The sequence below is a fragment of the Ruditapes philippinarum genome, unplaced genomic scaffold (genome assembly GCF_026571515.1).
Source record: "Ruditapes philippinarum isolate M1 unplaced genomic scaffold, ASM2657151v2 ctg4413_1_1_1_1, whole genome shotgun sequence".
Taxonomy (NCBI): Eukaryota; Metazoa; Mollusca; class Bivalvia; order Venerida; family Veneridae; genus Ruditapes; species Ruditapes philippinarum.
In genome coordinates, this window is record NW_026856302.1 from 1 (window position 1) to 67,987 (window position 67,987).

General features: G+C 32.0%; 8 protein-coding genes and 1 long non-coding RNA gene across 10 annotated transcripts; all 9 read left to right on the top strand.

Moving 5' to 3' along the window:
* The first annotated feature begins 184 nt into the window (after positions 1 to 184).
* LOC132746159 (cGMP-dependent 3',5'-cyclic phosphodiesterase-like) lies at positions 185 to 8,026 on the top strand. 2 transcript variants are annotated; one of them, XM_060735238.1, is made up of 6 exons: positions 185 to 260; positions 2,211 to 2,285; positions 2,737 to 2,836; positions 3,295 to 3,407; positions 4,855 to 5,000; positions 5,482 to 8,026. In XM_060735238.1, exons 2-6 carry the CDS (start codon positions 2,232 to 2,234, stop codon positions 5,696 to 5,698), a joined length of 630 nt encoding a protein of 209 aa, XP_060591221.1. In that variant the 5' UTR covers positions 185 to 260; positions 2,211 to 2,231; the 3' UTR covers positions 5,699 to 8,026. The 2 variants fall into 2 exon arrangements, with proteins under 2 accessions (XP_060591221.1, XP_060591220.1); XM_060735237.1 differs by lacking the exon at positions 185 to 260 and adding an exon at positions 285 to 380.
* A 981-nt stretch (positions 8,027 to 9,007) lies between these two features.
* LOC132746162 (uncharacterized) lies at positions 9,008 to 30,020 on the top strand. Its single transcript, XR_009627952.1, has 2 exons — positions 9,008 to 12,069; positions 29,815 to 30,020. It is a non-coding gene; the product is annotated as an uncharacterized LOC132746162 (long non-coding RNA).
* On the top strand, positions 14,080 to 16,729 carry LOC132746164 (uncharacterized). The gene is made up of 3 exons (XM_060735242.1): positions 14,080 to 14,322; positions 15,065 to 15,194; positions 15,627 to 16,729. Exons 1-3 carry the CDS (start codon positions 14,080 to 14,082, stop codon positions 16,046 to 16,048), a joined length of 795 nt encoding a protein of 264 aa, XP_060591225.1. The 3' UTR covers positions 16,049 to 16,729.
* On the top strand, positions 19,860 to 21,346 carry LOC132746160 (uncharacterized). Its single transcript, XM_060735239.1, has 3 exons — positions 19,860 to 20,165; positions 20,301 to 20,454; positions 20,826 to 21,346. The coding sequence occupies exons 1-3, from the start codon at positions 19,935 to 19,937 to the stop codon at positions 21,248 to 21,250; spliced, it is 810 nt and encodes a 269-aa protein (XP_060591222.1). The 5' UTR covers positions 19,860 to 19,934; the 3' UTR covers positions 21,251 to 21,346.
* A 998-nt stretch (positions 30,021 to 31,018) lies between the features above and the next one.
* LOC132746158 (uncharacterized) lies at positions 31,019 to 32,749 on the top strand. The gene is made up of 3 exons (XM_060735235.1): positions 31,019 to 31,286; positions 32,061 to 32,190; positions 32,577 to 32,749. The coding sequence occupies exons 1-3, from the start codon at positions 31,044 to 31,046 to the stop codon at positions 32,747 to 32,749; spliced, it is 546 nt and encodes a 181-aa protein (XP_060591218.1). The 5' UTR covers positions 31,019 to 31,043.
* A 3,626-nt stretch (positions 32,750 to 36,375) lies between these two features.
* On the top strand, positions 36,376 to 37,816 carry LOC132746161 (complement C1q tumor necrosis factor-related protein 3-like). Its single transcript, XM_060735240.1, has 3 exons — positions 36,376 to 36,600; positions 36,724 to 36,877; positions 37,273 to 37,816. Exons 1-3 carry the CDS (start codon positions 36,397 to 36,399, stop codon positions 37,698 to 37,700), a joined length of 786 nt encoding a protein of 261 aa, XP_060591223.1. The 5' UTR covers positions 36,376 to 36,396; the 3' UTR covers positions 37,701 to 37,816.
* Positions 37,817 to 52,296: 14,480 nt separating this feature from the next.
* On the top strand, positions 52,297 to 53,960 carry LOC132746156 (uncharacterized). Its single transcript, XM_060735233.1, has 3 exons — positions 52,297 to 52,554; positions 53,010 to 53,139; positions 53,546 to 53,960. Exons 1-3 carry the CDS (start codon positions 52,330 to 52,332, stop codon positions 53,845 to 53,847), a joined length of 657 nt encoding a protein of 218 aa, XP_060591216.1. The 5' UTR covers positions 52,297 to 52,329; the 3' UTR covers positions 53,848 to 53,960.
* Positions 53,961 to 54,972: 1,012 nt separating this feature from the next.
* On the top strand, positions 54,973 to 58,788 carry LOC132746163 (uncharacterized). The gene is made up of 3 exons (XM_060735241.1): positions 54,973 to 55,281; positions 57,768 to 57,897; positions 58,320 to 58,788. Exons 1-3 carry the CDS (start codon positions 55,006 to 55,008, stop codon positions 58,742 to 58,744), a joined length of 831 nt encoding a protein of 276 aa, XP_060591224.1. The 5' UTR covers positions 54,973 to 55,005; the 3' UTR covers positions 58,745 to 58,788.
* Positions 58,789 to 59,775: 987 nt separating this feature from the next.
* On the top strand, positions 59,776 to 65,607 carry LOC132746157 (uncharacterized). The gene is made up of 3 exons (XM_060735234.1): positions 59,776 to 60,105; positions 60,283 to 60,400; positions 65,113 to 65,607. Exons 1-3 carry the CDS (start codon positions 59,830 to 59,832, stop codon positions 65,535 to 65,537), a joined length of 819 nt encoding a protein of 272 aa, XP_060591217.1. The 5' UTR covers positions 59,776 to 59,829; the 3' UTR covers positions 65,538 to 65,607.
* The last annotated feature ends 2,380 nt before the right edge of the window (positions 65,608 to 67,987 follow it).

The following is a 67,987-nucleotide window of genomic DNA, read 5'->3' on the forward strand; positions in this document are numbered from 1 at the left end:
ACAAAGCATGTTAAAAACCCATATATAACAACTCAAACATCAATATACATGTAGTTTTATTGATAGCTCCAACCTTATCCAGAAGTTTCCATGATCAATCAATTTATAAAGTTGACAAAATTTCAAGGAAGATTCTTTTGTGAAATAGTTAAATATATTATTAAATAAATATATGATTGAGATAATTTGATTTTAATTGAATCTACTTTCAGAGTTCAGTACTTGCAGCTTTATATAGTTCTGAAGAATCCGTATTGGAGGTGAGATTAACCTTTTACCAATCAATCTATTTTTAGACACATAGTAATTGTAAGAATTAATCTTTTTTTCAGAAATCAGTTCTTGCTGCCTTATATAGTTCCGAAGGATCGGTCTTGGAGGTAAGGTGTTTACAAGTGGGCTGAATTTTGCTTGTTTATTTTTTTCTTTCAGATATTTTATTTTATTCTATAATTCCCTGGCCCATTTCTGCCTTTGTCTTAAAGCATATTCACTTACCATTCCATCATTTTGCAAAGAGATATTTGCTGTGCGGATTTTATTTTTCTTCTGAAGGATTTTTTAATGCAGCTGACATATTTTAATTTCTAAAACTTTTCAGTTTATTGTTTATTTTTACATGTCTTTGAAATGTTATATTTTTGGGCAAAAAAGAATGATTGAACTTTATCAGTCAGCAAATGGAAAATTTGTCATGTAGGGGAGGTAATCAGTATTATAAAATAATGAAACTAACTGGTCCAGTTATGTTTCTTGGCAATTCAATAACATTTTATAATCATCTCAATTGTAAAAATAACAAATATATGCTTTTTACCATTTTTTATTACTTCATCTTTATTACACGAATTATACTAATTTTAGAATAAAATAAAAACACTAAAATTTCTAATTTATACAAATTTGGTAACAGAGTATTAACATTCTTCTGGGAAAATTACAGTATATTTTTTTAAGAAGTTAAAGTTAAGAAGTTGGTGCTTGTACATATCTTTATGTAGAGTGGTATTTTAAAATGATTGATTTATTCTCTATATATATTAATTATTTCAATTTTTTTTTATGATTATGGTATCAAATTTATTTTTAAAAAGGCACAACATACTTAAACAATTGATAATGTACTGCGTACTACATCAGATATTTCAGAGTTCTTGTTAATTTTTCCTTGTGTTTTACCTGTACAGTGCCCTCCTGCATCATCCACAAACACACACATAAATGAATATATTATACTCCTATTTCAGGCCTTGAAGTACTCTTTTAAATTATAATCTACCAACTAAACATTTTGAGGACATTTTTTTCATTGATTAAAATATAACATTTTGCAATTTTCTGTTTTCTTTATCTTAATAAAATGTTATTTTTCGTCACTTTATTACAATTCTTTTATCAAAGCTTAACAGCTATTTTTTGTATTAACTTGTTATTGTTTTTTGAAAACTTTATCTTGTGTGCTAAGCTTGCCGCTGTAAAGTTATTTGTTTTATGATTTGTTTGTTGCCTAATATTGAGTAAGGTTAGTACAATACTTACATGTTGCTTTTTATAAAAAAAAGTTGCCTTGGCTAATAGGTCAGTGGTTTTATTTGGACACTGGCTTGTTACGAAAATGATACATTTTTAGTGTGGTACCGAACATGTGGTCTTCCTTTATGAGCTTTCCAGTGTCAATTTGACTTAAACATAGCTAAAAGTAAAGAAACTGTTAAAAAGTAATCCACAGATTGTAGTAGGGACTTAAAGATTATTTTTTTTCCATATTTGGTATTAAATTTGATTGAATATGCAGTAATAATTTTTTTCTTTTAATTATTTAAATTTTTATTAAATCAGAAAGTTACATGTCAAATATTATTCAAATGATTCATACAGATTAAGGTATCAAACAAAAATCATGTTTGATTGTATGCTATTTTAATATTTAACCTGCTGGAACTGCAAGTGATTAGCCTTTGCCTCCAGGAAGACAGGACTGCACATCAGGGTTTATACTGATGGCTGACCAACTTAAAATTGTGCTTTTATGCCGTTAAACAGAACCCCCAAAAAACAAAAATTTCAAGCTGAACAAACGCATTTTAGAAATTCAGCAGGCTAAGCCAAAAACGGTGTTATAGTGTTATAAATTGTAGTCATTTAGACTAAATATTGTTGTTTTTGCCATATAATGATTTTAAATGTATATGAACATTTGTGTATTTTAGAGACATCATTTTGCACAGACAATGTGTATTCTGAATACAGAGGGCTGCAATGTGTTTGAGAATCTAAACAGCAAGGTACTGTGTTAATTGGTCATCTATAAAGAATTATTCTTTGTATTAAAGTGCATAAACTAGAACTTGTCACTGAGTGTAAGGAGTTAGGAATGTACTTTGTACTTTTCTTAAAAGCTTTACTTGAAAATGTTATCTTAGATTGCATAGCTTACATGTATGTATTGATAGGTATTTGAAACCTTAAACCCCATCAAAGGCTTTGCATATTTAAGTTAAAATATCTGAATTCGGTTTCGTTGAAACATTTGTAAGACATTTTACTTCAAAAGTAAGGGCTACTTTTTCCTTTCTCGACATGTTTTAAAAAATATTGGCAATTATAAGTGCCATGGGTTAGTTTATGTCACTTTATCTATATATAATTAATAATAACTTAATTTTTCATAAATTGACTTGAATTTTGAAGGCATGCTACTGCTTTTAATTTAGTTTTTGTCTTTTTAAATTTCAGGATTACCAACATGTGCTAGATTTGATGAGAGAAATCATTTTGGCCACTGATCTGGCTCATCATTTTAAAATACTTAAAAATCTTAAAGACTTAGCTGAAAGTAAGTACAATAGTGAACTTGAATTGTGTATTCATTTCCAATTGCTTTATATTGATCAGCCAACAGTTTAAGAATCTGGCTCAAAGTGAAGGCTGATTTTACTGTAGGCAATGCCTTATCATCACAGGCAAACAGAGGTTAAAGTAAGCTGAAAGCGTTGTTACAGTAAAACTTTGCTGTATACTTTGTTGTTTATTATAACTTAGGCTAGCTAAATCTATGTGACAGTAAAGTCTGTTAACTTGTACATTTATTTGTATATTTTAAACTCGCCTTTAAATGCAGTGTTAACACTATTAGAGGCGTATGGGGAAGACTGGGCTTGCATAACTATGTTGCCTCTTTATAATTATTATTAAAGTAAGATGTTTGACAAAAAGATATAAAAGAACAAACAGCTTTAGATAAAGGAAATCATTAGTTGTCATGCATTTTGAAAACAATGACATTTATTTCAGGGGGTATTGATAAGACCTCAGTGAAGGAAAGAAAGTTACTTCTATGTCTGCTGATGACATCGTGTGATTTGTCGGACCAGACAAGGCCATGGGAAAATACAAAGAGAGTGGCAGTATGTATATTATCAATGTCTGACAATTCTTATTTGCTATCTCATTTAACTTTAATTTGTGTAATGCACTTGTTCAGTTTCCATTTTTGGAACCAGTCACTATGAATTTGGGAATTTCAAGATGAAAATTTGAAGTTAGTCTGAGTCAACAGTATAGAGCTTAGTTAAAGTGCACAGATGTAAAGACTTGCCTGGCTCTATACTGGTGGCAAAGACTAATCTCTCTTTCTTGTAGCAGGTTACAGGTTAAATATGTGAGAATTTTTTGTAGTTGGACTGTTATGTTGACAGTTTGACAGTTCTGTAAATAAGCCAACTATTCAGCACCACTTGAAAGTTGGTTCTGTACATGAGTCAGCATTAGCAACTAAAATAATGCAAAGAGAGGCATCTGATATGCACCATTAAAGCTGGAAAGATGTCATATTAAATGTAACAGTGTTTCTAAATGATAAATTACAGAAATTTTATGAAGTTTGTTTCAGACCAAGTCTTGAAACCAATTTGATAAGTAACATTATTATACCTCAATAATTATATCCTTCATTGTAAAACTTCCATAGGCCTAATATGTGTTCTGATTGAATATTACCCTCCAAGGATATATTCCCTGTGGAATATTTCTATATCACTCTGGGGCAGATATTTCTTGCGTATTCAGCAAGGTTTTAAGTATTGCTAGACTTTGTTTGGGTGTAAGGGAGATAACACCTACATACCTCCGTATTTAATATTGTACTAGTTAATTCCCTTCAAAATGTATAAAATCATTCTTGAACTGTTTTTGTGGGGCAAAATTAAATTGTAAAAATGATTACGTGTATTCGATTTATTTCCTTGACTGTGTACTTTATAAATATTGTAGCTGCGCCTTAGTGTAATATACCAGTTCTCGGGTTGACAATATCCTCTATCACCCTGACAGCCATGTGTTATTTATATAATAATACATCCGTACAAAAACTTTCAGTGTTTTTTTCCTCTATATAACTACTACACTAAAACGGTACTGTTCCCAATAGAAAATAGACATTAAAATTCCTAATTTCAAATGTTTAAATTCCCAAAATAGCTGTTCAAAATTCCCACAAGGCCAAGTCATTTCTCTGAAATCATTTAAATCTTACATATTCATATAAATCACCACTTAATAATTCTACCTGGACAGTGGAAGCTGTAAGCTATCTTTATTCATGATGACTAATCTTATTTGTAGCTGAAAAAATGCATTAAAAAAAATCCCAATGTAAATGAAAATAACGCATTTTTTCCCAATCAGTCTTGTACCAGCACCATTCCCAAGGTAGAGAAAAAAAACCGCTGAAAGTTGTCATTATAAGCACTATTCCATTAAGCACTTACATTGGTTGAATATTGTCCTTTTTTGAGGCATTGATTTATATGACACTTACTCTGATTTAATATTATACACTCTACTATTTTTCAGGCACTGATTTATAAAGAGTTTTTCTCTCAGGGTGATATGGAGAAAGCAAAGGGTCTTGAACCAAGTGACATGATGGACAGAGAAAGGGCTCAGATACCTGCCCTGCAAATCAGCTTCCTGGACCATGTTGCTTTACCTGTTTATGTGTAAGTAACAGCACTGTTGGTATAGATATTGGATATTTTTCATGCATGGAAGTTTGTTTTTAGTCTAACATATCATATGAAGAGGCATGTGAGATCTGCTGTCAATTTGGTAAAGGTTGGAAGACACCATATGACCGTTACAATTTCAGCACGAGTTTACATACTTATGAGGGCGGGTTCAAGAATATTATCATCTCAAATATTTTATTTTTTTTGAAAATTTAAAATAGATTGATATACTTAGCAAAAGATAGAAAATAATGTGATAGTATCAGTTTTAAAGTATAGAACAGATAACGATCAAATCTACTGTGAAAGTTGGGAGTTAGTGATTTTAGTTTTTAAAAGGTTATTTCCCAACATCTCTTAGAGGGGGCTGGAGATATTTACACAAAGCTGCCAAATTAAATGTGAAATTTATGATAGTGCATGTATTTAAAAAGAATTTGTCCATAAATATGATATACATTTTTCTAAACAGGTTATTAGGAAAGCTGTTTAGTCCAGCAAAGGAGGTAGGAGATAGGGTTGAAGAGAACAAGCAGCACTGGATAAAGATCTCTAACTTAATCAAGTTAAAGCGAGGTGGTAGTCAGGCTAGAATGACCTTTGAGGAAGTGTTGGCCATTGAGAATGAGGCTGATGATGAGACAACCCATCTAGTGAATGGTTCAGAAACCATGGGATCCAAGTGTTAATTGAATAAACCAGATACCATGAGATCAAAGTGTAAATTGATTAAACCAGATGCCATGGGATTAAAGTGTTATTTAAATAAACCAGATACCATGGGATCCAAGTGTTACCTGAATAAACCAGATACCATGGGATCGAAGTGTTAACTGAATAAACAAGATACCATGGGATCTAAGTGTTAACTGAATAAACCAGATACCATGGGATCGAAGTGTTAACTGAGTAACCAGATACCATGGGATCGAAGTGTTATTTAAATAAACCAGATACCATGGGATCGAAGTGTTATTTGAATAAACCAGATACCATGGGATTGAAGTGTTAATTGAATAAACCAGATACCATGGGATCGAAGTGTTATTTGAATAAACCAGATACCATGGGATCCAAGTGTTATTTGAATAAACCAGATACCATGGGATTGAAGTGTTAATTGAATAAACCAGATACCATGGGATCCAAGTGTTATTTGAATAAACCAGATACCATGGGATTGAAGTGTTAATTGAATAAACCAGATACCATGGGATCGAAGTGTTATTTGAATAAACCAGATACCATGGGATCCAAGTGTTACCTGAATAAACCAGATACCATGGGATCGAAGTGTTAACTGAATAAACCAGATACCATGGGATCGAAGTGTTAACTGAATAAACAAGATACCATGGGATCGAAGTGTTAATTGAATAAACCAGATTAGATATAAAAGTCATGGCTACTTAGAATGTTCTGCAAGTAAATATTAAAAAAATAATCATGTATCCAGCTACCATTAAGACTTTTGTTACGATAGCATGATTATTATTAGGTAAATAAAGTATTTGCTGCAACAGATAAAAAAGTCATTATTGAGATTGGTGATAACAACGCTTATTGTAAAGCTTGAAAATGTAGTTATTATATATATTATCATGAATTGAGTTTATATATAAAAAATGTTCGAGCTGTTGCAAAAAGCTTGAGATTTAGTTGTAAGTTTTTCATTGGAATGGAATTGTGATCGTTGATTGCAGTTCATCGAAAGCCTGAATATATACAGATTATTGAGTTTTGAATGAAATCTGGAATTAGCTACAGTGTGAAGTGATAGAAATATACATGTAGAGATGTATTAAATGCATTTATTAGCAGTGTTTATGAAATTAGATTTAGAAGATTTAGGTTAAAGAATAGTTATTTTTTGTTAATGTTTTTTTTTTCTCTTTTAAATGCTGATAAAGTTGCCATAGGGTAAAGGTACGTAAAAAAATGCTTGGATTTAAAAACTGATTGTGGTATTTAGTTTCAATATAAGAGAACATCTGAAGAAAGAAAAATTGATAAAATTTGTTAGTATTGGCTATGTTAATTATGTGAAAGAAAAACAGGTTAGTGAAATATGTAAATGAATAAATGGTATGAGAATTATGTTAATGAATAATGGGTATGTGATTATGTAAATGAATAATGGGTTTGTGAATTATGTAAATGAATAATGGGTATGTGAATGAATAATGAAGAAATGGCAACAAATGCGTAATTTTTTTAAGAAAAGACAGTATGGGCTTCATTAGAAAAGTGAAAGGCATGTCTTCAGCAATTATCTAACAATATTGTTAACGCATGATGATAATAGTAAATATACAGTATAAATGATCAATATATATATGTACATTTCATTTGTAAGTAGGTATGTATAGATGACAAAAGGTTATGTGCATTGTTCATGTATGTGTTTAGCAAGATACTCTCAGAGCACCAAGATACTGTTTTAACTACATTTTACCTTCATGTGAAAGTGGTCTGGAGTGTTATTTTATTTGGTCAGGTATGTTTCTAGCCATTTTCTTTTTTGTTTTGTAAGTTTTTGTATGATGAATTTTTCACCACCAGTTGACATCCAGTACAAGATTTGTGCCATTTCAATTTCTGAGTAAGTTGTCTTAAAAAGATTTATTTTTAGAGAGAAAAAAATGTTGATAATTAACCCACAACCTGCAGGAAGGGAAAAGGTTTAGCCTTTGCCACCAGTATAAGACCTGAGGCCGATCACATGACTTGTGTGCAGTCGGACAAAACTCTACCTTGGACTTACTATTTTTAAATCCCCAAAATTTATAATGTAAAGATAAAAAAATGAAAGCTGGAGAAGTTTATTTAAGAAATTTAGAATATTAAGGGTTAATAATAAGTTTGATAAAGCCACTTAATTAACATATGACATAGCATGATTTTACTCTTCTATTTTTCTCAGTTTTTATACAAGTTGAAGATGAGAGGAAACCTGAGGGTAGTTTTAAAATGCACACTGTACATAATAAAGGTATAGATTTTTTATTTGATTTGATCAAATGAAATAAAGCAATAAATCATAGATTGTATTTTTTAAGATTTCTTTTTTGCTGTATATACAATGTATATGAAGTGTGTGTGTGTGTTTTATTTTCTTAAAAAAACTACTATTAATCTGATATTTTTTTAAAAACTACTTTTAATCTGAGCTTATTTGTTAATGAATATATTTGCTCATGAGATTGTTTTAAGATTTCAGTAAAACTTACACCTAGTTCCTTGTCTTCTCCACATTCTCCACAATTGTTTTAACCAAATCTGGGAAAGTCTTATTCTTTAAAAAATTATCGTCTGAATATTATGGTGTTTTAAGTTTTTATTTACTGCCTATATTGAATTAGAGTTTTATAGTCTGTACTTACTACCTGCTTATTATTTTTTAAGATACAAATGGAAAAGAGGTAATCTTTGTGTTGGCCAGTACTTAAAAGTGTTCGAATTGAACAATAAAAGATGTTTCTCCACATACATGTTTTTACAGGATTTTCGAGACTACCTCTATATATGCATTTCAGGCCCCCCCAAAAATAGTTTTGTCGTGGGTACCCTTTCCTGCCGTCTTTTAATTACCAACCCTGGACTATTTATTTGTATTCTTTTTCAGAATTTTCAATTTATACAATATGTAATGTATATGTTTAAGAAAAATTGTATACAAAAATATAAATATAATATACATGTAATGATGCATATTATAAGAAAGAAATTACTATATACCTACCCTCTGTTTAGTGGATGAGGTGGGGGAAGGGACAAGAAACAAAAAACTTTTTTATTGGCATTACGATCAATTTCAAAAAGATATTCGATAATTAGCTCTAGCAATGCTTAAAACAGTAATCTGAATAAGGCTGATGTTGGAATTAGAAAGACACAACCATAGTAATAATATTCAGCAGTTTGAATATAAAAAAATATTGACAGAGACATTTTTTACCTCAAGTTGTTTGTGCTGTTTGAAAGTGTGTTATTTTTTTATTGTATATTTTACTTTCGGGTATGTAAACAATAGTCCGAAGACTGCCAAATGCTTTCTGTTGTGTCATTATTGATTATTGAAGTAGATCTGAGAGAGTTTATATTTAATATATTGTATAATTTAACAAATCTAAGGGAAGTAACCTCTCATCGACTGTGTGAATGAGATTATAATAAATTGTGATTTGTAGATTTAAACTTATCTTTTTACAAGGAATAATGAAATTATGCCTCTTTTTTTCTTAAGTTCATGTTATGTTTTTAGCAATATATTTGATTGTGCAGTGAAATCTTTGTACAGTTATCTCTCATAATATGTTACATACTGTTTAGTTGTTGGAATTCAACTGACTTGTTCTTGTGACATTATGTAGATATACCCCTTATTTGATGCATGAGCTGGTCACATAATATGAAGTCCAGTATTATTTAAGTTCATAAAATACAACTTTGACTTATTATTTTACTACCACTGTGAAAAATGAATAAATAAATCCAAATTACAGTATAAGTAGCTCATCTCTTAATTTGTTTTTTTTTTGTTGAAAATTTTAAATTTTAATTTGTAGAAATGTAAGTGAATAAACCTGCCCAACAAAAAATAACCTTAAATATGTCAAAATATGGGGAAATTATTGTTACTGTGTAACTAACAGGGTAGGAATATGGTGATACAAATGGTCAAATGTGTAATACTCATGTGCATCATGGAACATGCAAAAGTATTAAAATAACTTTTCTTTGTAAAACAATTCTTTATTCATTTGGCGTATTGCAGCTAAAGTGTTTTTTATTCATTTACTGTATTGTTGCTGAAGTTTTTAGTAATCTTATATTCATTTTGACAAGGGCAAAATAAATACAAGGGGTGAATAAATGTTTTCCATTTGTGATATGTAATGGTATTTTTTCTGCAGTTAGCTGGTTTTAAAGGATAACAACACTTAAACACTATATCCATGCATCATCTTTTATGATGTGAATCGCCCATCATGATGTTGGAAACATTGTGGTAGTTTGAAACCATCTGTATCTGTTTTTGTTGGTGTTCATCTTAAGGCATTTACAAAACAAATACTTTTTCCCTCTTTTTACCCAAATGTTCTCAGTTAGTACTGTTTGAAAACTACCCTATTTAAATGTTGTATGTAGATTTGGTGAAAAAGGACAACATTTAAATGGTCTAGCTCATGCACCAGTGTCAGCATAAATTTATCTTAATTAAAGAAAACATTTGCTCTATAGTTTTTAATGAACAATGGGTTAACTTTAACTTTTCATGTATGTTTTACTCATTTTTAATATTTTCTGAATATACATTTTTTTATCAGTCTTGTATTTAACATTCATTATGTAATAATTGAATCACTGCATACACATGTATGTACTGTTATTTTATATTTTTCAAAACCATTATGTTTATTACACCATATCATCAAGGCATTGCTCCACATTGTACAAGGTTAATATGAAAACAAATATTTTTTTTCATATTTTGTGTTTTATAGTTCTTGTTTTAATATATAATATGTGTACGGCAAGTAAGTAGTTACGAGTATATTAAGGTGAACCATGTCTAATTATTATTGTCTATTCTGTCCTTTGATGACGTCCGTCAAAACCTACTTGCAAATGTTAGGTTCAAAGGAGGACGGACCATCAGTTCTTTATAATATCAGACCTGTATAATGGTAACTAATGATCTGTTTATTATTTAGTCATTAGTTAGATTTGTCTAGAAAATAACATGGAAAAAAGCAAAAAGAAAACCTCCGATTTAATATGGTCAAGGTAATATTTAATTGATAAAGTACCAAGATAAAGATAATGTTTTGTTTCAGTAACTTTTATGTCATTATTTGTTACCGGGCTTTTCTGTAAAATAAGTTTGAAAGTTATTACTAATGCTCATTGGCAATGGTTTAGTGTGGTATATTAAATTAACTTGAGTCAGTCAGCGTTGAACTTAAACACTTAGTTTTAAGCAACAAAGTATGTACAATTTTTTGTTGAAAATACTCTACACCTACTGCAAAGTTACTACATGATCATTGAATTGAAACAGTGTTTTCTTTTCTTCTAATTCTGACATAATTATGTATTTGAAACAAGAATTCATCATTGTTTCTTTATGCCATGTTAATTTCTTGATTAGTCTTAGTCAAGATAATGTAAAGTCTAAATATAAGAAATGAAGCAGTTTTGCTTTTGCTATCCTAGAATATGTTCATCAAGGAATTTCTTTTCCATCAGAGTTTTGTTGTTTCAAAAGCCAGATATACTCAACATTTTATCGTATCATACATTATAGTACATAAATATATACATTATGTTACCATGGCATCTCAGAGGTTTGTTTACATTACATATTGATATTATTTGATTGTTTTGATTGATTCTATATGTATATATGATTTTAATCTGTAATGTTTTGCTGAATATTCTTTTATATGTATATAAACAGCTTTCATTATGAATTTATGATATTACTTCATGCATTTCTTTACAAATTAAAAAAAATAAAATAATCAGTTGAACATGAAATAAGACATGTTATAATGATGATGGCATGAAACTTACCCCCCAAAAAATGCATTCTAGTTATGTATATATTCTTATGCAAAAATTTCACAACTTAATGGTTAATCAATAATAATATAAAAGCTTTCAATGGTGTTTCTTGCCTTAATTGAAACGTGCCATGTAACTTTAACAATGCTGTATGTGACTGAGACACAAATTAAAGAAAATTAGGGAAACTAGTGGTATAATATGTATTTTGAGGATGTTCAGATCTGTCTGCCACCTCGATTAGTTTATGCATTATTACATAAAATCTACAGAGACCGTTAGGTGATCCGGCTTTTGAAAGGTTAAAATGAAACAGAATTGTAAAAGAATTCCTATTCCTTTAAGATGCTTAGAAACACTACAACCAATTTAAGTAGTTGCTTTTTTGATATGAAATAATGATACCTTAAACTTGTTGAAATGATACTAAAGACTATGCTTACTTTTACTTACTGTACTACATACCTGTAAGTTTTATCCTATGCCACAGGTGATAACTATTTTTATTCTCTTAACATGTTATAATGGGTATGCAAAAACATGAGTAAATAAAGTTATCTTATCTTGAATGCATGTTGATATATATACGGGAAGTATCTTATTCAATTTACTGAACTGTATATATTGATTGACTATTATATCTATTTATTTGTTATGGCCATATTAATAATAAATTGTTAAACTGTATAGCTTGTTTTGTTAGCTCATTTCAGCACAAAGAAAGTGCTCGTAGATGAGCTTTTGTGGTAACAGCGTTCTCTTGTTCGTCGCCCAGTGTTATCCACAACATCTTCTAAACCTCTTGATGGATTTTGACCAAACTTCACAGGAATGATCCTTAGGTAGTCCTCTAGAAATATTAATTATATACGGTTCCAGTCTGATGCATAAAAGGTCTCTTAAAAATCTCAAAAACCACAATGCTGAGAGCTAAATATTTGGCATGGAGCATCACCTTGTGGTCCTCTTTAAAAATTATATATTATTCATTTCCACTCATGGAGGTACTTGACCGAGTTGTTAAGGTCATTGACTTCGAGCCACTTGCCCCTCACTGCTGCAGGTTCAAATCCGATCCGGCACTTTAGACACTTTCATGAGAGTAAGCTATTCAGCTAGCTTACAGAACGTCGGTGGTTCTATGGTGCTCGCTCGTGACAAAAATAATGCACGGACAGGAACCTGAGGTATTCATCCAGCAGTAAAGATGGAATGACGCCACATGATTTCTACTGTTCGACGTAAAAAAAAAACCTAAAAACAACAAACCAAAATATATAAATCTTGCCCCTGGGGTTAAAATTGGTCTCGCTCCATGAGTCACTTAGTTTATAAAGACTACCCTCAGAAAATACAATGTCTATAGCTTTGACATTTTGCATTTAGCTTATGGTCCTCTATATACTGTTCCCATGGGATCAAAATTGTCCCTGCCTCAGGGGTCACTTAGTTATATAGACTTGTATAGGAAAAAACTCGAGTCTCCTTTTGTGAGACTACAATGCAAAAATCTAAGACAGTTGGCATGTGGCATAACCTGCTAGATCTCTATATAAGTCATGCCCCAGAGGTGAAAAACGGCAACGCCCTGGAGGTCACTTAGTTTACATATTCTTGTATAGTAAAAATTTAGTGTTTTTTTTTAAATTTCTTGTCTGAAAGTACCATGCCCAGAGTTTTGATGTTGACATGTAGCATTACCTTGTGGTCCTCTACAAAAGTTTTATTAATCATTCCCCAATATTTGCCTTGGCCCTGATGTGACTTTGTTTATGTAGACTTTGATATACCTGAGACAAATTCTTTATAGCCAATTTCCACATTGATATATTAGAGGTAGGGAACCAGGGAACATCACATCTGTAGGGGACTGCTGCACTGTCTGTGACAAGCTCTTGTTTACTTGAATCTTCAATCAAAACCATAGACAAACTTTGACTGTATTTGACCCTTTTGTGAAATTTTCTTGTGAAAGTTTTACATGCATGATTTTCTTCTTTCTCGCATTACATGAAATTTAGTTAATTGGTCGAGAACTCTGCCTTACTGACAGATCTTGTTTTCTATGCTTGTTAAAATATCTTTTTATGGCGCAAGGTCATGTTATGTTTAATTGACTTTGTGTATTACACGTTTTAACAAGAAAGAATCAAATGGCTATAAAATAAACAGGTTTGGAAAATACTTTTTTCCAATCAATGAAATGTATTTTCATGCGTTAATTAATGAACCCAATCATTTGTAGACAAATAACAAAATGCTATATCTAGAGTGTATCTACATGCGTTTGAATTGTTGAAGAAAATATTTTGTATAACAAGATCATTATTTTCGCCCATATACAAATGTTTCACAATTTTTACCACAATACTTTTTATCATGATAATGATGACATAAAATCTGACCAGATAGCAGGACCTATGAAGATAAAAAGGAGGCATTATCAGTAATATAGCTCAGTTTTTCTTTCATTCCTAAAGTGTGTGTAAAACCTTTCGAAATGATGATTTATTGCATATCGTTTGTGTGCTTTATTTCACTCACTGCTTTTGGAGAAAAATTACACGAACAACAAAATCTGCAGTCAATTTGGAAAGAGTTGGAGAAATTGAAAGAGATTGATCTTCTGAGGGAACGTACATTGGCATTGGAACGTGAGGTTGAGGGATTAAAACTTCAAAATCAAAATCTTAATCAAAAGGTTGAAACGCTGGAAAGACGATGTGCGGAGCGCCCTGTAGAGGTAATCATACTGGCTTATCAAAATGTTTTCATTAATTTTCCTAATTTAACTCTATCTGAAACACTTATATAGTTTGTATTAAGTACTATTTTACTAGTTTTAACTTTACTTATACATACTAATACCGAAAGATTCCGATTTTAAAGCAGACTTTTAGTGAATGGTGTGGCATATATGGACTCTTTGTCATTTCAACGGTGGATCAAAGCTTTTAATCAATGATGACTACCGTTCACGTAGGCCGAAAACCTCGGTTACCAAGGCAAATATTGCTGCTAAAAAGATTATAGTAGAGTAGGAGTAAAGGATATGTACTGGCATGATATCAGATCAGATGGCAGTATATAATAAGGCTGTTTGCTGTCTTCGGTAAGTTTATGACAGTATTTTATGTTTTGATGTTTTACTGGAAACACCTAGTGAGACGGGAGCATTAAAAAATTAAAATATTAAATAAAATTCAGTCATAAACTTACCGACAACAGAAAACTGGCAGATTTTATTCACCGCTCCTCCGACGAATTCTCCACCGCCGCTTCTGCGAAAGATAAGGCCAGTGTGTATATTCTTGCATACGCAGTTTGCATGCAAGTATCCTCACTGGTTTTTGTTTTATATCAACAAAATGTCCGAAACAGTATGTTTTGTCATTAAATCATGAATATAACTTTTCCTCCATATAAAAAATCTTTTAATTAAATAGTTTGCATTCGTATTTAGATGTGACTGTATAAATTTTCAGGATGTTGAAAGGACAGAAAAAACTGGTACGATGGCCAACACGACAAACACTCACAGCTATTCTTTCAACCAGACATTTGAATCAAGGAAACAAACTTCTAAACTAAATCGCCAGAGAAGTATATTACCAAGTAAACATAATTATTAAAATCCCCATGTCTTATTCGGCTACATGCATGGCAAGAACGCAGTAGATCACTACATTTGCAACCGACAGTAGTGGAAATTGAAGGAACTCAAGACTACATACTATTCAGTTTGTCTTTGTAAAGTCTGTGGATCTGGAATATACACTCGAATGTTTTCTTCGCCTATATCATCTTTTTTATGACGTGGGGCGTTATCTGTGACATGGGCGCGTATTATATAACCATTCCCTCTACCCAAATGAAGAATGAGCGTGAAATATAATATATTTGACATTAATTAGATACTATATTTTAATATATATGTGATGCTGCAATAGCTGATTATGATATGACAAATCTCTTTCTCTATAAACTATTGGTCTGTTTGTTTACATGTTCAGATTGTCCACCAATTGAATCGTTTTCTATTTTCAGGACAGGTCTCAATCCAAACACATATAGCGTTTACAGCAGGAGTATCGGTTGATAATCTTCATAATTTAGGTGAACATCAATCTATTATATTTGATCGTGTCATCACAAACATTGGCAATGCTTACCGTCCACATACTGGGATTTTTAATGTCCCGGTTAAAGGTGCATATGCTATAACGCTAACCATGACTGTTGAACCTAACAAACTTCAAAGGCTTGAGTTAGTTGTTGACGGCGGTTCAACATACTATATATCTGCTGGCCAAGCGGATGCTAGAGACTACACTTCTACAACAAAACAATGGATTCTAGAGCTGCATACCGCATCAGAAGTATGGGTCAGGAAGGTTGGTGCTGCCTACACTGACCTCCACGGAAATATGGATACTATTATATCTGGCTATCTTTTGTTCCAGACATAACAATTTTCTGCGAAATAAAGTTATTCAACTGTGAGTTTTGTAGGTGAAAAATATAAGCAAAAATAACATGTTTTCTGATGCCGCTCTGTAACTTTTAGAAATAGTATAAGACGTTCCGGCTATATGTTTATATAATAAACTGTGTATGTATTATCTAATTAGTATGATACCTCCGTTTATTTCAAAAAAATACTTCATACATGTATAATTATGATCTTTTTATCAAACTTAAAATTTTTGAACTTAAAGTAAACATCATTTAAAATCATTTTTTTTCTAAAAAGCAGATGTTTGGCATATGTAGCATCACACTATAGCCCTTATAACAGCAGAATTGTCCCTTTTGTTCAAATTATGCACTTACGGGGAGAATTGCTAGTAAGGTAATGAAATAACCAATAAATTGTAACCGAAGAATATCGATTTTTGATTAAATTTTCGCTTTTCAAGTACTGACATAATTACTAGGTTTCCATAACATTTTATCATTCAAAAACAAACATGTACAATGTTGATAAATGTACAATTTTACCTACGAATAATAAATGATTGAAATGTTAGTGATTGTATTATCTCATTGACTGAATGATCATAAAATAATGTTGTTTTTTTTTTCAAAATTTTTATTACCGATTCTTCGTTGTACTGTCCACATTGTAATGTGCTTCTTTTGGCACTAACTGAGAATCTACTTGTCATCTGACATCTTCTGAATTATTGTAAAAGTTACAAAATTATATGATATAAGGTTATATTTTGACGTTTTTAATGAGTGTTTACATTATTATAATGTTTAATATACCATTAACCATTATGATCTTTATATTAAGTCTGGTGCAATAAGTTATATTTCTACGTGAAAAGGTCTATCATTTATCCGTGTTTGGCACTCAGGACAAAGTATTATATATCATGATCCTGTTTAGATAGAAATCTCGAAATTTGTCGATCTGCCTAGCCTTTATCTGCTGTATAAAAAAACTCTACCATTCAATCTTTAGTTCTCAATGATGTGTTCAAATATGTACACATTTGTGATGATTTGACACATGCGTGTGCAAAACATCTGGTGAAGTGTTTGCGTGTAACTTTATGATATGATTACCACTGAAGTTATTCAATTTGATCTTCACTTATACTTTTGCGATTCTTACATACGGTATATTCTCGACTCTTGTTTAATTTGAAATTTCTTGTGAAAGTTTTGCGTGCAAGTTTTTTTCAACGAATTCACTTTCAATGAAGTAATGCATATAAAATGATTATACTCTATAATTCTGTTTTCTCTGCCATATATAAAAATTTCCTCAAAATGTTAGCTACATTAAAGAGATAATTAAATTTTGGATGATCAGAGGTTCAATTATTTCTAAACCAATGTATTGTCCTCTCGAAATAAAGCAGGGTCAAATGCAATTCTACAGAATTCGCATGGTGAGTTTTTTTTAGTCTTTGTTTATGAAATTAAAAAAAATACTATTAAATAATTTATTTCATATACTATAAGTAATGTATATGGGATATAACAGTCTTCTCATAAAAGTTACTGGAAGTGACGATATTAAACGTCACGAAAAAGTCCTAAAGCAATAAAAAAACCCAGTATATTTGAGATCTTTGGACAAACGAATTAAATGGCAGATATGTTATTCCTACTAACACAACATTTTATCGTAACTATTTAATATCAATTTTATTCTTGCTTTTCTGAATTATTTCTTCGTTTTCTATAAGTACATAATGCTCCCCATCCAATCGGACAATTCCATATGTTTTATTTTTTCAAACAATCATCGTATAGTTTATTTAAAGGTCAAATTATCCGGTCAGTTATAGCCCGTTTCAAAAACAAAGCAAAAAACGTATTGTTGTTAATTTTTGTAGGTTACGACAATCAGTCTCTCAAAAGCCGACATGATGTGTGTACACGTCTTTCAGTTATTGACTCTGAGGGATATTAAAAATAAATGATAATTCGACATCAATGATATTTAACCTCTAACAACTGTACTAAGGTATTATTAATCCGTTATAGTTAAAGTTATAATTTTTCTCTACACAAAATGAGTGTTTTGATGTTCTTTCTCTTTCGTACCATAGGCAAAAATATAACACGTTCCCAGCCGTCACAATATTAAACCCCAGAAAAAAATAACCAATGTACACAAGTATCTGAATATGACTTTATACATCGTTATCTCTTTCCCCGTCGTCGCATGAAAAAAATATAGCCAGTCAACACAGACAGTGAGTGCAGTAACAAATACCTGCCCTCAGTTTACGCACTGTGCATGCATCGTATACGATTTAACTGTGACACGTTTTCAATAGTAATTAAAGTCTCCAAACTGTGATACAAGTGAATGTTTATTTCTAAAAAAATACAAACTACCAAATACAGACCTTTTAATGGTAAAAATCTTCCTTCATGCACCAAACATACATGTTCTTTCTATTCCATATCATTGAAAACTAACGAGCCAGCTACTGAGCAATTTTAGTTATGTTTATGAAACTAAAATAATTGCCGCTCGAAAATATGTTGATATTGAAAATATGCCGTTCTCGAAAAAAACATTAATCTCATTTAATCTTAATAGGTACAAAGTAACACGAACATTGTAAGAAATAAAGGATTTTAGAGCAATTTCGTAGCATACACACAAAGAAGCAGTTGATTATGATACAGTTAAAACAAATGATATTATAAACATAAGAATACATAAGAAGTTTAATTATTATACGGTATTGTTATATAGCTTAAAATTAAATAGTGTAACTTGTCAAAAAGAGCAATTTCACTTGAATGTTTGTTTCATGTGACGTACAACACATATTCACACACAAAAACCGTTTAAGGTATTAGGACCCTAATGGGCACTATAAGGAACTAAAAAATTGACATCATAGGTCAGAAGTATACCTTAAAGTACACCTGTATGCAAAATTTAAACAAAGTTTACCGTACGGAAATCAAGTTATGGCCACTTTTCTTAACTCAAGCTTGGATGTTATGAGGGCCCTTTTTTTAGAAATGAGGAACCTTTAAATAATCTGCAATAACTTTCTAATGAAAAATGTTTTCCCATTGATTTTTGGTAAGAAACAAATAGTACCATTCAGCTAACAATCCACATCATAAGCAAAATTATGGTTTCTACTTTAAATTTATGAAATCTGTATAAAAATGTTACCCTACCCCACCCATTTTTACCACGTGTCTGACCATTTTTCTACTTAGGGAGCCTAATTAAAAAAATCTTAAAATTTACCCAAATGAGTGCCTGTTTTCAAAGTTTCCCTAAATTTTAAAAAAAGTATATTAGTTGGTCTTGTGAAATATGAAATACTTTTACCGTCTAGTTTTGATTATTTTACACTTTGAAAATATCAGGTACCATATTTATTACTAGATTTAGCATAATTTAGCCAATAAATACATATATAAATTTAAAAAATCAAAATTAAACACTTCTTTCTTTCCAAATGGGACATGAGAGATACATAAATAATGTTAAAAGAAAAAAAGAAAGAAAAAAAAAGTTGACCCTTCTGGGGATTGAACCCATGGCCCTCATTTTCAATGTAGTTAACAGTAGTTCTAGCCTATTTGAATACTCTTCAACGCAGAGGTAATGCATTAGGGTGCTAATACCTTAAGTACATAATTAAATGAATAACAAGTTCATTACTTTCACTTGTCAAACGATAATAATGTTTAATACTTATTGAACTCATAGACATTAAAACCTCTTATCACGATAATGATGACCTAGAGTGTAAAAATTGTCATGATTGCAGAACATATTAAGCTATTTAAGACAGATTATTACTTACAGGCCGAAATTATAACTCTTTCCCCATTTTATGTAAATATCACAAAAAGATGATTTTGTTTATCTTGTTTCTTTGTTTCGTTTCAAAGAATGTTAATGGGGAAGATTTAAAGGAAATGAAAAATCTGCAGTCAATTTTAAAAGAGTTGGAAACGATGAAAACAATGCACAAAGAGATCGATTATTTAAAAGAACGTACGCTGGCATTGGAAAAGCAGAATAAACAGCTTAACCAAAAAATTGAAAAGCTGGAAATTTGGTGTGCTGCGAAAACTGAAAAGGTAATCATTTAGTATTTGGCTTATTGAAATGTAATTTCCTTCAATAACATAAAAATGTCTTTGGTTCAACCGGACGAACTTAAATACCATTGAGATAGGGTTTTTATTGTCTGGTTGTATTGTATATATTTTCAGGATGACGTGATAACATTAAATTCCGGAACGCCGGTAAATACAACGAATACTCACAACAATGCTTTTAAACCATCACCTGAATCAACCAAAGAAATTTCTCGTCGGCAAACTCGTAACAAAAGCAAAACCAGCTACTTAGGGCAGCGTGCATTAGGTAATTAACTGGAAAGCTGAGCTATAACCGCTAGAGAATTTGTCAAAGACATTGATTATATCATAAATTAGAGATCTCGAGCTAATGTTCAGGGTGTAGGATTCTGATATGTACTAAAGGATTAATTTTTCATCATTGGCGTTTAAAGGTCGTCATTTAGAATCATATCATAACAGTTGATTCTCAAACACTTTACACAATTCTTAAACCACAAGAGGTATTTTTATCTATTAAAACTTGAGTTGGTCATATTATATATATATCTTCTCAATGATATGATACCAATTGATTAAATTTGTTCTCAAATTACATTTGATCGGAATATAATAAAAACAAACAGTCTGTCCATTTTAATTATTTATCATTTTCAGCACGGCGGTCTCTTACACCTCATGTAGCTTTTACAGTCGGAGTATCGGTTGATAATCTTCATAATTTAGGTGATCATCAAACAATCATATTCGATCGTGTTATCACAAATATTGGCAATGCTTACCAAAAATATACTGGAATTTTCACTGTCCCAGTTAAGGGTGCTTATGTTATAACATTAACAATGACAGTGGAACCCGAAAAAGTTCAATGGCTGGATTTAGTGGTTGACGGTGTAACCATAAACTTCATAACTGCCGGAATTGGAAGCACTAACAATTACGCTTCTTCAACGAAACAATGGATCCTTGACCTAACAACTGGATCAGAAGTGTGGGTTAGGAAGGCTGGTCCGATATATTACAAGGACCTCCACGGAAGTATGAATACTATTATGTCCGGTTTTCTCCTATTTCAAATATAACAGTTTTCTTTAGTACATGTAAAGTGATGAAATTGTAACTTCATTTTTAAACAAGTAAAGGAAAGTGTATCATTTTTCTTAATATGTCGATCTGTTGTTCCTTAACTTTTAGCAGATAGTACTAAGCATCCTAAAATGTAAATTATATTGCATATATTTTGATAGTGACCATAGAGAGTTTTGAAGTAACGAGAATTTATGAAAGCAATAAAAACAACAAATAGAAAGAAACAATAAGAATCCCGTTCGGACAACCCCTACCCTGAAAAGAAAAGAGAAGTAAAAATTGCATTAAGGCGTGAACAATCATTTTTGAAACTGAATTAAAACGGATGAAAAATATGAATGCATATTTAAGGAAGTGAAGACGAATATATCGCTAAACTTTCAAAATCGCAAACCAAAACAACTATGTAAAACTTCAGAAAATAGCTGTGAATAAATTAATATCAAGAAACGAAAACTGCTACGATTCATTCATTATGCAAATTTTTCGATCTATAGAAAAAACGGGCACTGACGCAAGCTTGTATTTTAATAACAATTACGTAGCATTTACAAAACCAATCAGTTGTTATGATATGATATAAACATACGAAATCATAGACATACCACTAGGTTATGAATTATTTTCTTAAGCAAAAATTACAAAGTTTATTGATTAAACAGAAATGATAAATTGCTTTCTATGATGTAACTTGTCCCCAACGAAACAAGCCCTGTGACTTTACTAGTGTTTCATGTGACATAACACGCACACGCGCGATTCCGCACACAAACGCATGAACATACAGACGCGCGCGCATTCACACATACGCAACGATAAACTGGCAAATAAAATATAGGGCTCCGTCTACTACAATAGCCAGTTTATATATTTCAACGAAAAATTTATAAGAGCTGGAAAGACATGTGTCTCCCAAAACTATGTATGGTGAAATCCCGCCAGAAATTTGATCTGTGAAAGCCACGTAAGATTTATCTATTTAAAGCTCTGGTGGCCATTTTGTGCAACAAAGTAGAACGTAACCGCGATATGCACAACTAAGTACTGATCACTCCTGTGAAGTTTTCATTATAAACCTAATATCAATTGAACACACCAATGACCATGTAATACATGTTTATCACATACTCGTGCCGCTTTTGCGACACCGTAAAAATGGTATTGCACGGCCGTGCATATATTTTGACGTGGCGTCATTTGTGTTATACAAACATAGCGCAAAGACGCGCTAAATAATAGCGCTATACTGTAGGCGCGTCAATGAGAAAGACTTTTCTCACTTTAAACGGTCTTTATTTTTGGTATGTGATAAATAGAATATTAAATTCGTGTCCACACTGGCATCAGTCAAATGATGTTTAAACGTCTGGCTCAGGAAAAATCGTTTTTATAAACTTGATATACAGAAAGAAAAATTCGCCTAAACAAGAAAAAGACCATTTCACACGGAAATCTCTCGGACAGACTTCTTTGGTTACGGCTTTGGGCTTTATATTGTGCAACGAAGACTATCCAAACACAGGAGACCCTCAAAACTTGTACAAAATCGTATCCGCACGCAATGAAATCAGACCAATGGTGTCTTAATGGTTGGCTCAGGAAAATAGTGTTTTTTATATACATTTTATATACAGAAAGAACAAATTGCCTGAACAAAAACGACCATGCCACGCGGAAATCTCCCGGCCATTATTTCTTGGGTTAGACCTTTGGGCTTTATATTGTGCAAAGAACATCCTCCAGACATGTACAAAATCGAATCCGCAATGAAATCAGACCAATGGTGTTTAACCAGTTGGCTCAGGAAAATGGTGTTTTTTATATACATTTTATATAGAGAAAGAACAAATCGCCGGAGCAAAAAATGACCATGCCACGCGGAAATCTGCCGCCCATATTTCTTTGATTAGACCTTTGGGCTTTATATTGTGCAAAGAACACCCTTCAAACATGTACAAAATCAAATCCGCAATGAAATCAGACAAATGGTGTTTAAACGGTTGTCTCAGGAAAATGGTGTTTATTTATTAATTTTATATAATGGAAGAACTAATCGCCTGAACTAAAAACGGCCATGCCACGCGGAAAGCTCTCGGATAAGTTTCTGGTGTAACGACTTAAGGCCTTTTATTGTGCAAAGAAGACTATCCAAAGGTGTACAAAATCGAATCCGCATTGGAATCAGACAAATGGTGTTAAAACGGTTGACTCAAGAAAATGGTATATTTTTTACGAACATTTATACAGTTTCATACAGAAATAAATAATCGCCGGTTAAAAAGCGACAATTTAACTGGGACCTCTTGCTATTACATTTCTTGTGTTAGAGTTTTGAGCCTTATATTGCTGTGAAAAAGATCATCTAAACTGATATTATCAACAAGATAATAACAGTTTTCTTTGTTGTTGATGTTTTTAAGTGCGTAGCGTTCATTATACAATAGCTGACTGTGCATGACCTCAATTACTACAAGAAAGTTCTCTAAAGTGTGTTTTTTGTCAAACTTCCATTTTTATAAAGTATCTCTGTTTTAGAAAGATTTTATCCCAAATATCTTGCTATTTCAGCCCATTTACTGTTATGAATTGGAAAAAAGAGAAATCGACGGTCCAAAAACGACCATGTCACGAGGAAATCTCTAGGACATATTGCTTGGGTTAAGGCTTTGAGCCTTATTTTGTACACATGAGACCCTCCAAACTTGTATAAAAGGGAATCCAAAATGAAATCAGACAAATGTTGTTTGAAAGGTCGGCGCAGGAAATAGCGATTTTTACACATTTTATATACAGAAAGAACAACTCTCCTGAACAAAAAACAACCATGCCACGCGGAAATCTCTGGGACATATTTTTTGTGTTAGGGCTTTGAGACTTATATTGTGCACAGGAGTCCCTCCAACTTTGTATAAAACCGAATCAAAAATGAAATTCAACAAATGTTGTTTGAACGGTTGGATCAAGAAAATGGTGTTTTTACACATTTTATATACAGAAAGAACAACTCTCCTGAACAAAAAACGACCATGCCACGCGGAAATCCCTTGGACATATTTCTTGTGTTAGGGCTTTGAGACTCATATTCTGCACAGAAGACCCGCCAAACTTGTACAAAATTGATTCCAAAATGAAATCCGACAAATGGTGTTTGAAGTGTTGGCTCAAGAAAATGGTGTTTTTTTTACACATTTTATATACAGAAAGAACAAATCTCCTAAAAAAAAAACGACCATGCCACTCGGAAATCTCTAGGACATATTTCTTGGGTTAGGGTTTTAAAACTTGTATTGTACACAGGAGACCCTCAAAACTTGTACAAATTTTGTTTGAACGGTTAGCTCAGGAAATAGTGTTTTTTTTTACACATTTAATATACAGAAAGAACTACTCTCCTGAACAAAAAACAACCACGCGGAAATCTCTTAGACACATTTCCTTGGGTTAGGGCTTTGAGACTTATAGTGTGCACATGAGACTCTCCATATTTGTACAAATTCGAATCCAAAATGAAATCCGACAAATGGTGTTTGAACGGTTGGCTCATTCAAAATGTTTTTTTTTACACATTTTATATACAGAAAGAACAAATCTCCTGAACAAAAAACGAACATGTCACGCGGAAATCTCTTGGACATATTTCTTGTGGTAGGGCTTTAAGACTTATATTGTGTACAGGAGACCCTCCAAATTTTTACAAAATCGAATCCAAAATGAAATCCGACAAATGGTGTTTGAAGTGTTGGCTCAAGAAAATAGTGTTTTTTTACACATTTCATATGCAGAAAGAACAAATCTCCTGAACAAAAAACGACCATGCCACGCAGAATTCTCTGGGACATATTTCTTGGGTTAGGGTTTTAAGACTTATATTGTGCACAGGAGACCCTCCAAACTTGTACATAATTGAATCCAAAATGGAATCAGATAAATGTTGTTTGAACGGTTGGCTCAGGAAAATAGTGTTTTTTTTACACATTTTATATACAGAAAGAACAAATCTCCTGGACAAAAAACGACCATGCCACTCGGAAATCTCTAGGACATATTTCTTGGGTTAGGGTTTTAAGACTTATATTGTGCACAGGAGACCCTCAAAAATTGTACAAAATTGAATCCAAAATGAAACCAGACAAATAATGTTTGAACGGTTGGCTCAGGAAAATAGTGTTTTCTTTACACATTTAATATACAGAAAGAACAACACTCCTGAAGAAAAAACAACCATGCCACGCCCAAATCTCTTGGACACATTTCTTGGGTTAGGGTTTTAAGACTTATATTGTGCACAGGAGACGCTCCACATTTGTACAAATTCGAATCCAAAATGGAATCCGACAAATGATGTTTGAACGGTTTGCTCAGGTAAACAGTGTTTTTACACATTTTATATACAGAAAGAACAACTCTCCTGAACAGAAAACGACCATGCCACAAGGAAATCCCTTGGACATATTTCTTGTGTTAGGGCTTTGAGACTCATATCACACTGAAGACCCGCCAAACTTGTATAAAATTGAATCCAAAATGAAATCCGACAAATGGTGTTTGAAGTGTTGGCTCAAGAAAATGAAGTGGTTTTTTTTACACATTTTATATACAAAAAGAACAAATCTCCTGAACAAAAAAAACAAAAAACAAAAACGATCATGCCACGCGGAAATCTCTAGGACATATTTCTTGGGTTAGGGTTTTAAGACTTTCATTGTGCACAGGAGACCCTCCAAACTTGTTCAAAATTGAATCCAAAATGAAATCAGACAAATGTTGTTTGAACGGTTAGCTCAGGAAATAGTGTTTTTTACACATTTTATATACAGAAAGAACAACTCTCCTGAATAAAAAACAACCCTGCCACGCGGAAATCTCTTGGACACATTTCTTGGTTTAGGGCTTTGAGACTTATATTGTTCACAGGAGACATTTCACATTTGTACAAATTCGAATCCAAAATGAAATCCGACAAATGTTTTTTACACATTTTATATACAGAAAGAACAACCCTCCTGAATAAAAAACGACCATGTCACGCGGAAATCTCTTGGAAATATTTATTGTGTTAGGGCTTTGAGACTTATATTATGTACAAGAGACCCTCCATAATTGTACAAAATCGAATCCAAATTGAAATCAGACAAATGGTGTTTGAAGTGTTGACTCAAGACAAGTGTTTTTTTTACACATTTATATACAGAAAGAACATCTCTCCTGAACAAAAACGACCATGCCACGCGGAAATCATTAGGACACATTTCTTTGGTTATGGTTTTAAGACTTATATTGTGCACAGGAGACCCTCCAAACTTGTACAAAATTGAATCCAAAATGAAATCCGACAAATGTTTTTTGAACGGTTAGCTCAGGAAATAGTGTTTTTTTTACACATTTTATATACAGAAAGAAAAAAAAACAACCATGCCATTTTCTTATTTTTACCCAAATATTCTCAGTTAGTACTGTTTGAAAACTCCCCTATTTTTATGTTGTTTGGTGAAAAGGACAACATTTAAATGGTCTAGCTCATGCACCAGTGTCAGCATAAATTTATCTCAATGAAAGAAAACGTTTGCTCTATAGCTTTTAATGAACAATGGTTATAACTTTCACTTGTCATGTACGTTTTACGTGTTTTTAATATTTTCTGAATATACATTTTTTTATCAGTCTTCAAGGTATTTAACATTCATTATGTAATAATTGAATCACTGCATACACATGTGTTTACTGTTATTTTATATTTTTCAAAACTATTATGTTTATTACACCTTATCATCATAGCATTGCTCCACATTGTACAATGTTAATATAAAAACAAATATTTTTTCATGTTTTGTGTTTGATAGTACTTGTTCTATTATATAATATATGTACCGTAACGACAAGTAAGTAGTTATGAGTATATAAACGCGAACTATGTGTAGTTATTATTGTCTATTCTGTTATTCGATGACGTCCGTCAAAACCTAATTGCAAATGTTAGGTTCAAAGGAGGACGGACCATCAGTTCTTTATAATATCAGACCTGTATAATGGTAACTAATGATCTGTTTATTATTTAGTCATTAGTTAGATTTGTCTAGAAAATAACATGGAAAAAAGCAAAAAGAAAACCACTGATTTAATATGGTCAAGGTAATATTTTATTGATAAAAGATAAAAGATTATTTTTTGATTATTTTGTGCCATTATTTGTTACTGGGCTTTTCTGTAAAATAAGTTTTAAAAGTTATTACTAATGCTCATTAGAACTGCTTTAGTGTGGTATATTGAATTAACTTGAGTCAGTCAGCATTGAACTTAAACACTTAGTTTTAAGCAACAAAGATTGTACAGTTTTGTTTTGTTGAAAATACTTGTTACACCACCTGGAACATTACTACATGATCATTGAATTGAAACGGTGTTTTCTTTTCCTCAATTTCTGACATATGTATTTGAAGCAAGAATTCAACATTGTTTCTTTATTCCATGTTTGTTTCTTGATAAGTCTTAGTCAAAACCAAAGTCTAGATTTAAGAAATGAAGCTTTTGCTATTTAAGAATATGTTCATCAAGAAATTTCTTTTCCATTAGCCATTTCTCAGGAGAGTTTATGTTTTAAAAGCCAGATATACTCAACATTTTATCGTATCATACATTATAGTACATAAATATATACATTATTTACCATGGCATCTCAGAGGTTTGTTTACATTACATATTGATATTATTTGATTGTTTTGATTGATTCTATATGTATATATGATTTTAATCTGTAATGTTTTGCTGAATATTCTTTGATATGTATATAAACAGCTTTCATTATGAATTTATGATATTACTTCGTGCATTTCTTTACAAATTAAAAAAATATAATCAGTTGAACTTGAAATAAGACATGGTATAATGATGATGGCATAAAACTTACCCCCCCCCCAAAAATGCATTCTAGTTATGTATATATTCTTATGCAAATATTAAACAACTTAATGGTTATTAATTAAAAATATAAAAGCTTTCAATGGTGTCTCTTGCCTCCAATGAAAAGTGCCATGTAACTTGAACAATGCTGTATATCACTATGACACAAAGTACAAGGGAAAAAGTAAAACAAGTGACAGGTATATTCATAATATGGATTATGAGGATGCTCAGCTCTGTTGATTCGTTTACAAGTATGCATTATAACATAAATTCTACAGTGACCGTTAGGTGATTACCTTTTGAAAGGTTAAAATGATACAAAATATTATTTTATGCTTTTCAGTGGATTACTGATTTATCCGTGAAAATTATATTTGGTAATTTCACAGTGAAAATTATCAAAATATAATTTCACTCTTTTCAATGACGAAACTACTTTTTTAAGATTTTCCCCAAATGGTACCTCAATTTTATTTTTGCTGACAATTCTGACAATGTCAGGCTGTTTAAAGAAAAAGCAAAACTGAAATTGATAAATAACTTAAATGTCAAAAGTAATAAAAAGAAGAAAACTTACTTCTATTCATTCAAAATTCATGAAATTCCAATCACCAAATTTCGTTTTTTTTGTTTCATTTTGACAGTCTCAAAAAATACATTCCTTCCCCATGCAAAACTGTTTCTTGATGACATTTGGGCATATTAAAGTATCCTACGAGCAATAACTGCCGTATGGTTTATGAAAAAATTGAAAGCATTGACAGCCATAACTCGAAGAATAAGTTAAATCAACCCAGCGTTCTTGAGCAGGTTTCCAAGTTTTCCATTTTCCTAGCTTCTTTTCTGAATGTTTTCACATCTGTCAACACTTATTTTTGTCTGTTACAATCCTCAAATAAGTTTTCTTTCTTTTTAAAAATGTTGTATGACTAACAAATCCAAATTATATCCCTCTGAATCTTACACAATTATTTTCCTCCCATGAAATACACAACTTTAAAAAATGGCTGCCGCTTACAATTTACACAAGCCAGGTCTAATATAAATTCGCACTAAGTAACAGAAATATGGATGGATGGTTGGACTTTTTCTCCTACAAGAATTGTTTGTTTTTATTATCAAAACAAGCGATCATTCATATTTTTTTAATAAAATTAATAAATATCACCGTCATTTAATGTTGATTGGCGGACTTATTTTTCAGCTCAAGACTTCTTTTTTTTAATGAGAAATTCCGAATAAATGGGGCTCTCAATGGGGGAAACAGTTTTAATATTAACGTTAAAATTATGGAAATTTCGTTTTAACTTGTTTTTAAGCATAAAATAAAAAGAAAATTTGTCTGTTTGTTGTGTAAGATGTAATTTTATTTCATCTCGTGAACTTTAAAAACAGTATTCTCACTCGTGGCTTTGCCACTCGTGAAAATACTGTTTTTAAAGCCCACTCGATGAAATAAAATTTCATCTTACACACAAACAAACAAATATCCTCTATGTAATAGAATTTCTTTAAGATGCTTAAAAACACTCCAACAAATTTAAGTAGTTGCTTTTTGGATATGAAATAATGATACCTTAAACTTGTTGAAATAATTCTTAAGACTATGCTTAGTTTTACTTACTGTACTACATATACGTTTTATCCTATGCCACAGGTGATAACTATTTTTATTCTCTTAACATGTTATAATGGGTATGCAAAAACATGTCTTAACATAAATAAAGTTATCTTATCTTGAATGCATGTTGATATATATACGGGAAGTATCTTATTCAATTTACTGAACTGTATATATTGATTGACTATTAATATATCTATTTATTTGTTATGGCCATATTAATAATAAATTGTTAAACTGTATAGCTTGTTTTGTTAGCTCATTTCAGCACAAAGAAAGTGCTCCTATGTTAGCTTTTGTGCTTGTTCGTCGCCTAGTGTTATCCACAACATCTCCTAAACCACTTGATGGATTTTGACCAAACTTCACAGGAATGATCCTTATGTAGTACTCTACAACATTATATAAATGGTTCCGGTCTGATGCATGAGTAGGTCTCTTTAAAATCTTCTCAGAAACCACAATGCTCAAGGGCTTCGATATTTGGCATGTAGTATCACCTTGTGGTCCTCAATAAAAATTATATGAATCATTCCAGTTCAAGGAGCGTCCGTGACAGAGTGTTTAAGATCATTGACTTCGAGACACTTGCCCCTCACTGCTGCAGGTTCAAATCCGAGCCGGCACTTTAGACACTTCCATATAAGGAAGCTATTCAGCTAGTTTACGAAACGTCGGTGGTTCTACTCATGTGCTGGCTTCTGCCTGAAATAATGCACGGGGAAGAACCGGAGGTATTCCTCCAGCAGTAAAGCTGGAAAGTCGCAACATGATCTCCATTATGCTAGTTTGACGTAAAAATTGCATGGGCATGATTCCTTCCTAGTTATGAACCGACTTAAAATAGCTGAGATGCACCAACGCCTTACTGATAGATCTTGTACTCCTATCTTTTTTAGTGACACACGATCATGTTATATTTAATTTTGTAATACACATTTTAATAAGGTTTTAAAATTAACAAGTTTGAAAATACCTTTTTTCCCATTTGTTATATATATTTTTATGTGTTGATTAAGGAACCCAATATAACAAAATACTATATCTAGAGTTTGTATTTCTGAATATTATATAGATGTATAACAAGTTAATTGTTTCCGCCCTTAATATTTTTTTTATAGTTTTACAACAAGACTTCTTATCATGATAATGTTGACACGGTATGTAAAATCTGACAAGATAGCAGGGTCTATTAAGATGAGGTATTATCAGTAATATAGCTCAGTTTTTCTTTCATTTCTAAAGTGTGTGTAAGACCTCTCGAAATGATGATTTATTGCATATCGTTTGTATGCTTTATTTCACTCACTGCTTTTGGAGAAAAATTACACGAACAACAAAATCTGCAGTCAATTTGGAAAGAGTTGGAAAAATTGAAAGAGATTGATTTTCTGAAAGAACGTACACTGGCATTGGAAAATGAGGTTAAGGGATTAAAACTTCAAAATTACAACCTTAACCAAAAGGTTGAAACACTGGAAAGACGATGTGCGGAACACTCTGTAGTGGTAATAATACTGGCTTATCAAAATGTTTACATTAATTCTCCTAATTTAACTCTATCTGAAACACTTATATATATTTTTGCATTAAGTACTATTTTACTAGTTTGAACTATACTTATACACAGACACATGCCGAAAGATTACGATTTTAACGCGGATTTATAGTGAATAATGCGGCATATATTGACCTCTTGTCATTTCAAAGGGCAAATCCTTAGTTGGATCAAAGCTTTTAATCAAAGATGACTACCGTTCACGTAGGCCGAAAACTTCGGTTACCAAGGCAAATATTATAAAGATTATAGTAGAGCAGGAGTAAAAGAGATGTACTGGCATATCAGACGGCAGTATATAATATGGCCGTGTTCTGTCGTCGGTAAGTTTATGACTGAGTTTTACTTTATGCATATGTGGGCTGCCGTCGCACTAGGTGTTCCCAGCAAAACATAAAAACTTAAAGTAAAATTCAGTCATTAACTTACCAACAAAAGCAAACGGGAAGCTTTTATCCACCGCTTCTGTGACGAATTCTCCACCGCCGCTGCGGTAAATCCACTACTTCTGCGAAAGCTATATCTGCATGCAAGAATATTTGTTTACCGGTATCCACACTGATTTTTGTTTCATATAAACAAAATGTCAAGAACAGTAGCCTATGTGTTGTCATTAAATTATTAAATTATGAATATAGCGTTTCCTCCATATTCTATTTAATGAAAATCTTTTAATTAAATAGTGTTTGCAATCGTATTTAAATTTGACAGAATAAATTTTCAGGATGTCGAAAGGACAGGAAAAACTGACACGACGGCCAACACGGCAAACAATCACAGCTATTCTTTCAACCAGACATTTGAATCAAGGAAACGAACTTCTAAACTAAATCGCCAGAAAAGTATACTACCAAGTAAATATTTAATCCCCATGTCTTATTCGGCTACAGTACATGCATGGCAAGAACGCAGTAGATCACTACATTTGCAACCGACAGTAGTGTAAAGTGAAGGGACTCCAGACTAAATAATGGTTCCGGATGTTTCTTTCGCCTTGGGCGTTATCTGTGACTGGGCGCGCGTTATCTAACCATTCCCTTTACCCGACTGAAGAAAGAGCGTGAAATATTATGTATTTGACAACATAAATTATATAATATATTTCAATATACTCGTATATGTGACGCTTCAGTTGCTGATTATGGTATGGTAAATCTCTTTCTCTATAAATTATTGGTCTGTTTGTTTACACGTTCAGATTGTCCCCCAACCCTGTAATTGAATCGCTTTCTATTTTCAGGACAGGTCTCAATCCAAACACATATAGCGTTTACAGCAGGCGTATCGGTTGGAAATCTTCATAATTTAGGTATTCATCAAGCTATTATATTTGATCGTGTCATCACAAACATTGGCAATGCTTACCATCCACATACTGGGACTTTTATTGTCCCGGTTAAAGGCGTTTTATGATTTAACGTTAAACCATGGACTTTGTTGAAAACCTACCAAATTCAATGTGCTTTGAGTTGTTTGTGACGGCGGTTCCCACATACTATTAGGTGTGGCCTAGCGAGACTTGGCGGACTACGCTTTACAACAGAACAATGGATCCTAGAGTTGGGCAACTGGTCCCCGGTGTGGGTAGGAAGGAGGTAGTTCTGCCTGACCTCTGACCTCAACGGAATATTGAATATATTATTCGGCGTAATTCTCTTGTTCCAGACGTAACAATTTTTGGAAAGGAAAGTTATTTAACTGTGATGTTTGTGTGTGAAAAATATAAGCAAAAATAACATATTTTCTGATGCCGATCTGTTGTTTGTTTACTTTTAGAGATATTATAAGACGATCCGGCTATATGTTTATATAGTAAACTGTGTATGTATTAGCTAATTTGTATGATACCTCCGCTTAAATCTAAAAATAGAATACTTCATTCATGTATAATTATGTATAATTATGATCTTTTTATCAAACTTCAAAATTTTGATGTTATAGTAAACATGTCTTAAAAGTCTTTTCTTCTAAAACCTACAAAGTACAAGCAGATGTTTGGCATCACGGATATAAATCCGTGTTGGCATGTAGCATCACTATATTGCCTTTATAATGGTAGAATTGTCACTTTTGTACAAATCATGTACTTATTAGTGTATGGAGGGTAATTAAAAAGCAATTAATTGTAACCGAAAAATATAATTTTTTGATTATTTTTTATCATTCAAAAACAAACATGTACAATGTATATACAAAAAAAACCCAACAAATTTACCTAAGAATACTAAATGATTGAAATGTTAGTGATTGTATTATCTGATTGACTGAATGATCATAAAATAATGTACCTTTTTTCAAAATTTCTATTACCGATTCTTCGGTGTACTGTCCACATTGTAATATTTCTTTTGGCACTAACTGAGAATCTACTAGTTATCTGATATCTTCTGAATTATTGTTAAAGTTGCATATATGATATAAGGTTATATTTTGACGTCTTTAATGAGTTGTAACGTTATTATAATGTTTAATATACCATTAACCATTATGAGCTTTATATTAAGTCTGGTGCAATAAGTTATATTTCTAAGTGAAAAAGTCTATCATTTATACGTTTTTGACACTCCGGACAACTTAAGTATTATATACCATGATCCTGTTGAGATAGAAATCTCGAAATTTGTCGATCTGCCTAGCCTTTATCTGCTGTATAAAAATTTATTCTATTATTCAATCTTTAGTTCTCAATGATGTGTTTAAATATGTAAACATTTGTGATGATTTGACACATGCGTGTGCAAAACATCTGGTGAATGTTTTGCGTGTAACTTTATGATAAGATAACCACTGAAGTTATTCAATTTGATCTTCACTTATACCATTGCGATTCTTACATACCGTATATTCTCGACTCTTTTGTTAAACTTGAAATTTCTTGTGAAAGTTTTACATGCAAGTTATTTCTTTTCAACGAATTCACTTTTAATGAAGTAATGCATATAAAATGATTATACTCTATTATTCTGTTTTCTCTGCCATATATATAAATTTTCTCAAAAATGTTAGATACCTTAAAGAGATAATTAAATTTTGGATGATTAGAGGTTCAATTATTTCAAAACCAATGTTTTGTCCACTCGAAATAAAGCAGGGTCAAATGCAAATTCTAAAAAATCGCATGGTGAGTTATTTGAGTCTTTGTTTATGAAATTAAAAAAAATACTATTAAATTATTTAATAATTTATTTCATATACTATAAGTAATGTATATGGGATATAACAGTCTTCTCATAAAAGTTACTGGAAGTGACGATATTAAACGTCACGAAAAAGTCCTAAAGCAATAAAAAAAAAACCAGTATATTTGAGATCTTTGGACAAACGAATTAAATGGCAGATATGTTATTCCTACTAATCCAACATTTTATCGTAACTATATAATATCAATTTTATTCTTGCTTTTCTAAATCATTTCTTCGTTTTCTATAAGTACATAATGCTCCCCATCCAATCGGACAATTCCATATGTTTTATTTTTTCAAACAATCATCGTATAGTTTATTTAAAGGTCAAATTATTCGGTCAGTTATAGCCCGTTTCAAAAACAAAGCAAAAAACGTATTGTTGCTAATTTGTGTATGTTACGACAATCAGTCTGTCAAAAGCCGACATGATGTGTGTACACGTCTTTCAGTTATTGACTTTGAGGGATATTAAAAATGAATGATAATTCGACATCAATGACATTTAACCTCTTACAACTGTACTAAGGTATTATTAATCCGTTATAGTTAAAGTTATAGTTTTTCTCTACACAAAATGAATGTTTTGATGTTCTTAAAACACGTTTCCAGCCGTCACAATATTAAACTCCAGAAAAAGATAACCAATGTACACAAGTATCTGAATATGACTTTATAGATCGTTATCTCTTTCCCTGTCGTCGCATGAAAAAAATGAGCCAATCAACAGAGACAGTGAGTGCAGTAACAAATACTTACCCTCAGTTTACGCACTGTGCATGCATTGTATACGATTTAACTGTAACACGTTTTCAATGTTTATTTCTAACAAGAAGTACTACCTACCAAATACAGACCTTTAAACGGTAAAAATCTTCGTTCATGCACCATACATGCATGTTCTTTATATTCCATATCCTTGAAAACTAACGCACCAGCTACTGAGCAACTTTATTTATATTTATAAAATGACTTCTAAAAACTAAAATAATCGTGTGAGATTTTATTGCACTCGAAAATATGCCGATTATAAAAGTATGCCGTTCTCAATATTAAGCCACTAATCTCATTTAATCTTAATATACACATAAAAATAACACGAACATATTAAGAAATAAAGGAAAACAATTTAAGAGTTTTAGAGTAATTACATAACATACATACAAATAAGCAGTTGGTTATGATATAGTTTAAAGCTAATGATATAACAAACATACTACAGGGTTACGGCAAGAAGTTCATTTATTATACGGATTTTTTATCTTTCTTTAAATAAAAGAGCCATTTGACTTGAACTTTGTTTCATGCTATGTAAATACACACAAACTGGCATATAAACAAATAAGTTGTTGATAGGTTTCTGGTCTGTCGACCTCATTGACTAGTTTATTTATTATTACGGAAGAACAATAAGAATAATACGAAACGGTCTGCGATGTTTCAATCTTTCTTTTAGGAGACCACCAATAATTTCAAGAGTTACCAATAAGAAAACCTGCTTAGTTTGACCTTAATGTTTAATGCCCGGTTAAGTAATGACTTATTGTTATAGTCTGAAACGTTAAGATGAAACACAAGCCTTAGCATAAAAATATGTGAACATATGTTATACATTTGAATATCGTTTTTTTTGCGAAAATTAAAATCCAAACTGTTTAATTAAATAATGATTCAAGACTAATAAGTTCATTATTTTCACTTTTCAAACGATTAAATGATGTTTTATAATTATTGACCTAAATCATAGACATTATAACCTCTTATCAGGTAATTATGACATAGAGGTTAAAAAATTGTCCTGATTTCAGAACGTATTTAGCTAATAAAGAAACTTTTATCACTTACAAACACTTTATTCATTTAAAAAAAAATCAGAAAATGGTGATTTCGTACATCTTGCTTTTTTGTTTGATTTCACAAAATGTTTTTGGAGAAGATTTACACAATAGGCAAAATCTGCAGTCAATTTTAAAAGAGATCGATTACTTAAAAGAACGTACACTGGCATTGGAGAAGCAGAATAAACAACTTAACGAAAAAATTGAAAAGCTGGAAAATTGTTGTGCTGAGAAAACTAAAGAGGTAATCATTTTGTATTTGGCTAGTTGACATTCAATAACATGTACATATTTTTGGTCAAACCGATCGAACTTAAATACCATTGAGATGGTGTTTACATTGTCTGATTGAATTGTATATTTTTAGGATGACGTGAGAACAGCGAATTCCGGAACGTTGGTAAATACAACGAATACTCAAAACTTTGCCTTAAAATCATCATCTGAATCAACAAAAGAATTTTCTCACCGGCAAACTCTTACCATAAGCAAAACAAGTCACTTAGGGCAGCGTACATTAGGTAATTAACTTATTGGTTGACACATCACTGCTATTGAATATAGACAAAGACATTGATTTTTATCATGATTTCGAGTTCTTCAGCATATGTACATACACTGGAGGATATTTTTTTACGAAAAGCGCCAAAAAGTCGTCATTTAGCATTTTATTATAACTGTTACAGTTGATTGTCAAATACTTTATACAATTCTATAACTACAAAAGGTAATGAATGTGATCTATTAAAGTTGAAACTTATTTTATGTAAGGCTTCTTCTTGATAATAACTGTTAGTGCTAAGATATGTACAAAATTGATTTAATTTGTTCTTGAATTCTATTTTACATTTAATGGGAATAGAATAAAAAGCAGTTTGTACTTGATTTTTGCAATTTAATTGAATTTCATTTTCAGGAAGGCGGTCTCCTCAATCTCATGTAGCGTTTACAGCAGGAGTATCGTCTCAAAATCTTAATAATTTAGGTGATCATCAAACTATTATATTTGATAATGTCATCACAAATATCGGCAATGCTTACCATCCACATACAGGGATTTTCACTGTCCCGGTCAAAGGCGCTTATGTTATAACTTTAACTATGACAGTGGAACCCGACCAAGTTCAATGGCTTGATCTTGTGGTTGACGGTTTTGTCATAAATTTCATATCTGCCGGACAAGGAAGCATTCATAACTACGCGTCTACAACTAAACAATGGATTCTTGACCTAGTAACCGGGTCAGAAGTGTGGGTGTGGAAGACTGCTGACCTAAGTGAACATCGAGATCTCCACGGACATATGAATACCATCATATCCTGTTTCCTTTTATTTCAAACATAGCAAATTTAAGGAGTAAAGTGATAAAACTACGAGTCTTTTCTTGAAATAACAAAAAAAAAAATGGAATCATAAAATCATATATATTATGTCATTTTACTATTGGTAGTTTACTTAAGCATAATAAACATCCCTTGTGATTAATTTATATTGTCTATATTGCATCTAAATTCATTTTATTTCGCTCAACCTATTGTTTCAACAGCCTAAAATGTTGTTTATTCGGACTTCGAAATATTTTACTAAGTTCGAAATTGAAAGCTCAATTGTGACTGCTGTATGAACACATTAGTGGTTGTTTCTTAACTCAAAATTTTAACATATAAATATGACATAATCTGCATAACCCGGCGCTCCAGGGTGTGGTCGGTAACTTGTTTTAAACATTACCGTCCATGAATAGACTCAGTCAAATCAAGCTTGCAACCTATCAATGTATAAGTTTTGTGACCTGCGTAATTGCCTCTTGAATATTTTAATATGGGTCATTGACAAAAATGTTTTGTTTTAAGAGATTCATATCAACTGCCTTTTTATCTATTGATAATGGTTACTAATGCTTACAATTTCCAATTAGTAATAACTAAAGTTCTTTACAAGTTTCCTTTTCTAACTATCTTTACACTGGATCATACTAGGTAATGGTTATGGCCAATGTTGTGTAAACAATCAACTGCTTCCGTAACTTGTACCCCACAATTTTGAATTGAACCTTCTACGACTGTTGTAATAATTTGCAAAAAAACTATAAATTGTAAATTAGCCGTAGTTAATATTTAAATATCGAACTATCTCTTTATATACAGAACAGTCATCGCTTAAAAAAAATCTAAGCTAGCTAGCTTCACGTCTGGGTATCCATATAGTTATAAAATGTATATCATTCGAATCACAAGCGTCATAAATTTCTCAACAAATTGTATTTATCATTATTGAAGCTATCCTTATTAGATAAACTTAAAATTCATATTTTCTGTGTAAAGAACTACATTTTTTGCAAGATTTTTAAATTGCTTCTCAACACTATTATCTAGGCAAAAAATGTAGTTCATTTAAAAGCTTTCATGCTATCCGTAACATACACATTCCACTTTACACTGCTATAAAACACTTTACTAGATACCTGGTTCTTCGACAGACAATTTTCCACAATAAACTTTAAGAGGAATTATTTGTCCTACAACAGCGATTTTAATAACAATATTAAGCGAGCAATTCTTTCTTCTGTGTTAAACATGATAATTGCAGTCAATTGTATGACCCAACCAAAATATTAATCTAGATGGAAACCGGCAACACTCGTTATTAGCAAGCAAACATCCGAATCCAGCAAAGAATTTCGTACAAAATAACCATATAGTTTTGCTTTATTGTATTCAGGATGACCTACCACTCCGTAATCTGAAAACATTGTTACTTTTATTATGAACCAAAGAGCTCCAAAATTGTTTCCGCAAATACACCGGTATGCCCAACAGTGGCTATTCCGAATTGCATTGAGTAATATACATTTCCATTATAATGACAAAAACGTAAATATCTAGTATGTCCCGAAAAATATCTATGGGATGGTGAGCACTCTTTAAAATGAAAGAACAGGTCAAACTTTTCAGTAGTGTTTTGTCCTCAAATTGTATCTTAAACTTGTGTAAACAAGGATTAATATGTTTGAAGTCTAACATTTACCTGTGTTCAGCTATTTTATTAATATAAGCAAAAATAATGGGTGTTTAAAACAGTGCCTCTCTGTTACCTCAGAAATTATACAAAATATTGTTATTTCCTTGCCGATGTGTTATTTTTCAAATACACTTTTGCGGTACATAACTAAACGGCTACTTGTAGCCGTCTAATAATATCCAAAATAAATAATTACATGTGTTTAAAGACTTTTTAGCTCACTTGCATAAATTTTGCTTTAACCTGCTTACTTAACTTCAGTAAACATGCAATGGCTGGATCCAGCTGTTAGCGATGCAACCTTAAACGCAATATAGGCTGGTCAAGATTACGCATCTACACGCAAATAATAACCGGTTAAGAAATATAGGCAGTATATGAATCATCATCTCCAAGGAAATAAGAATAACATAATATCTGGATTTATTTTATTAAAGACCTATCCTCTAAAGAAAAATAATTAAACTGCATGTCATTTTATTGACACCCTAAAAAGAGAGAAACAATTTTGTTTAGGACTGACACATTGCTTGACGTTGGGACTATACGTAACGTTTCATGGAATAGAAACGTATTTAAGGTGCCATGACTATTTTTTTTTTACTATTAATCTTTTGAAATTGCTAGGAGACATAATTATTATCAATCACAATGGTTCTTCAAAATTGACTCTTCAAGGACATAGCTAGTGACATGTCCGGGGTCTGTACTCGACAGCAAAAACTGCATTTTGTGCTTGACCCTCATGAAACATAAAATGTTTACTTTAAAAGTACATCTGCTGATGTTTCAAAATTTCAAGATTTTCATGTCTTCTTAAAGGTATCTGACCAAGAATAGGCACGTTTTTCTGTTTTCAATAGATTTTGATTCCTATATTACAAAAACACGATAAAAATGTTGTAAGATATTCGAATATGAAAACAACAAAAGTAACAACAACAGCAAGATTTAAAAAGTCGTCTTTTCTGCTAGTGTCAGCCAATTTCCAACACATTTTTCAGCGATGACGTAGGAATATCTCTCCTACAACTGTTGACCAAGTTTTTATTGTAATCGCAAATTTTTTGAATAAAATTTAACATTGTTTTTGATGTTTTAACTAGGGGTGAGGACGATAGTTTGTACTTACCGTTAATTTCAATGAAAAGGGTCAATTAAACTAAGCATGCAACAATTTACTGGTAGGGCGTCCTACTTCAAAAATGTTATGATCATAAAATATTTTGCTTTTCATGACATTTTACAATATAGATTATTTTAAGTATTTGGATTCTTATCAATTCAAATATTACATTTCTAAACTGAAGCTTTATGCACATTACGTGATTTGTTACATTCTAATATAGTAACGGAAACATTTTAATAGAAAACAATAAAAGCATCCGTTTGCCCAAAATCAATTTAATACTTGACTTTTATTTTACCTTTTACTTTGCAAATTCAATTTATTAAGTTATCTAACAAGTAGAAAAACTTACATACAAGTATCAACCTCGGTTACCAAGACAAACATTGCTGCTAGTAAAGTTATAGTATAGCAGGAGTAAAGGAGATGTACTGGCATATCAAAGGGTAGTACACATTTAATTCTGATCAAGTGTTTGTGTATAAGAAAGGTTCGCGCTTGGAGAGGCTACAATAGCTGATTATGATATAACAATTCTCTTTCTACTTAAATTGTTGATCTGTTTGTCCACACATCCAGACTGTCCCTAAACCCTGCATTTGAAATGTTTTCCATTTTCAGGACAGGTCTCAATCCAAACCCATATAGCGTTTACAGCAGGAGTATCGGTTGAAAATCTGCATAATTTAGGTGTTCATCAAGCTATTATATTTAATAATGTCAACACAAATATTGGCAATGCTTACCATCCACACACTGGGATTTTTAATGTCCCGGTTAAAGGCGCATATGCTATAACGCTAACCATGGCTGTTGAACCTGACAAATTTCAATGGCTTGAGTTAGTTGTTGACGGTGGTTCAACATACTATATATCTGCTGGCCATGCGGGTGCTAGGGACTTCGCTTCTACAACACAACAATGGATCATAGATCTGCAAACCGGATCAGAAGTGTGGGTCAGGAAGATTGGTTGGTATGGCCAATCTGATCTCCACGGAAATATGAATACTATTATATCCGGCCATCTATTGTTTCAGACGTAAGAATTTCCGAAAAGTAAAGTTATCAAATTGTGATTTTTGTGTATGAAAAATATAAGCAAAATAAAATCTTTCTGATGCCGATCTGTGGTTTTATCTTACAGGAAGACGAACTTTGCAATAGACTGAAATAATTTTGACAAATTGCTTACTGTAGCGAAAATCATTGCAATGAATTATGGCTAAATATAAGCTGATGTACTTGTATATGTGATTACGTCATAAATTTATATGATTAATTTCAAAATTATTGTTTAACGCAATAAACCATTTTTCTTAATTCTGGTACGAAATTATGTTATTTAAAATTTATTGAACAGTATAAATTGAATGACTATTATATCTTTTTATTTGTTATGGCCATATTAATTATAAACTGTTAACTTATATAGCTTGTTTCTTTATTTACCAGGATTAATCGGAGAATAGCAGGCCCATACTCCTGTGGTTGAATAACATTTGGCTAAGGGTTTGCCTGCAACGTTTTATTTAAAAAATGACTGGGATCTTTCATGTCCCGGTCAAAGGCGCTTATGATATAACGCTAACCATGACTGTTGAACCAGACAAACTTCAATGGCTTGAGTTAATACTATATATCTGCTGGCCAAGCGGATGCTAGGAACTACGCTTCTACAACAAAACAATGGGTCCTAGAGCTGCAAAGCGGATCAGAAGTGTGGGTAAGGAAGATTTTTGGTACTAGCCAATCTGACCTCAACGGAGATATGAATACTATAATATCTGGCTATCTATTGTTCCAGACGTAAGAATTTTCTGGAAAGTAAAGTTATCAAATTGTGAGTTTTGTTTTGTGTGGAAAAAAATATTTCTGAAGCCAATATGTTGTTTGTGTTTATTTTCAAAAATATCATAAGACGATCGGGTCATAAGTTTTAAAAGTCTTATCATCTAAAGCGTAGATACATGTAGCATCACACCGTTGCCTGTATAAAAGCAGAATTGTAATTTTTGTACAAATCATGTACTGTATTGATGTAATTGGTGTAAAAAGGCACTTTATTTGTAACCATAGAAATTTCATTTTTCATTCAATTTTGTGCATTTGGAGTACTGTCATAATGTTTTTAGGTTTCTTAAAGTCCTGCTTAAATTAAAAACAAACATTATTGTTGTTTGAAGTCATTATATATACTCGTACAAACTTACCCAAGTATCCAGGTAAATCAATAAATATATCGTTTGACGGCGAATTTGGCAATCCTGGTTCAGACATACGGTTTATTCTTGACTCTTATGTTACATTTGAAATTTGTTGTGAGAGTTTTTCATGCAAGTTTTTCTGTTACACGAATTCACTTTTAATTAACTTAATATGTATATAGAATGATTATTAATAGGTCGAACGCTCTATTTCAGCGATAAGTTTTGTTTTTTATGATTCTAACCGTATATGCAAATGACAGATGATCATTTTGTTTTGCTCAGTTGTGTAACATAGAAACATTATCAAAGCACTGAAAGTACTGGTTGCGGTAAGCTAGGATAATTTTATGCAAATATTTAAGTTGACAATTTGCCCTGATGCTATTCCGAAAGTAAACATAATCAAAATATATAAAATAGCGCGTGATAGTGTAAGTTCTATCAACAACCGTCCTCTTAAAGTCATCTAAAAGTAATATACATGTTTATATGATCTGACATGCCTCTCATAAAATTCACTGAGAAGTAACGATATTAAACTTAACCTAGAAGTCCAAAGTATTCAGAAAACAGTATATTTGTGCTTTTTGGACAAACGAAGCAAAGTTTATTTAACAAAATGTCAAATATGTTATTCCCCATCCTACATTTTATTTCAACTATAATGTCAATGTCACTCTTCCTTTTTTAATTATTTCTTCGTTTTCTGCGAAAACATGGTTCTCCCCGTCCAATCGGACAATTCAATTGGTTTTATTTTATCATACATTCATCGTATATATGTAGTCTATTTCAAGGTTAAATTGTCCTCTGTCAATTATAGCCCATTGCAAACAACGTATTGTTGTTGGTTTTGTTTTACGATTAATAGAACGAAAGAGGTCGTAAGTGAGTGGCCATGAGTTTTCATTGTTTAAGAGTGTAATTTCAACACAAATGATTTATAAGCCTCGACAATCAATCTTTTGCAAGCCGACATCATTTGTGCACTTGTCTTTCACTTATAGGCTCTGATTGATATTTGAAATGAATAACACAAGTTACGTTTATCCGACAACTGTACTCAGTCTAAAAAACACACACGGCATTTGTTTTTACAAATACATTTTCATCCAGATGAAAATGCTTTATAATTGAGTCAACGTAAATATTTGGGTGTAGGGTGCACAATGCTACCTGTTACGACAGACAATATGAACACAACTAGGTAAAGCCAAATAATAAAGTACCTTCAAATCAAACAATTGGCCCAGATCTAATTATTTGTTTCTGACAATGCGAAAACTAAAGTCTCATTCTTTACCTTGCGAAACAACTTTTAGAGATAAACCTTTTAAAAATTTTGCAAGAAAATCAGAGAAAAATAAAAGAAAAATAACGGCTTTTTCAGTGTTGATGACATCTATTTCTGCCCGCATGATATACATCAAACGTATCGCACAGTTACATCTGTTGATCAGTTCTATGCGGAAGAATGAAGGGAGAACAAGGGAGATTGGATACACATATCGACACACGAGTTAAAGTGGACGAAAGTTTTGACATTATCGGGCGAAGTAAAACAATGTGATGCAAGCACAATTTTTTCCATAGTTATTTCTTTGTACAGATCATATAACTTAACGTATTAATTACAAAAATGTGTAGCACTTGAAAACTCTATCATCGTTGTTGAGTTGTTTGTTTAATTTTTTATCCTTAAAAACTATAATTACTGCGCAACGAATTTTTCGCTCATAATCATCGGTCGCCTCAGAATCTCAGTATAGTTAAAGCGACTGGCCACAAAAAGAAATTGTTATATCATAACAACAAAGTTCCAAAAATTTCCTTTACCACATGTAGTAAATATTTTTATGTGTTAATTTCAGAACACAATATGTTGAAGTAAAAACACTATAGGACGTGTTTTTATGCATTTAAACTTATTTACTGAATAAGAATATCTTACGCTGATGAACTTAATTTTATCTAACGTTTCACAATTTTTGACCTAACTCATATACATCAAAAATCTTATCAAGAAAATTGTGACAAAGCATGTGCAATTTGACATGAAAGCAGAACCTGTTTAGATTTAATAGAGGAATTATCAAAAGTAACCAGAGTTTACTTTTTTTTTATTTTTCATTTCTAAATTATTGTGAGTAAATCTTTCGAAATGATTCTTTCTTACATCTTGTTTTTATGTTTAATTTCACAAGCTGTTTTTGGAGAACAATTACTCGAAAAGCAAAATTTGCAGTCAATTTTAAAAGAGTTGGATACGGTGAAACAAATACTCAAAGAAAATAGCGAAAAGTTAAAAGAGATTGATTACCTGAAAGAACGTACACTAGAATTGGAAAAGCGAACTAGAACTCTGGCATATTCGTTCATATAAACTTTGCGTTTTATTGTGTCTCATCTGCAAGTTTAAATCGAATTTCCATAACTCTGACAATGATTATTTCTTGTAATATTTATTGCTAGATTAAATAGTGAAAAACATAATCTCTAAAGAACATCCAAAACAACAAAATTGAAAATGTTGCAGGCTCGGTTTGATTGAGCCTGTTCATGGACGGTACTGGAAAGTGCAAGATACCATCCATGCCCCCTAGCACAGGCTTAAGCAGAATTTAACATTTAAAAATGGTTATGGCGAAATTTTGAAGTTAGAAACATTCGCAGATGTGTTCATACGGCGGTTATCATAGAACCTTAAATGAGACACGTTAGTGTCAATGAAAATCGATGTATGGTCCCCAATTAAATGAATGCATGTGCCCTAAACGGAAAACAATTAGCGGGAATTAAATAAAATGAAATTTTATAAGGGGATCTGAAATTATGAAGCCTGCAGATTAGCTGTCAAAAGACAAATTAAAAAAGCAGGCAAAATATCCTAAGGGTGATTAAACAGTATTAAAGTAAGAAATACTGAAAAAAAACCAAGTTGAAAAGGTTAGTCGCATCTACAAACAAAAAACATATGACAAACATTTAAAAAGAAATGAAATGTCATTCATTTTTCAATAATTGTAAATCAAGAGAGCATAGTTAACCTTGTCTATTTGATCATAATTAAACAATGTTGCATGGAATGTTTGCAAATTATTAAGCACTGAATGCTTGTATTGTATATTTTTCAGGATGTCGAGAGAAAAGAAAAGTTCGAAACATCAGTCAATACAACGAATTATGACAGCATTGCTGTCAAACCATCATCTGAAATAAACAAAGAAGCTTCATATCTCCATCATCAAAACATTATTAAATCAAGTAAATATATTACATAATTATTTGATACTAGACCACTTTTCTAGATTCTAAACCTTTTTTTATCCGGGATGACCTGCTGTGATTACTTCAAATCAAATAACACACACTGCCACTGTTGTGGTTCCGAATTCCGACAAAAAGGTTTACTAATTTCCTGAGAGGAAACTTTCCAACTTGACTACGGATAGTCCATGATATTTAACTATTTACCTGGAGGTTTCACTGGCATATCTTGAAATTGGCTTTATCCTCTTATTTTTGAAAATGATCTCATTCTTCTAAACCTTTTTAATTTCAATTTCATTTCGACCATATATTCACCCGATTGGGTCTTGACGTTATAATATACAATTGTGAAACAAATTGATATATATTAGCAACTTTTCGGAGGTTTTCAGATAAAATGTTGTGTATTTAAGAGAAAAATAATTTTACAAATCTGGTTTTCACACCATTTCTTATATGTTCATACAAATGATAAATGATACAACTACCAATACTTACCAATTTTAATTTGAACATTTGTTGAGTATATTAGATTAATTAATAAGTTAAAAATATGTTACACTATAGTAGCTGGTAATTGTATAACAAATCAATTGGATTGTCTCTAACTATAAAATCTATTGGAGAATTATGTTCACACGTTCTTACCAGTATCAAATAGCACAGGCACTTACTATCTTTCACCTTTAAATTAATTTACAGATTGTTTTCTTTTTTAAGGACAAACCTCCGTCAATTCACACATTGCGTTTACAGCAGGAGTGTCGGCTCATGATCTCCATAATTTAGGTTATCGACAAACTATCGTTTTTGATAAGGTAATCACAAACATTGGCAATGCGTACCATGAACATACTGGGATTTTTACTGTCCCTGTTAAAGGCGCTTATGTTATAACATTAACAATGACAGTAGCACCAGAAACAGTGGAAACAATGGCTGGATTTGGTGGTTGACGGTTCTGACATAAATTTCATATCTGCCGGCCAAGGAAGTGCTCACGATTACTACAACTAAACAATGGATTCTTGAACTAGAAACTGGCTCAGAGGTATGGGTCACGAGGGCTAAACAATCAATACATCAGGACCTCCACGGAAATATGAATACTATCATATCTGGCTTTCTTTTATTTCATACATAACGCTGTTTATGTGATGTGATGAAATTATGAGTCTTTATTTCAAAACAATAAAGAAAAATATATTTGTGTTGCTATTTTTGCTCCTTAATTTCTAGCAGATAATAATAGTCATCAGGTTTCGCAAGTTTAAATTTTGCTGCATACTTTAAACATTCGAAAAATAAATCTGACTCGAAAATGAACCGTCATATTCTTACACTCGAAATTATCTTGAAAGATAACCGGTTTGAAATTCAACAGATTAAAAAAATTATCAGATACAACTTATGTTAAATCCCCAAAATACATTGTATACAATCAAAATGTTAAAATCTGTTTGACAGGTTTTCTCACTAATGTTTAGCCCGGGGGAAAAGCCAACACACTTTTTTGTAGCACATATTTTATGCGATTGAGCTGAAAAGGTAAACAATACGTTAGTTAAATTTGGCTTACTTTTAAAATGCGGGATTTTGTGAATAATTTGATGTTTATTTCTAAAAAGAAATACTAGTTACCCGTTAACGGTAATATATACATGTATGTTCTTTCTATTGCATATCCTTAAGAACTAACACGCCAACTACGGAGCAACTTTATTTATGTTTATTCACATTAGTGTAAGAGAACTTTATGTTTATGAAATGAATTATTGAAAATAAGACACTAATCTCATTTAAATTTAGACACAAAGTAACATGAAGAAATGTAGGAAAATAAAAAGAAATTTAGAGTTTAGTGTAATTACGTAGCATATACAAAAATATGCTGTTGATAATGACATTGTTTAAAACTAATGACATCATAAACATACTACAGGGTAATGGATTACATTTCTATGAAAGAATTTCAAAATTATTTGTTATACGGAATTTATATGAAGCTTTATATAGTGTAACTTTTCCAAAAGAGCCATTTGACTTGATCATTGTTTCAAGTGACCTTAAACACACACTCACACACGATAATGGTGAAACAAAATGTAAAACAGTCATCATTGCAGAACATTTTAAGCAATTAAAGAAACGTTATCACTTACATTTTACCATTATAACCTTTCCATCATTTTTTGTAAATACCACAAAATGATGACACATATGTATATCATGCTTCTTTGTATCATTTCACAAACTATTTTTGGAGAACAAGAAAAGCAAAATCTGCTATAATCTTAAAAGAGTTTGATACGATAAAATCATTACTAAAAGATTATAGTGAAAAGTTTACACGGATCGGTTATTTAAAAGAACGTACACTGGCACTGGAAAAACAGACAAACAGTTTAAACTTGAAATGATGGAAAGACGGTATACTTTGAGAGAGGTTATCATTTAGTATTTGGCTATAGATAGAAAAATCTTGTCCGCACTTCATCTCCAAAACTGTTGGGAGGGGAAGGGGGGTTCAATGAAATTTCACCGGAGTGGCCAGTACCATCCGTCGTCGTGCATATCGCTGGCACGTTCCGCTTTCCTGTACAAATAGCCGCCAGAGCAAAAAAATATTTTCCGGCTTTCACAGGTCAAACTGATGGTGGGATTTCAACGCAACTTCAAAGTAGTGATCAGTACTAACCTTAGTTGTACTTTTCGCCGGCACGTTACGCTCCCTCGCACAAAATTGCCCATAAGGCTATATATATATAAAATCTTGTTCGGCTTTCACAAGTGTAACTGCCGTGGGATTTCAATGAAACTTCATAAGAGTGATCAGGATCGTCCTTACTTGTGCATATCGCCCACACATTCCACATGGCTGCACAAAGTGGCCGCAATAGCTATAAACAGAGAAATCTTGTCCTGCTTTCACAGTTCAAGTTTTAAAGAACATGGAACTATTCCAACAAATTCACTTAAAATAGAGAAAAGATGAAACATTAATTATTCATATTATACCTCACTTGCATACGCCCTACTATATTTAATATGACGTCATCCGGTCCATAAACATCATACAGACCGGCTACCCAGTCCATAATTCTTATGAAGACTGTTTAAAGGCGACTTTCACTAAGTACGGATTTCACAACTGCCAGCAAAAACTGACGATAACTGTCAAAATTGCTAGAAGATTTGCATCTTTTCTGCATTTTTAGTCAAACTTAGCGAATCTAAGGATTAAAAAACCACCAAAGCCGTGACAAAGCACTCAGTGAAGCTCTTCCGAACATATCTAACCGAAAAAGGCCACGATTCTTCCTTTGAAACCTACACGAATGGGCTTCTGAACAGTCAACTGCGTTTGTTCTACGCCGAGGTTCGAAATGCGTCTGGAGAATGATATAAGAGGACATCCCTGATTGCAATACGAAGTGGAATATGCAGGTAATTATATTTTCTTTATTTGTTAAATATTTTAATGTCAATTCTATAATTTTGCAATATTTTAACTTTCGGCTCCAGGCTATTTCTAAACAAGCAGAATTTGACCTCACGTTGTTGTCATAATTTTGGTAAAAAATTAGGGATTAGACAGAAAAGTCTAACACTTAACTTAAATGACATAGCTTTGCGTATTTTGCATGCAAGGCATTTTGTGATGAAAAATATAAATAGGGTCCCAGTCATCAATGACTTCTAGATTTTTTAGTTGTCAACAGGCCCATAAGGATTTTCTTTAGCTATAAAGATTACTCAGGAAATTGGCAGTTTTAAATTGTCTCGGCCCTAAGGTAATAGATCTTAATATTTAGAGTGTGTTTTCAGATCTTGTTTATTTTATTAATAAGATTACCAATTTATCTTTGTATTTTATTTTCAGGTTCTTAAGTCAATCAAACAAACATTGACATAACTCGTATTTTGAAGACGCCAACGACATGTTTGTTTGTATGTGTTAAGTTATCTGCAAAATAGGTAAAGGAACTGTTGATCACAAAGTGTCCATCGAGAAAGCATATTTAGAGCGTTTATACAGTTCCACGATGCTTGTCACTACCACACCATATGGACTGTTAAACAAAGTATGGTTTGAATTATGTCTGTACTGTAGGAGAGGGCCCGAAAACCAGCGCGAGCTGAAACAATCCATGTTTGATATGGCCTTAAGCCAGTGGTATGTTTGTCAGTTGGATTCAGACGCATAAAAAACAACACCAAGTCATTAAGCACTGTGAACTTCAACGCGATCTTGTGCTCTCAGCCATGCAGGATTCATGCAGAAAGCGAGGCACATAATGACTGTGTCTTGTCATAGAAATGAGGCCTAAGTCAAAAGTTATGGTCGTGACACAACCGTAAAAAAGAAATATCTGCAACAATCAGTAGTTTAGCACATGAACCCGCCAGTGTGCATGAGTTTTGAGTCAATTATAATGAAAACCAACAAACATCCTCTACGATAAACACTGACCTAGCGCAGTTTTCTGACCCACATCCACAACATATCTCTGCATGCCCTGTGATTGGGTCAGACCTTGTGCGAGCTGACATAGTAGCGCCACATCAAACACGTCATTCTGCCGGCCCTGTGAATAAGATCAACCATGTGCGAGCCGAAAGTTCACATCAGATACAAAACAATGCCCATGCTCATAAACAGCCGTCATTTTCCTTCCGTGGATGCAAGATCCAGTGTCATAATTATAACTAGATGATATACACTACAGAAGTGTGGTAATTTAGACATAAATCCTACAATGAGTACTTTAATTACTGAGTGAACGAGTTTTCTTTAAACTTAGAAAATTCAGCGTATTACTCCCAGTTATTTATTTTGACTAATCTAGACTAGTGATAAAAATGTAAGAAGTCGAAGAAGATTTTTTGAACGTGTCTGTACGTATATTTTTATTGAATTTATTGTTATGTTTCTCATATATTTATAAGATATTGATCAAAATTCAAATTAAAAGATTTGTCTTTAATGTCATCATAAAATTTATAAAATTAATGCAGTTTGTGAATTCCTTAAAGTACGGTCTTTCTTTGCCTAGTAACATGAATTATTTAATTTGAATAACAAAAAAATGGAATATTAAAAGAAAAGCATGAATTTTTGATGAATCGCTTGAAATCCTACTAGGGTTTGAGATATTTTACACACTGAACAAGTAAAATTATTATTTGACAGCAAATTGTAGTAAAAATGACGTATGTAAGCAGATAGATTCGGTATAAAATATATATGCGCCTCGGGTTATATACCTTCTAAGGTCTTACCAAGCAGTCCGTAAACTTGCATATTGCCCTCAAAGCCATGTTTTATTTGTTAAATATTCATCCTGAGAAAACTGGATCTTTTGATAATCTGTTGTATAAACATAATTTCCTTACTTGGCAGGGAACACATTACTATGATACAGACAAACTAAGAACTCAAAAGATTTAAGTTTATTCATGTAATTAAATAGCATAATTGAATGGCCAATGGTCCTTCCCAATGTTACTGGGGTTCTAACTGGTAGGAGACTTATGTATTGCTTGCAATACTATGATAATTGGTTGTTTTAACAGTTAAGAGAAATGTAGTTGCTACGGTTACATACATAGTAATACAAAAGTGAGGCAAAACATAAACATTTGTTCCATATTTTTCAAAATTATTATTTCCTTAAAATGGGCATTGGCACGACTTTCCTTTTTATGCAGCGACTTTGAAAAATCTTAGACAAATTCTTCCGCATTAATATTGGAGAGATCATTATATCTGTCGAGGACTGCTGCATTGTTCGTAACAAGCTCTTATTTACATGAATTTTCTTGAATCAAGACAATTGATCTAACATTCACACATAAAATTTGGTTGAGTTTGACCCTTTTACAAACTTTGAAATTTTCTTTTTCAAGTTTTACATGCATGTTTTCCTTCTTTTACGCATTTACTTGAAATTTAGTAAATAGTAAAGGTCGAGATGTCTGCCTTACTGACATACAATGTTTTCTATACTTGTTATAGTATCTTATGACACACGATAATGTTATGTATAATGGTGTAATACACGTTTAAGAATCAAATTGTTTAAAAAAAACAATTAAAAATACTGTCATGCGTTTAAATCCTGAATATATATATAGAAATATAAGAAATTAATTTTTTTCCGCCTTTATACAAATGTCTCACAATTTTTAACACAATACTTCTTATCATGATAATGTTGACCAGGCATGAAAAATCTGACAAAATAGCAGGACATATTAAGATATAAAGGAGGCGTTATCAGTAATACAGCTCAGGTTTTTATTTTTTTTCATTTCTAAAGTGTGTGTAAAACCCCTCGAAATGATGATTTATTGCATATCGTTTGTGTGCTTTATTTCACTCATTGCTTTTGGAGAAAAAATAAAAGAACAACAAAATCTGCAGTCAATTTGGAAAGAGATTGATTTTCTGAAAGAACGTACACTGGCATTGGAAAGTGAGGTTAAGGGATTAAAACTTCAAAATGACTACCTTAAACAAAAGGTTGAAACGCTTGAAAGACAATGCGCGGAACACTCTGTAGAGGTAATCATACTGGCTTATCAAAATTTTTACATTAATTTTTCTAACTTAACTCTATCTGAAACACTTATATAGTTTTGAATTTAGTACTATTACTTGAAGGTCCGTTGAAAAAGGCAATTTTCCATTAGTACATAAAATCATTATACGGAGATCATTCGAAAAGATATTCCATTAATAGGTTTCTAAAGTTTTATCCTCATAGTATTTAAAACGTTTTATTGCAATATAATGAGGTGTTCAATAGCTAACTACAACACCTTGTTTCATGCCATTTGCATATAAAATAACAGATATTTTAATATGAAATACATAGGTCATATAAATGGGCAAGTTTGAAGGTACAAAATCTTATTGACACACTCTCCATATTCTATTTAATGAAAATCTTTTGATTAAATAGTGTTTGTATGCGTATTTAATTTTGACTCAGCACTTATAATTGTATAAATTTTCAGGATGTCGAAAGGACAGAAAAAACTGACACAACGGCCAACACGTCAAACAATCACAGCTATTCTTTCAAACAGACATTTGAATCAAGGAAACGAACTTCTAAACTAAATCGCCAGAGAAGTATACTACCAAGTAAATATAATTACGTAAATCCCCATGTCTTATTCGGCTACAGTACATGCATGGCAATAACGCAGTAGATGACACATTTGCAACCGACAGTAGTGTAAAATGAAGGAACTCCAGACTAAATAGTGGTTTTGGAAATACAATCGGATGTTTCTTTCGCCTATATCATCTTTTTTGTGACTTGGGCGTTATCTGTGACAATGGCGCGCGTTTTCTAACCATTCCATATACCGGTACCTAATTGAAAAAAGAACGTGAAATATAATATATGACGTATTTTAATTAGAATATAGTTTTTAATATATATGTGATGCTACAATAGCTGACATGACAAATCCCTTTCTCTATAAATGATTTGTCTGCTTACACGTTCAGATTGTCCACCAATTGAATCGTTTTCTATTTTCAGGACAGGTCTCAATCCAAACCCATGTAGCTTTTACAGCAGGAGTATCGGTTGATAATCTTCATAATTTAGGTGATCATCAAGCTATTATATTTGATCGTGTCATCACAAATATTGGCAATGCTTACCATCCACACACTGGGATTTTTAATGTCCCGGTTAAAGGCGCATATGCTATAACGCTAACCATGACTGTTGAACCTGACAAATTTCAATGGCTTGAGTTAGTTGTTGACGGTGGTTCAACATACTATATATCTGCTGGCCATGCGGGTGCTAGGGACTTCGCTTCTACAACACAATAATGGATCATAGATCTGCAAACCGGATCAGAAGTGTGGGTCAGGAAGATTGGTTGGTATGGCCAATCTGATCTCCACGGAAATATGAACACTATTATATCCGGCCATCTATTGTTTCAGACGTAAGAATTTCCGAAAAGTAAAGTTATCAAATTGTGATTTTTGTGTATGAAAAATATAAGCAAAATAAAATCTTTCTGATGCCGATCTGTGGTTTTATCTTACAGGAAGACGAACTTTGCAATAGACTGAAATAATTTTGACAAATTGCTTACTGTAGCGAAAAGCATTGCAATGGAATAATGGCTAAATATAAGCTGATGTACTTGTATGTGTGATTACGTCATAAATTTATATGATTAATTTCAAAATTATTGTTTAACGCAATAAACCATTTTTCTTAATTCTGGTACGAATTTAAAATTTATTGAACAGTATAAATTGAATGACTATTACATCTTTTTATTTGTTATGGCCATATTAATTATAAACTGTTAACTTTTATAGCTTGTTTCTTTATTTACCAGGATTAATCGGAGAATAGCAGGCCCATTCTCCTGTGGTTGAATAACATTTGGCTAAGGGTTTGCCTGCAACGTTTTATTTAAAAAATTACATACCTTAGTCAAAATTAAATGATTAAGTTTGATTGAATTTGACCGTAATTAAACTCAGAAGCGTTCTTGTGTTCAGACTATTAAACAACGTCAAATATAACTGAAGGATAATAAGACGAATATTCAGTCAAACTGACAGATCTAAGTATCTAATGGTATCTGGCATATTAGTATGTTTTTTTTTTCAATTTCGTAACACACATATTTAGAAAGAGAGAATCAAATTGTTAATTTTTAAAATAAAAACATTAAAATTCATGGTTTACCTATGTACCTAAGAAGCAATCTTTTGTGAAATAGAACAAAACTTTTATACGAAATCTAAATCTTTTTAAATTCTTAATATATAGATAAATAGCAAGTCCATTCATTTCATGCTTTTACAAATGTTTCACAATTTTTGACCCAACTTGTAGACACCAAAACTTCTTATCATGAAAATGGTAACACATCAAAGTTAAACATGACAGCAGATCCTTTTAAAGGAATCATTATCAGTTATACCTCACGTCCATTTTTTTCTAAATTGTCTTAGCTTTTCGAGATGGTGATTTCTTACATACTGTTTGTATGTTTCATTTCAAAAACTGTGTTTGGAGAAGAATTACACGAACATAAAAATATGCAGTCGATTTTGAATGAGTTGGATTCGATGAAAAAAATGCTTCAACATAATAGTGAAAAGTTGATAGAGATTGATTATCTGAGGGAACGTACACTGGCATTGGAAAATGAGGTTGAGGGATTAAAACATGAAAATCACAATCTTAATCAAAAGGTTAAAACGCTGGAAAGACTATATGCGGATCGTTCTGTAGAGGTAATCATACTGGCTTATCAAATTCACATTGTTTTTTTCAAATTCAATTCTATCTGAAATACTTACATAGTTTTTAAAGTACTATTTACTAGTTTGACTCATACTAATGTAAGACATACTTAAAGATTACGATTAAAGTCATTAAATTAAAGCAGAGCATGGCCGGATGCATAACTTTTAAATCATTTTAATAGAACATAAATATATTTCAAGCTCAATTGAAAAAGGCAATTTTCCATTAGTATATAAAATCATTATACGGAGATCATTGAATAAGCTATGTCACTAAAATGTTTCTGTAGTTTACATGTGTTTTATCCTCATAGTATTTTGAAACGCTTCATTATACTTGAAAAGCTAACTATAACAGTTTCTTTCATGCAATTTGCGTGTTAAATGACCGAGATGTTTTAACTGTCATCGACTTTGATCAATTTATATAATTATATATATTATACAATGGATAACAAAACTAAAATCAAAACTACATTAAATGTCGCATTAGAATTAATATACATGCAACGCAGATTTATTATCAAATGGGTGGCATATATGGACTTTGGGTCATTGCAAAGCGCAAATCTTTATGCGGGTGAAAACATTTTAAGCCTGGCAATTGTCTGGCAAAGATAAATACCATTCCGGTAGGCCTATGTTACCAAGGCAATTGGTTCTATTAAAGTTATAGTTGTGCAGGAGTAAAGGAGATGTACTGGCATATCAGAAAACAGTATTCATTTAATTAATTTAAAATCAAGTGTTTGGGTTTTTAAGACAGGTTTGTGCCAGGTGGGTACCCATTTAATCATTAAGCTACAATAGAAACAGCGTTTTCAGTGTGTCAAGTAACTTCTAAAAACATACAAAGACTGTGATAGTCAAGTTGTTTCTATCTTGCAGATAGGTGATAAAACTTGGGTTGATATGTTAAAGCTTCAAAAGTGCCTTGATGATGCAGTAGACAGAGTTGCCGCTTCAGTGTTGTATTCATGCAATAACATACTCTATTCATATTTCTTTCTATAAAATTGCAAATTTTAGGTATTTTTTTCTTATTTGACCGGTTTTGTTTCAAGAAGTTACAAATGCGTGAGAATATTTTTGTACACGACTTGATTCCAATGATCATACATTCGACAGAAAGGTGAGAAACAATTACATAGAGGATATTTGTTTGTTTGTGTGTAAGATGAAATTTTATTTCATCGAGTGAGCTTTAAAAACAGTATTCTCAAGAGTGGAGTAGCCACGAGTTAGAATATTGTTTTTAAAGTTCACGAGATGAAATAAAATTACATCTTACACAACAAACAAACACATTTTCCTTTTATTTTATGCTTAAAAACAAGTTAAAACAAAATTTCCTTGATAGTAACATAAATATTAAAATTTGTTTTCCCAACTGGTAGCCTCTATTATGTACATGTTTTGTCGAATTTCTCATATTAAATGTAAACGGCCGCCATTTTTAAGAATTGTGTATTTCAGGAAAATAATTGTGTTTGATTCAGAGGGTTATCATTTGGATTTGTTAGTCATACACCTTTTTAAAAGAAAGAAAACTTATTTGAGGATTGTAACAGACAATAAATAAGTGTTAACAAATTTGTAAACATAAAAAACGGCTAGGAAATTGGAAACTTGGATTTGTTGAAAGGCTGCCTTATGGACGCTGTGTTGTTTACTTATTCTTTGGGCTGATGGCTGTCATTGCTTTTCAAGTTTTCATAGAGCATACGGCAGTTATTCCTCGTAGGATACTTAAATATGCCCAAATGTTATCAAGAACAGTTTTGCATGTAGAAGGAATGTATTTTTCAGACTGTATAAATGAAACAAAAAAATAGATATTTGGTGATTGGTAATTTGGATGAATAGAAGTAAGTTTTCTTCTTGTTATTACTTTTGACATTTAAATTATTTATCAATTTCAGCTTTGCTTTTGTCTAAACACCCTGACATTGTCAAAATTGTCAGCAAAAATAAAATTGAGGTACCACATGGGGAAAATCTTAAAAAAGTAGTATCGTTATTGAAACGTGTGAAATTATATATTGATAATTTTCACTATGAAATTATCAAATATAATTTCCACGGATAAATCAGTAATCCACTGAAAAGCATAAAATAATCCATCATAATAACATGACAGAGCGTAAGATTCGAACTTATGAGTGCAAATCAGTAAAAGTTACAGTGACGTTGATTTACCAACTGAGCCGCTACGATGGTACACAGTCGTACATGTATTAGAATTAAACCATATGTCTTATTCGAATTAAACTATTCAGAGTTGTGACACGTCCAATCTCGGATAATATGTAGTCTTACCTTGTACCGTTAAGACCAAATTATTATCCCAGGACAATAAGAACCTAGCTAGAAACCAGTGTGTAGGCTCCTGTACGGTAAAAATATTTGGAATATTTCTCCTAAAAGAAGAAACATAAGTTCTGTTTTAAGTCCATTTCTGTATAATTTTTCAGAATGTTGAAAGGACCGAAAAAACTGACACGACGGCCAACAGGGCAAACAATCACAGCTGTTCTTTCAAACAGAAATTTGAATCAAGGAAACGAACTTTTAAACCAAATCGCCAGAGAAGTATACTACAAAGTAAATACTATTAGTAAATCCCCATATCTTATTCCATGTATTCGGCTACATGCATGGCAAGAACGCAGTAGATGACTACATTTGCAACCGACAGTAGTGTAAAGTGAAGGAACTCCAGACTAAATAGTGGTTCTGGAATATACACTCAGATGTTTCTTTCGTCTATGTTATCTTTTTTGTGACGTGGGCGTTATCTGTGACAGTGGCGCGCGTTATCAAACCATTCTCTCTACCTAACTGAAAAAAGAGCGTGAAATATAATATATAAGGTATTTTAATTAGAATATATATTTTTATATTATATATATATGTGATGCTACAACACCTGGTTATAACATGACACATCCCTTTCTCTATAAATTATCTGTCTGTTTGTTTGCACGTTCAGATTGTTCACCAATTGACTCGTTTTCTATTTTCAGGACAGGTCTCAATCCAAACCCATGTAGCTTTTACAGCAGGAGTATCGATTCCAAATCTACACAATTTAGGTGTTCATCAAACTATCGTATTTGATTATGTCATCACAAACATCGGCAATGCATACCATCAACATACTGGGATTTTTAATGTCCCGGTTAAAGGCGCTTATGCTATAACGCTAACCATGACTATTGAACCAGACAAATTTCAATGGCTTGAGTTAGTTGTTGACGGTAGTTCCACATACGATATAGGTGCTGGCCAAGCGGACGCTAGGGACTACGCTTCTACAACACATCAATGGATCCTAGAGCTGCAAACCGGATCAGAAGTTTGGGTCAGGAAGATTGGTAGTTCTGGCCAATCTGACCTCCACGGAAATATGCATACTATTATATCTGGCCATCTATTGTTCCAGACGTAACAATTTCCGAAAAGTAAAGTATCAAATTGTGATTTTTCTGTATGAAAAATATAAGCAAAAATAAAATCTTTCTGATCTGTTGTTTACAGGAAGACGAACTTTGCAATAGACTGAAATAATATTGACAAATAGCTTACTGAAGCGAAAATCATTGCAATGAATTATGGCTAAATATATGATGATGTACTTGTATGTGTGATTACGTCATTAATATGATTAAGTTCAAAAGGCGTAATTTCATATTATTGTTTAACGCAATTAACCATTTTTCTTAATTCTGGTACGAAAGTATGTTATTTAAAATTTATTGAACAGTATGAATTGAATGACTATTATTAGTACATTTCTTTATTTGTTATGGCCATATTAATAATAAACTGTTAAACTTATATAGCATATATTATTTCTTTATTTACCAGGATTATTCGGAGAATCGCAGGTCCATTCTCCTGTGGTTGAATAACATTTGGCTAAGGTTTTGTCTGCAACGTTTTATTTAAAAAAATACGTACCTTAGTTAAGATTAAAACATAAAGTTTGATTGAAATTTACCGTTATTAAACTCAGAAACGTTCTTGTGTTCAGACTATTAAACATAGTCAAATATAACTGAAGGATATGGGATGATTATAATAAGATGAACATTCAGTCAAACTGACAGATCTAAGTATCTTATAGTATCTGGCACATTAGTATGTTTTTTTTTTCAATTTCGTAACACACATATTTAGAAAGAGAGAATCAAATCGTTAAATCAAAACATTTACATTCATGCTTTACATACGTACTAAAGAAGCCATCTTTTGTGCAATAAAACAAAACTTTTTTACGAAATCTAATATTTTTTAAATTCTGAACATACAGATAAATACATGTATCAAGCTCATTAATTATTTGCATGCTTATACAAATTTTACAAATGTTTCACAATTTTTGACCCAACTTGTAGACACCAAAACTTCTTATCATTAAAATGGTAACACATCAAAATTAAACATGACAGCAGATCCTTTTTAAGGAATCATTATCAGTAATGCGTCACGTTCATTTTTCTTTTCATTCCTAAATTGTGTTAACTTTTCGAGATGATGATTTCTTACATATTGTGCATATGTTTTATATCACTAACTGTATTTGGAGAAGAATTACACGAACATCATAATCTTCAGTTAATTTTGAAAGAAATGGATTTGATGAAAAAAATGCTCCAACATAATAGCGAAAAGTTGATAGAGATCGATTATCTGAGGGAACGTACACTGGTATTGGAAAATGAGGTTGAGGGATTAAAACATGAAAATCACAATCTTAATCAAAAGGTTAAAACGCTGGAAAGACAATGTGCGCAGCGCCCCGTAGAGGTAACTATACTAGCATATTTCTGGTTTATTAAAATTAAGATTCCCAGCAAAACACTAATCTAAAGTTTTTTAAAAGAAAATAAAGCGTATAATTATATATATATATAATTCTAATTAGCAAAGTAGAAAAGCAATAGAAAAGCAATAGAATGAAAACAATATTGTTTATAACTTCAGGATGTCAATGAAACAGAAAAATCTGACACGACAAACATTCAAAAGTATGCTTACGAACAGACATTTGAACTAAAGAAACGGACTTCTCATTTTAATCGTCAGAGAAGTATGATATCAGGTAAATACAACTCCGTAATTCCCCAAAGCATGTCCCTAACGGGAAACCTTAATATCCGGCTGTGGTAAAAATTCCGACAAGAATAAAGTATACTAATTTTTTTAAAGAAAACTATCCTATTTGTCTTTTTTACGGTGTTATCTATTATATAATTTACTTTAACTAGATGTTTCAAATATATTCCGCTACATAATCTAATAATCACACTGACCATAAGTTTCGCAGAAGCGGTGGGTGCATTCCAGCGGCGGAGAGTTTACGTCGTAGAAGCGGTGGAATAAAAAAAATTGCCGTTCGCTTTTGTCAGTAAGTTTAGAACTGAATTTAACTTTATGTTTTAATGTTTAACTGGAAAAACCTTGTGAGACGGGAGCCCACAAATGTACTCTTCCAACTTATTACACGCACACGATGTAATTTATTGCCGTTTATGCAAACAGTTCTGTACAGTTTGACGAGTTGACGCCAATTTAGTCTGATTTTGCTTAAAACTATGGTGGCTGATTTGTGCCATTCGTGTTTTCGCTCTGCGCCCCCTTTTAACTTGTTAATTTTCGACTTTTCGCTTGGCGGCGTCGCGGGGCGAAAACACGAATGAAACAAACCAGCCACCATATAAAACACATACAAATGTATGTAAAACGACGCCTTAATACACCGGCATCGCATTGTATGGATACTATTTGCAAAAACAACATTATTTTGGAAATTTTGTAAATACTTATTGCCATTTTATAAAATTATAAAAATGACAAAAAAAATTACAACACAGTCGGCGATGGATTCAATTGCAACGCAGTGCGATTGGTCCGACAACATTTATGTCAATCTTAAGATAATAACTTGACATAGAACCTTTTTAAAATTCGACTTTGAGTTCGTTCTTGTTACCCCCTGACCCGGCATAGGCAAGGATTATATTGCAAACAAACAACCTTTTATATACAGTCATCAGTCTGATATAAACAGCTCCTAAATAACGCTTCACATTAGGATCTGACGATCACCAATATGTTGTTACTGTTTCATTATTTCTCAAACAACCAATCATCGGCAAGCTTTCATAATTGTCAAAGCGATGCGTTTTCTGGAAAACCAATACAGAGCAGGTAATTTTCACGATTTCGGGAGAACAAACATGGCGTTATCTATAGACTTGGAAGGTAACTGGCAAAACAATCCTGTCTATTTAAAAATTAAGTCTATTTTTCCATTTTACTTCTTTCAAATTACTTCAAACATTTTTTATCACAAAAATCAACAATGGTTTTACTTCAACGGACAACGATATTTTAATACTTCTTCTATTGCCTACCTGTAAAAATCGGTTTGATTGCATGGCTAAAAATAGCTTTCTCGGGAAATCCGAATCATAATGAAGACGACACATATACGGTGGTAATCAGACCTATATGTCAGTGATAGGGGGATCTGAGCCTTAGTAGATTGATACGGTCATATAACCTACTAATAATTATATTCTCCGAATAAATATGACGAATTTTTAATACAGCAAAGCTCCTTTTTTTGGAGAAAAAGTTAAATTTCTTCTTAAATATACAGCAGTCGTGTATATTATAAGTTATAAAGATTTTTGACAGATTGTATTGCCCTATATAACGGTTGCTTGTAAATATAACCCGAGCCGCAAGGCGGGGGTTATATTGCAAACAACCGTTTACATACAGACATATAACCTGTCAGAAATATGTATAACGAATTTATAATACAGCAAGAATCATTTTTAGAGGAATAAAGCGAGATTTCTTTATAAATCGACAGTAGCCGTGTATATAGTTTAACGTCACGATTATCCAATGAAAAGCATTATCATAACCACATTAAGCAGAAAAAAGATGTTCAATATAATTATAATCTGAAAACTTGGCATGATGTTAGAATATGATAACAGAAAGATTTCAAGCAAAAAAAAAAAAAAACTAAGGGGTCACCGTCCTCTTTTTCTTACTTAATTAGGGTTATTTCAATGGGGAGATAATTTATACATACATCTAAAAAATGATTTTAATTTTCCTTTTGTTATGTTTTCAGTTTATTTTTGCACATTAAAATTATTTAATTCTATCAAATACTTCAGTTACCTTTTTTTTCAATTTCAAAAGAGGTACTTTAAATCCTTTAAAAATATACCTTTTTTGAAACCATATACCTTTTTAAACCATTTTTTCTTTAAAAAATTAAACATACTATACTAAAGGGAAATAAATTTTATTTGAGTGAATGCAAAGTTTAGAATATTTTTAATTCTGACACCCAAATACCTTCTAAAATGTTATCGTTATAGTGTAAGAATATTATTTTTGACTGTAAACTGTACTTATTTTGGAAATGTGATTTAAACAAATGTTATGTTCGTATATCTTTTATTATTTTTTTTAAGTCTTTGGTTGAATAAAGTAGTGTTATTTTATCAAATGTGTTCAATAAATCAGTACTGGATCCACAACGACCATATGTACTGCACAGTTTGAGTAAAACCTGACAACTTTAGACTGTTACATGTATTTACCTTATATTCACATTTTTTCCCCGATTGCCACTATCATTAAAGGGTCTCCACTGAGGTTTTTTGACATGATGGGGCTGCAAATATTTTTCCAGATAAATGTACCATTTGATGTAGGTTTAGGCCACTTATCTTTTTGCAAAATTTTAGATCATTCGTGCACTACGTTTTTCCAGAATAATTTTTCAAATTGTAAAAAAATGACCCAAAACGAAAAGCGTTTAAACGCTTTTGATTCATATTTGGCTAAGGAAAGCTTAAAAATACGATTTTCAGTTTATTTCAAAGTATATTTGTTAACTATCTTTGCATATATTTCTGTTTAAAGTGCCCAAGCTCAAATATGTAATAAATTCAAATGTTATGTTTTTAGTCTTTTAAACCTCAGTCGAGTCCCTTTAAATGAAGGCATTCATTTAACATGGATTTATATCCAAGGGGTATTTCTTTTAATACAGAATGCAACACACAGTTGAACATATAATATAGAAATAGTAATGTAACTACATAATATATGTACATATCACTTTAATCAACTTTTAATATAATTATTATCAGTGTCAAAGAAACAGGGGTATCAAAAGCATAGATGTCAGATTTTGCTTTTATTCACGAACTCTTTAATTCAAAAAGGCAATAGATGTCCCTAAAAAGTGCACCATTAAATACAAAATTAAATTAATTTATAATAATACAGGTACTCGTAGCGCCGCATGACGCGCATAGTTTATATAATAATATCATAGCGGTTATTGGTCAACTAAAACTATAAAACGCACCGTAGTTTATCAAAAGAAATAGACAGAAAACTTTTCCTCAAATAATACTTTCGCTGTAAAGATAAAATTTATATAAAATGGTGTTTCAGGATTATAATACAACACAGTGACATTCAAAACTGAGATTTTTCTTCATATTCAAGAAGCATGTTTTGTTAATTTTTATGAGCATCTCTTTTATATGTTTGTATGACAAAAACTTTGTTGAACCTGAAAACTATGGTCTCTGTAAGTCCAAGGTTGAACGTAGACTATTTTATGATAATACTGGCAAAAGGAATATTCAATGGAAGGGAAACGGAAGCGGAACTCGGACAACAATTTGTATATAAAATTATATTGTTTCAAACACCAAATAAACACGTTTCTCTGATGCCAAAGTAAGAAAAGGGTTGTACTCAATTGCAAAGTACGTTATGTCAAGTTAAACCTTAACAATTGACATAAATGGTATCGGGTATACCTCAGTGCGTTGCAATCGAATCCACAGTCGTCGGCGTTGTAATAATTATTTTGTCAATTCTTTTATAAAAAGGAAATAACAATTTCCGAAATTTCCAAAATATGGTTGTTCATACATACGATTTGATGCTGGTGTATGTAGGGACTGTTTTGCACACATACGTACGTGTTTTAACTAAAATAAGGCCAAATAGGCGTCAACTTGTCAAACTGTACAGAAGTGCATAAACGGTAATAAATTGACGTGTGCGCTTAATAAGTTGGAAGAGTACATATGTTGGTTCCAGTCTACAGTACGCTCAGCGCGGCTTTTGCAAAACCCGCGTGTCCCCGCGGATGTGACTCATCGCGGACGAAAATTTGCTCAAATATTATCCGCGTGACCCCGCGGACAGAAAATTTTCACCACCGCGGACATAAAACTACAGCCGTAAGCGTTTCCCCCGCGGAACACTGTGGGTAATTGCGGGGGAACGCAGCGGTCTATCTCCGTGGACCGCGGTGGTATTAATCGTGAAAACGATTAAATTTTTATTTTATGGAACTTGTAAACTTTATGAAAAACATGTAATAGTACATTTAAGAATTTATATTAGTGTCTACTAAAATAATTTACCTTCAAGGTCAATGTCATCAAAAGCCAAGGTCAATAGGTGTTTCCAGTAACACATTAAACATAAAAATAAATTCAGTCCTACACTTACCGACAAAAGCAAACGGCCATTTTTTATTCACCGCTTCTGCGACGAATACTCCACCGCCGCTGCGATGGACCCACCGCTTCTGCGAAAACTATGGCCAGTGTGATAATGTAACGCCACAATAATTTGATTGTCTCTATTACAGGCAATATAATTTATGAAAATTTCTATGGTCATACGTTCTTATCAACATTTCATAACGCAGACTGTCCACGAGACTGCAACTGCATTTTTCAATTTCAGGACAAACATCTCTTCAAGCAAACATTGCGTTTACTGCAGGAGTGTCGGTTGAAAACCTACATAATTTAGGTCATTATCAAACTATCATTTTTGATCAGGTCATCACAAACATTGGCAATGCGTACCATGAACATACTGGGATTTTTACTGTCCCGGTTAAAGGCGCTTATGTTATAACATTAACAATGACAGTGGAACCTAACAAAGTTCAATGGCTGGATTTAGTGGTTGACGGTGTCTACATTAACTATATATCTGCTGGACTAGGAAGCACTGATAATTATGCATCTACAACCAAGCAATGGATTCTAGAACTAGACACTGGGTCCGAAGTGTGGTTCAGGAAGACGAGTGATAACAACGATCAGGATCTCCATGGAAATATGAATACCATCATGTCCGGATTCCTTTTATTTCAAACATAAAATTTTTTTGAACTAAAATGATTAAATTAAGAGTCAATTTTTATGATAAAGGAACATATATATCTCTCAACATTTTGTTTTTGGTGTACGTTTAGTAGATGAATGTAGTAAAAGAATCACCCTGCATTGTTAGCTAAAATACTGCTCTGTATAATACCTTTGATTAAGCGGATGAACTTGCACAACTTTAACTGTAATTCATTTGGTATTACTAAAAAATATTTTTTTACTTTCACCAGAACAATGTTTTATATTTTCGACAAGACAAATCAAGACTAAACAACAATACTTAACATGCCAAGTACGTTGCCTGTCGAAAATGACAAGGTTTTGAGCTTAAAATCTATCTCTCTGATTATTTCTTGCTTTTTCACACCTGATAAAAAGGCAATGGAAAAACTGCTGAACTGTCTAGTTTTCACTGGTATTAAATAACATTTCATGTATAAAAAAATTATATTTAGAAATTGATGATTATATTAAAATATTTTCAAATACATGTGAGCCCAGCATGTCATAAGAATGGAAAAAGAAGCCACATCTGTTAAATTATCACTCTACAATAATGGTAAGTAATGAATGTCACGTAAACACATGAATATTAAGATTTATTTTAAAATTCCATTATGCCATAGAAATGCTTTTTCTTATCCTTCAAAATCTGTTTAATTTTAATGTCTTGTTACAGTTTATGAAAAAGTTACTTTTTGCCAATAATCTGTACCATATTTGCTTTTATTGCTTATTATGCAAAAAGGACAGTTCTAGTAATTAAGTATTTTTGTTGAAGACAAAATATTACTTATCTTACATTTTTCTACCTAAATGACCAAAAAATTCACATTCCCTCCTTTCTTCTGGTGAAAACATCTAAAATGCTCTAAATTCATTATTTAAATTTTATTAAACATCTATGTGCCCTTTCTTAAGATGGTAAAAATCATTCGCACCTGAAACATACTGTGCCTTTGTTTAGAATTGACATGAGCAGAATGCGTGTAAAGTGGTGGTAAATATATAACTGATTGTTCAGTCTCTAATGATTGCAACAAACTGTTACATGTACGTTCACATCATATTTCAGTATAATGAAAGCTAACATATCGCTAAATTATCGTAATCGCGCTGTATTAAGCATTTATTTCTGTAGTAATTGTATATTGTTCATTCTTTACAATCAATAATAATAATAATAATAATAATAATAATAAATAATAATAATAATAATAATAAATAATTGGCTGTGGAATGAAATAAACTGTACAAGAACAAAGTATATGCCTAAGTAATTCTTAGCTGAATGATTTTTAAGCCATAACTAGTAGATTTTTGCAAAGTAAGTAGGCCATAAACAAAAGTGCCATGTGACAAAAACAACAACCACAACAAAATTTAATTTGTTTGTTTGTTTCATTTTACGCCTTTTCCCCACAGTATTGCAGTCATATAATCGGGTAAGTTTCCTAACCATCGTTCCTGGAGAGTAACACCAGTACTAGACTACCTTCCTCCGCGCTAAACTACCAAAGCATCCCCCGGGGATCGAACTCACGCCAGAGAGGTAACTTGATTAGAAGTCAACAGCTCAAAACCCTCGACCACGGAGGCGGTTACAACAACAAAATAAAAAGATATTTGAAAAAAAAAATGTAAAAACGTTGCTGGTTCTCTGTCGTGTCTGCCACCTTGTCTAGTAAATGTTTTTTTTTAAAGATTTAGCAAGCCCTTTAGACAACCATTCGTTCTGGTATGGTGGCAATCGTGCTTAATATTATTATAATCCGGAAATGTCAAATATGGATCAATTATGCTTGCTTTTCATTAGAATAGTCTTGCAGCTAACATCATTTCTTAACCCTAACAAATTGATTAGCCTTTTACCGGGGGAGGATATCACATGTTGAAAATTCCGATCTTTTGAAAACTTGACAAGTTATAAATCATTTGTGTAAACTTTTCGAACTTACGAATGCTTATATAAAAAATTATTCTGTTTACAAAAAACAGTTTTTTAGGTGAATCACTTGAAAAGCAAAATTTGTTGTCAATTCCGATGAAAATTTATTATACACATCTATCCATCCATCCGTCCATCCAGTCAGCCATCCAGCCAGCCAGTCATCCAGCCAGTCATCCATCCATCCATCCATCCATCCATCCATTCATTCATTCATTCATTCATTCATTCATTCATTCATTCATTCATTCATTCATTCATTCATTCATTCATTCATCCATCCGGTCAAAATATTAACATGTAACATGATTATCAACCGTGGGTATCCGACGATGTTTTATGCCATGTAAATATAAGGAGTATATTTTTAGTTTACCAATAAATTGGATAGTTTTCATGAACACATGTCACGGTTACTTTTGACAAACATAATTGCTTGTCATGTCCTGAAGAGTATTGATTTATTTTTGTCAAGTGTCATTTATGTTTCTGT

What these genes read in the sequence shown, in the direction of transcription:
- LOC132746158 (XM_060735235.1), top strand. Translation starts at nt 31,044, where the DNA reads ATGATGATTTATTGCATATCGTTTGTATGCTTTATTTCACTCACTGCT. An exon ending in GTGCGGAACACTCTGTAGTG is followed by an intron (nt 31,287 to 32,060) that starts GTAATAATACTG and finishes ATAAATTTTCAG; the next exon opens with GATGTCGAAAGGACAGGAAA. An exon ending in CCAGAAAAGTATACTACCAA is followed by an intron (nt 32,191 to 32,576) that starts GTAAATATTTAA and finishes TTCTATTTTCAG; the next exon opens with GACAGGTCTCAATCCAAACA.
- LOC132746159 (XM_060735238.1), top strand. Translation starts at nt 2,232, where the DNA reads ATGTGTATTCTGAATACAGAGGGCTGCAATGTGTTTGAGAATCTAAAC. An exon ending in TCTTAAAGACTTAGCTGAAA is followed by an intron (nt 2,837 to 3,294) that starts GTAAGTACAATA and finishes CATTTATTTCAG; the next exon opens with GGGGTATTGATAAGACCTCA. An exon ending in GTTGCTTTACCTGTTTATGT is followed by an intron (nt 5,001 to 5,481) that starts GTAAGTAACAGC and finishes TTTTCTAAACAG; the next exon opens with GTTATTAGGAAAGCTGTTTA.
- LOC132746156 (XM_060735233.1), top strand. Translation starts at nt 52,330, where the DNA reads ATGATGATTTATTGCATATCGTTTGTGTGCTTTATTTCACTCATTGCT. An exon ending in GCGCGGAACACTCTGTAGAG is followed by an intron (nt 52,555 to 53,009) that starts GTAATCATACTG and finishes ATAAATTTTCAG; the next exon opens with GATGTCGAAAGGACAGAAAA. An exon ending in CCAGAGAAGTATACTACCAA is followed by an intron (nt 53,140 to 53,545) that starts GTAAATATAATT and finishes TTCTATTTTCAG; the next exon opens with GACAGGTCTCAATCCAAACC.
- LOC132746163 (XM_060735241.1), top strand. Translation starts at nt 55,006, where the DNA reads ATGGTGATTTCTTACATACTGTTTGTATGTTTCATTTCAAAAACTGTG. An exon ending in ATGCGGATCGTTCTGTAGAG is followed by an intron (nt 55,282 to 57,767) that starts GTAATCATACTG and finishes ATAATTTTTCAG; the next exon opens with AATGTTGAAAGGACCGAAAA. An exon ending in CCAGAGAAGTATACTACAAA is followed by an intron (nt 57,898 to 58,319) that starts GTAAATACTATT and finishes TTCTATTTTCAG; the next exon opens with GACAGGTCTCAATCCAAACC.
- LOC132746157 (XM_060735234.1), top strand. Translation starts at nt 59,830, where the DNA reads ATGATGATTTCTTACATATTGTGCATATGTTTTATATCACTAACTGTA. An exon ending in GTGCGCAGCGCCCCGTAGAG is followed by an intron (nt 60,106 to 60,282) that starts GTAACTATACTA and finishes TTATAACTTCAG; the next exon opens with GATGTCAATGAAACAGAAAA. An exon ending in TCAGAGAAGTATGATATCAG is followed by an intron (nt 60,401 to 65,112) that starts GTAAATACAACT and finishes TTTCAATTTCAG; the next exon opens with GACAAACATCTCTTCAAGCA.
- LOC132746161 (XM_060735240.1), top strand. Translation starts at nt 36,397, where the DNA reads ATGGTGATTTCGTACATCTTGCTTTTTTGTTTGATTTCACAAAATGTT. An exon ending in GTGCTGAGAAAACTAAAGAG is followed by an intron (nt 36,601 to 36,723) that starts GTAATCATTTTG and finishes GTATATTTTTAG; the next exon opens with GATGACGTGAGAACAGCGAA. An exon ending in CTTAGGGCAGCGTACATTAG is followed by an intron (nt 36,878 to 37,272) that starts GTAATTAACTTA and finishes TTTCATTTTCAG; the next exon opens with GAAGGCGGTCTCCTCAATCT.
- LOC132746164 (XM_060735242.1), top strand. Translation starts at nt 14,080, where the DNA reads ATGATGATTTATTGCATATCGTTTGTGTGCTTTATTTCACTCACTGCT. An exon ending in GTGCGGAGCGCCCTGTAGAG is followed by an intron (nt 14,323 to 15,064) that starts GTAATCATACTG and finishes ATAAATTTTCAG; the next exon opens with GATGTTGAAAGGACAGAAAA. An exon ending in CCAGAGAAGTATATTACCAA is followed by an intron (nt 15,195 to 15,626) that starts GTAAACATAATT and finishes TTCTATTTTCAG; the next exon opens with GACAGGTCTCAATCCAAACA.
- LOC132746160 (XM_060735239.1), top strand. Translation starts at nt 19,935, where the DNA reads ATGATTTTGTTTATCTTGTTTCTTTGTTTCGTTTCAAAGAATGTTAAT. An exon ending in GTGCTGCGAAAACTGAAAAG is followed by an intron (nt 20,166 to 20,300) that starts GTAATCATTTAG and finishes ATATATTTTCAG; the next exon opens with GATGACGTGATAACATTAAA. An exon ending in CTTAGGGCAGCGTGCATTAG is followed by an intron (nt 20,455 to 20,825) that starts GTAATTAACTGG and finishes TATCATTTTCAG; the next exon opens with CACGGCGGTCTCTTACACCT.